The following is a 72,089-nucleotide window of genomic DNA, read 5'->3' on the forward strand; positions in this document are numbered from 1 at the left end:
GATTTAGCACCTGTCAAAGACTCCAATACATGTTGCTAGTTCACTATTGGACGGCCCCTACAAGCATGGCAGAAACAACAGCTTATCCTATGCAAGGCTGAAATGCCAAAGTATCAAAAACTCTACCAAGCAGTAGCCTCAATTGCAGCCTCTGTGCCCGACGTGGATTTTTTTTTTTTTTTTAACAGAGTAGACTAATATAGCCCTAGGTTCTTTGTATGCTATCAGGCCGTGGATTTGGTAAATGAGTACTTTTCTATTCCATTCAGGAGAATTTGAAATGTGTGTATTCACCTGGAAAGGGCAATAAGATACATTTACCATTTTCCCCAAGAGCGATGTTAACTATAGTCCTCTGACAAAATTAGTCTAAAGAGAGCTGGTCTGTCTTTGTACTTTTCATAAACAACATATTGACCCATCACTTTGATTATATGTTCATTAAGCTGGGTAAACAAGAAGTTGCTAGCATTGAGAGAGACATGTGCTTCAGAGAATAAACTCTATGAAGTCTTAGGAGCTTGCCGTATCAGTAAAAGTTTTAGGCGTCCAGCAGTCACAGCCCTTCTAAAGTAAAAAACAAATGATTGAAAAAAACAAAACAAAACAAAAACAAATGATTGAATTTTTCACCTCCTACTATGATGGAGAAAGCACAGCACACATTAGACTGCCGGCTTTGAGTGGGACCTAGAACAAAAATGGGTACTCTATCAATTTCAGGTTTTAGGGCTAGTAGTGCTACCATTTAGGCTATATGACCCAGTAGATCCTATATATTAAGATCCAGAAGATCCTATGGTATCAGTTATGTGAACATCTTCATAGAATCACAATGCAGCACCCTGGGATTCCAAAGAAAGGCTTTGTCATCTGCAGTGGGGATTAAGACATATTTGAAAAACAGCATCTACCACGTTATTGGCCCTGGTTGAAATGGAGCATCTGATCATGAGACACCTGTTGAACACCCATTTGAAATGTCCCTTCCTGAGCTGAGTTCTCTCAGCCCTGACCTGTCATAAAACTAGGCAGAGCTACCGGTGCTTAAATGAAGTGGTAACCCAGATCAAGGCTTTGCATGTGTTATATATGACTTCATATGCTGAAGTTGTTATCCCTAGTACCTCATGTGACTATGGAGATAAGCTCTTTAAAGAGGTAATTAAGGTAAAATGAAGTCTTATGCGTGGGCCCTAATCCAATATGACTGCTGTCCTTATAAGAAGAGGAAATTAAGACCCAGACATACACAGAGGGAAGACAATGTGAAGATACGCAGAAAAGGATGGCCATCTACGTGTCAAGCCAAGGAGAGAGGCCCTCAGAAGAAACCAATCCTGCTGACACCTTGATTTTGGACTTCTAGCCTCTGTAACTATGGGGGAATAAAATTCTGTTGTTTAAGCCTTACAGTCTATGTTATTTTCTTATCTCAGCTCTAGCAAAGTAATACCGCATGAACGGAGGGTGTAGGTAAAGCTGAGAGCAGAGAGTCCAGAACCACGTGTTGTCCACTACTATTTAACAATGGCTTTCCTTTAACTCACACCTGTGTCCGTACAGAGGACCCTGTACAGCAGCTTATAGAGGGGAAAAAAGCTGGAGATTTTGTTTGTCAGAAAGAAGATTTTCACTCAGTCTTATTAGATATTCACTGTCACTCATGTATTTTGTGTTTCTTTGGCAGTCACGTAAAATGTCTGATTCATTTAGCTATAGGGAAGCTATAGGAATATGGGTAAGAAGCTACAAGAATATGGGTAAGAGTATGGTCTTTGCAATCAGACAGACCCAGGACCACGTTCATGTCTAGATCCTGTCACTTACCGCTCTGAAGTTCAGTTCCTTCATTTGTAGAATTGAGTTAATAAGAGTAATTACACTCTCAAGTGATTATATGGATGAAATGAAATGAGAGAGTACATGTAAGTTTCTTCACAGAGCACTTGACACTTAATGATCATATTATCATTTTATAAATATATGTCATTTATATAAATTATAAAATGATCATATCACTATATATATGCACACACACATATAAACAGACAGACACACACACACACACACACACACACACACACATCACGTTTCCCCTACTATAAATCCCAATAAAGAATTTTGCGCTTTGTGACATAAATTTTATCTGGTGAAATGATGTTATTAGGCCTGTTACTTCAACCTGTCAAGATCTTTTTGACTCCACATTCTGCCACCTAACAAGCTCACAATTTCTCCCAACTTCATGTCAAACCTAAATTTGATAAATGTGTCCTCTTGATTCCTGAGGGAATGAATGATTATTTAGTAAGCAGGTCTCTAGTCATTTCTTTTCCCATATACTGCATTTTCCAAATATAAATTGTTCAATTTTATTAGCAAAAAGATATTGTTAATAGCAATTAGAATTTTTGATTCCATAAATACATTTTTGGATTCATGTTACTTCTTTTATTGCTTTTTACTTTTCCTGTTCTCAAAAATTGAGAGATTTCTCTATTCCTAAAGACCAAGTTCCAATTTTTAGATGGAGGAACATTTCAGTGAACTGTAAACATTGCTTTGCCATGACATAGACCACTGTCTGTCATTTTCCTATCCAACCTTAGCTTTTAGTCTACCTTTTAAATGCCAGGTGGCAGAAAGAGTCTGTGAAAAGACAAGGTAGTAAAATCAACATTTTTTAATGCTTAAACTACCCAGGGGAATTTCCTAGTAACACATAGTTCTATGACCAAATCATTATAGAAAATAAATAGTGACATGGGTCAAAAGACTGTCAAGCAGCCTGAAAGCTACCTAAACAGCTTACATCTCAAGGATTTCTGTGCACTTGGTCCCAGGCCTGTCAATTGGCTATGTTACTGATGCTTTAGTCTATGATGTCAGAGTTATGATTTTTCATACAGTAATGCCAAATAGCCCAGAAAAGTCTGTAGCATTTCCATCACAAAACGCTTCCAAAAACAGCTGATGATTCATGAATAGGGAATAAATGGAACCTGCAATGATTAATACTGCAATATTTTGAACCGCTGTCTGTAATATAGCAAAGCTTACTTTCAAGTCTGAAAAGTCTTAGGGGTCCAAGCAGGTGAACAATAGTCATATAATAGTATCTGAAGCCTCAATGAACCTAAATCTCACATTGTTTCTGTCTTTTGTGAAGCATTTAGGTCACAGTTATATTTGTTAGAAACAGCAAAGGATTTTGTTAACTATAGCACAGGAACCAACAGAGAAGTTTCTCTGTTTTGTGTGGATTTTATAGTACCATTATCAGATTTTCCTCCAGGGCTCATGTAAGTTCAAGGAGGTTATAATTTTGCTTTCTGATGCCTTGCATCAGGTTTTTAACCAAACTTGGCCTACCGCTAAAAAACTTTCAGTAAAGATTTTAAACAATTACTCAGTAATCAGGTTAAATGGAATCTGTCTATGTCAATATGGCTTATAAATTCATGTGTGTTACTTGATTATTGCCTGTTATTAGTCATATTTTTTAGACATAAGTTGGAGAAACCCAAATTAAATCAGCTTAGAAAAAAGGAAATGTCTTGGCAGGAAACTAGAATGGTTCAGAGAATCAAGGAATGATATCAGTAACTGACTGGTGAGGAAGGACATCCAGTTCCAGCCAAGATGATGTAATCCCATCTCAATTGCTGAGAGATGGGAAACAAATGAGGTAAGCCCCATGGTTGTCCCAGATATCTACCTTGACAGGGTTTCTAGGCTGCAGTGCAGGCAGAGGGAGCTGAGGCAGGGACAGAAATCTCCCTAATGTAAAGAACTGAGAGTCTGGGAAGAATCAAGCTGTTAGGGTGTGCAGGACAGACCACTGGAGAGGAAGAAACTGCAAAGGGAGAGGAAACTGGAGGCTCGTGGATCATGTCTTCCATATTCAGCAGAGTACTGATGGGTACATGTCTGTAAGAAAACCATGCAAAGTTGGGCAAACATCATCCGAGGTGATTAGACCAAACAGCTCCTGTCACTCACACGTGGCCAGGAACAGTGCCTGTTCCCATCAGCCAAAATGAATAAATCATGGGGCATTGAGAATACTCAGAAGAGTCTTGCCTCAATAACAAGGAATTTTTAGACCTATATTTAAATGCTGGTCTGGTGCACCTAACAAATCTTAAATGCAAGACCCAAAAGGATCAACCTATTTCCAAGTAACTTAATAAAGAACCAAAGTTCAAGGACACATAGGGAGATACAAAAATATCCAACCCCAATAAAGCAAAATTCACAACTTCTGGGATCTGATTAAAGATCATCAGGCTTGCAAAGAAGCAGGAAAATATGACCCATAATGAGGACAAAAAACAATCAATCAAAAACAAACTGACACAGTTTGTTTTGACACAGATATTAGAACTGACACAGATATTAGAATTAGCAGGCAAGACTATTAAAATATTTACTATAATTGTATTCTATTTGTTCAAAAGTTAAATAGAAACATGTAAGTCATATAAAAGATGCAAATCACTACAATGTCTGTGATGAAAAATACAATGTAAGGATTCATGGCAAATTAGACACTGGAAGAGAAGAGACTAGAGAAATTGAAGACACAGAAATATCCATTATACAAAATGAAACAAAGAGAAAAAAGGAGTTTAAAAAAATGAAAAGAAATATCAGTGAGTTGTAGGGTAACATCAAACAACAAAGTAAATATGAAACTGGATCGCTTGAAGGAGCAGAAGAGGAAGAGAAAAAGCAGCTTTCAAATTTTCTGATTTGATGAAAATTACAAACACAGAAATCCAAGATGTTCAATAAATTCCATACATAAGAAAATATGAAGAAATTATTTCTACCTTTTGGCTATTGAAGAAATTGCTTCTATGAATATACATGTACATGTACTTGAGTACCAATTTTCATGTACACACATGTTCACAGCAACACTGTTAGCAATACCTAGGTAGAAATAGCCCAAATGTCCATCAATGGATGAATAGATAAACAAATTTGGTATGTATATGCAAAGGAATATTAATCACATATACAAAGGAATGAAATACTGATATACAGATAAACTTCCAAAACATTATTCTAAGTGGAAGAAGCCAGACACAAAAGGACAAATACTGTATGATTCTACTCAAATAAAATATCTAGGATGGGCAAGTCCATAGAGACAGAAAGTACACTAGTGGTTGCCAGAACATAGGAAGAGTAGGGAATGGAGCATTACTACTTAACGCATAAGGAATTTTGCTTTGGAGTGATGGAAGTATTTTGGAACTACATAAAGGTGGTTGTTGCACACTGTGAATATATAAAATGCACTGAATTCTTCTTTTTAAAATAAAATAATAATTTTTTATTAATTCTACCTCAATACTTTTAAAAATAAAGGTAAAAATACATTTAAAAAAATGAAGATACATGAAAGCTGAAAGTATGTATCACTAGAAAACGTCACTACAAAAGGTATTAAAGGAAGTCAATCAGGAAGAAAGAAAATGATACCAAATGAAAATATGGATCAACAAGAAGGAAGAAAAAGCCCCAGATATGGTAAGTATGACATGGGGAAATATATAGAATATTTTTCTTATTATAAATGGTAGGAAGTACAGACCTAGGGCTGGGTCTCAGGGAGAATCCCAACCAGGCCCTCACATGTATCTGTGTCTCCACTCTGATGCTCTCAGTAAAGTTAGCTTTACTTTTCATCATTGATATCACAATTATTCTCATGAACTAGCATCTATCATATTCTATGTTATGAGTGACACATAAAATTTAGCTAATAATATCTCATTTATTTAATAGCATTAGGAAATTAGGTATTCTACATAAATGCATTTTCTAGATAACTGAAACTTAAGCATTCTTTATTTAAAATTTTTAATTGTTATACATGGAAATCTCTTAAAGATTTACTTAAATTTGTTTCTAAATTAGTATTCTGATATCAAAACAATATATACGATGAGTAGCCCAGGATGAGCATTATGAATACATTATTGAAGAACCTAAGAGCTATTAATGTTTAAAGAACAATTTGTCCCCACACTAAATGGCCCCAGACTGAGTTGTTTTAGTTCTTGGATCTGTCTTTATTTTATCTTTAGTTCTGAACCGTGATATAAGGCTCCCATAGTTTCCTACTTGCTCATCTCTATTGTGCACATTTAAGTCACATACTCCTCTCATCCAGTTACATATTGGTTGTGGAGAAGACACTGCTGCAAAAGATTACTTCTGATTTGCTTTGGACTATGAAATCATAGTCAAGCTTCAACCCTAGGTAAAAGAAAAGGCAGACACAGGGAACCTACATTAAAAACTACATGGGATTGACATATGTATAAAATGGATAACTAATAAGAACCTGCTGTATAAAAAAATAAATAAAATAAAATTCAAAAAAAAAAACTACATGAAAAACCTACCTTAAAAATTTCTTCCTGGGCTTCCCTGGTGGCGCAGTGGTTGAGAGTCTGCCTGCCGATACAGGCGACACGGGTTCGTGACCCGGTCCGGGAAGATCCCACATGTCGCGGAGCGGCTGGGCCCGTGAGCCATGGCCGCTGAGCCTGCACGTCCGGAGCCTGTGCTCCACATGGGAGAGGCCACAACAGTGAGAGGCCCATGTACTGCAAAAAAAAAAAAAAAAAATCTCTTCCTAACAGAAGAACATCGATCTATTTTGATTGATTTTTATGTCCAATAATTGGCTTATTATGGCATAATATGGTGGGTATTTGATTTTGACACAGTCATAGTCTATCATCAGAGTCACCTAAGTCTTCCCTGATTTTTCTTTTTTAATTGAGGTATAATTTACATATAACATTATATTAGTTTCAGGTGTACAACATAATGACTCAATATTTGTATATATTGCAAAACTATGTATCTGTTTGGTGACAGATATTAAGTCTAGTTAATATCCATCACCATACATAGTTACAATTTTTTTCTTGTGATGAGAAGTTCCAAGATCTACTCACTTAGCAACTTTCAAATATGCAATACAGTATCATTAACTGTAGTCACTATGCTGTACATCCCATCCCCATGACTTATTTATATTATAACTGGAACTTTGTACTATTTGACCCCCTTTACTGATTTTACCCACTTCCTACTCCCTGCCCCTGGGAACCACCAATCTCTCCTCTGTATGATGTTGCTTTTTGTTTTTTGTGTGGTTTTTTGTTTTAATTTCACATATAAGTGAGATCATACGGTACTTGTCTTTCTCTGTCTGACGTACTTAGCATAATACCCTCAAGATCCATCTATATTGTCACAAATCACAAGATTTTACTCTTTTCTTAATGGCTGAATAAAATCCCATTGTGTATGTTTTATATATGTGTGTGTGTATATTAATATATTTTATATATACACATATATACTTATATATATATCTCTCACATTTTCTTTATCCATTCATCCACTCTTAAACACTTAGGTTGTTTCCATATCTTGGCTATTATAAACAAGGCTGCAATGACTATGAGGATGCATATATCTTTTTTTGAGTTACTACTTTCATTTTCTTTGAATATATACTCAGGAGTGGGACTGCTGGGTCATATGGTAGTTCTACTTCTAAATTTTTTAGGAACCTCCATACTGTTTTCCATAGTAGCTGCACCAATTAACATTCCCACCAATAGTGCACAAGGGTTCCCTTTCTCCAGATCTTCATCAACACTTGTTATTTCTTGTCTCTTTGATATATTTCTTTTCTTTCTCATCTTCTAACATATCTTTTCCCCTTCTTACATATAATGCTATTCAGAGGACTATAATCACCTAGTGTAAATATGAGTCTGAAGTAACCATTCTGGCGTATTTACTCGTTCCTATGCGGGGGAGGGGGGTAAAAACATATTCATCTGAAAAGCACAAATCATATTACCTACTATTTATGTAGGAAATGATAAAAGCCATATGTCTCTAAAATGTCCTGGAGGTGAAATATTAACATGTGTATATCTTCTTTGAAATATGTATGTTGGTAAAATATTTAAAGATCACAATCTACATGAAAGAGCTCATGAGAGAAATGCCATACATCAGGCAGGTTTAGTAAGGAGAGCAGGTTAACTAGGAGTTTATGGAATAACTTATTGCTAATAGGAATTAGACCTTACATAACTGTGGAAGGAGGTGGGAACTAAGGTCTGTAGGATCAGAGAAGGAGTAAATATAAAGGCAGAGCACATGGAGAAGTTCAGGGCTTTTTCCTCTGTGTATCTACCTCTTCTATGGTAGCAGCTAGTAGTAGACTTAGGGCCACAGGTGGTAGGCATAATCCAGAGTGGAGAGAAGACACAGATGTAGAGTGGAGGAGGGTGAGAACAAACTGGAACCCACAGGCCTCTTTTGCATATACCTATCATTGCACCTGACCTTGCAAAGACCTCCAAAGAATAAAAGGCACTACTTCAGTCTAGAAGGCATGTTCCTCTTTTGGCCAGTGCTAACACAGGACCATACAGGAAAAGAGATTCTGAGAAACACAGTTCCCAGCTTAACCAAGTTGGCACAGCACAAACCAACACACATGGCTTATCTACAGTGCTGATACTTGCTTCCAGATGGTATTGTTGCATGAGGAAATGTTTTACTGGTTCCATAAGCCAAGATGATCATTTGCAAACACTCTAGTGTTACAGCAAACAAGTCTCAATACTTCATTTGGTACAGAATTTGGATTTTCGCTAGACCACCAAAAACAAAAACAAAACACCAACATGGAAATACTAGGTTCTACTCTTCTTTAATGTCCCAGAGAGCTGAGCTGAATTGTTTATGACTTAAGAGACCACAACAATCCCAAATCACTCTTCTATTTTTTGAGCAGATGTGTTCAAAGTGCTATAATGAGCTGACAGAAAATATCAGACTCTAATTTCTATTATTAAAATGACACAGGCTCCCAGAAATGGAGATGAGAAAGGCCTCCCCTCATCTTTTCATCTAGTTGATGGAAGACCTAGTCATGCTCAAAGCTACACATCCCACAAGACACCAATCAACATCTATCAAGAGCCTCCTTTAAACAACTTATATTTCTAATAAATAGCACACTTGTACATTCCTTATGCTCCTTATGATAAGGGTAAAGTGGTCAGGATCTGCTTCCAAAGCAAGCCATAGTAAACAATAATGAAAACACTTTAAGAACCTGTAGTTCCAAAGCCTGGACTATTTGGACAACACAGAGACAGGGTTAGATAAAAGGAACTGAGCATTTGAAGATGATGTTCATTATTGATTATGGTTCCTGTTGAGTTCTTACTTGGAATTAAATCCAATGTTAGGTGATTTAGAAAAAGTTGACCTACTCATGACATGGAATTTTGGTGAGGTTGGAGCTCAGATTCAGGTATGTATTGTTAAGCAAACCATCTCTTACACCTCTACCTTCCTACCTTCCAAAGAGTTGCCCTCTGAGCTCTGGGCTCTAAGTCTCTTTACTTAGGATTTTTGAAACTCCATATTCTTTCTTTCTTTTTCTTTTTCTTTTTTTCTTTTTATTTTTTTTTACATCTTTATTGGAGTATAATTGCTTTACAATGGTGTGTTAGTTTCTGCTTTATAACAAAGTGAATCAGTTATACATATACATATGTTCCCATATCTCTTCCCTCTTGTGTCTCCCTCCCTCCCACCCTCCCTATCCCACTCCTCTAGGTGGTCACAAAGAAACTCCATATTCTTAATCTACATGATGTGTAGGAGTTCTGTGGTAAATAACTGATGCCAACCTATTGTATTTGTTATTGAGACAGATGTAGACAAGGCTGACACACTGGGTGAGTGGGGAGTGGGGACATTGGGGGCTTAGAATCAAATATTAAGGAGATACAACACCCACTCCTAAATGAGTAAGGAGTCTTCTTGGCAGGGGTGGGCTGATGCAGGAAAAGGTCCTAAATGTCAGAGAGAGCCACATTCCAGGTACACTATGAAGCTGTATTTGACAATCTCTTGCCTTAACATTATCCTTCCTGAGCCTCTGTACACCCAAGAAAGGAGAGGTTCGGTGGGAATGTCAAAACTATACTATGTAGGGCCTAAGCAACAGTGTTATAGAGAACTTTTGAAATTATTTTGGCAAGGAAAAAGAAAGATTACTTAGTACTGACCAGAAAGAGAGAGAAGTGAGCAGGGGCAAGGATGTCCAGGCAGTGGAGAGAGGAGATAACCCTTGGGAGGTCAGAGGTCAAGCACAGGTGAGCACCACTCATAGGAAATATGAATAAAGCATTAGCAGCCCCAGAACTGTAAGACATGATCAGAAATGGTGCAAAGTCTGTGTCATGGGCCATGCAAAGACCAGCCCTGAAAGGAGAACAGCTAATGATGCAGGGGCCCAGGATGAGCAGAGAACCTGGTGCCAACAGAATCGCCCATTAGTAAAAGCAGCAGGACTTACAGGGAAATGTTAAAGTAACAGACAGAGTACGCTACATATTTGTATTGCTAATTGTTTAGTTACTCTAGAGCTTGAGCAAGTTGACCTTGGAACAATAGCTGAGACACGGTAAAAAAAAAAAAGCTTTGCAGTGGATAAATATACGAAAAGATGCTCAACATCACCAATCATCAGGGAAGTGCAAATAAAAACCACAATGAGAGGTCACTTCACACCTGTTAGAATGGTTGTCATCAAAAAGACAACAACTGGGGCTTCTCTGGTGGCGCAGTGGTTGAGAGTCCGTCTGCCGATGCAGGGGACACGGGTTCGTGCCCCGGTCCGGGAAGATCCCACATGCCGTGCAGCGGCTGGGCCCGTGAGCCATGGCCGCTGAGCCTGCGCGTCCGAAGCCTGTGCTCCGCAACGGGAGAGGCCTGCGTACCGGGAAAAAAAAAAAAAAGACAACAAATAACCAGTGTAGGCGAGGATGGGGAGAAAAGGGAATGCTGGTGCACTGTTGGTGGGAATGTAAATTGATACAGCCACTATGGAAAATGGTATAGAGATTCTTGAAAAATTAAAAACAGTACTATTACATGATCCAGCAATCCTATTTCTGGGTATATTTTTGAAAAAGATAGAATCACTGTCTCAAAGAGATATCTGCACTCTCATATTCATTGCAACATTATTCGCAATAGTCAAGATATGGGAACAACTTAAGTATTCCTCAACCAGTGAATGGGTAAAGAAAATGTGATTCTATCCATCTATCTCTCTATATATATATGATAGATAGATATAGATAGATATATAGATAGATATTATTCAGCCATAAAAAGAAAGAAATTTTTCCATTTGCAATGACATGGGTGGACCTTGAGGACATTTTGCAAATACTGTACAGACAAATACTGACAAACACTGTATGATCTCACTTATACGTGGATTCTGAAAAAGCTGAAGTCACAGAAACAGAGGGTATGTTGCCAGAGACTGATGACTGGGGGAAATGAGATGTTGGTAAATGGGTAAAAATGTTCAGTTATAACACGAATAAGTCCTGGTGATCTAATGCAGAGCCTGGGGACTATAGTTAACAATACTCTATTGTATACTTGAAAACTGCTCTATTCTAAGCTCTAATGCTCTCACCATAACAACAACAAAATGGTAATTAAGTGAGGTAAAAGATGTGCTACGTATTCTTACTGTGGCAAACATTTCACAATATATTCACGTAACAAATCTTCACATTGTACACATTAAGCTTATACAATGTTATATGTCAATTATAAATATTTCAATAAAGCTTGAAGAAAAAAGAAACACAACAACCTTTGTACCACCAACAGATGTGAGTTCAGAGAAAGCACTGTTAGTGCTAGACTCAAGCGGTGAACTCAACTGATACTGAAATTAATGTCCTCTGATAGGCTTTTTTAAAGCCCAATGGAGATAAAACCACAAAATAAATGCAAACCTAGCTGAATGTGGTAATCAGTATCTCTTCATCAACATTATTATGTGAAAAGAGACTCCTCTAGAAAAAGATACTTAATTCTTCTACCATGAACACAGAATTTCTAAAGCATTCACAAAAAGAAAGAGGCAGACTATGTCAGATTATGTCAGATGTAACAAAAGATTTAATACGAAAGTATCTCTCCAGCCCTAAGTATGAGGATGCTGTTGGGTTCTCTAGGAGGCTGTATGCTGGGCCAGGTAGTTCACATATGATCTTCTATTCGGGGAAGACTATACAACCCCAAATGACAACCATGTGGCCCTAAAAATAGAGAAATAATTTGTAGAAAGCTGTGTCAGCCCCACAGCTGGAGGAGACCTTGCACTCTAGCTAAACCATGCCAATGAGATGCTGAAAAGGTTAAATATATATGAAAGGGTTAATGGAAAGCCTGTGTGACTGTTCTAGAAGTCATCCGTGAGCCCTGGGAAAACAGGGTCTCCTTCACTGTGGCAGATTTATGAGAATATTAAAACAGGAGTAAAAAAAACCAACAATGATGAATTCAGAACCACAGAGGTTAAATTTCCTAAGACCTGTCAGGAAAAAAAAAAAATATCCTGCCCAGAAAGCCCTAGAGAAAAGTGTCACAGCCAAAAAGGAGTCAGGCTAGGCTCACCCTCATTAAATACTTTCTTTTATTTTTAGAAAGCAAAAAAAAAAAAAAGGGTGGTTGACATTATTCCAGTGAGAGAACCTAATTCGAGAGGAGGCAGGGGAAAAGCTACTTTTGAAAATAAAAAGGAGAAACAAAACAGCAGTGAAAGAACTCCAGACATTGATGCAACAACTTCCTCTCAACCTCAGAGTTTACAGGGAACTGCAAGGAATATTAAGACTAGAGAGAGCACCTCCCGATTTGCGGGGAGCACATGTCTGCTGCAATCCTTCAAAAATCAGTGAATCCTACCACCTTGTTATGGTTGAACACATTTTTAGGTTTGAAAGTTTAAAAGCTTTGAAAGCTAAAAGTAGCCTGATAACTTGGTTGGAAAACACAATCAGATGATTAATCCCTAGCTTCAGTAAACTCTTGTTTTCAGAACAGGTAGGACTCTGGAATTACTATATATGCTGATACAGCTGGTGGATGTGAGGGCAGAACCTAAGATGCGAGGATAGAGCAGTGGAAAGGGCAGTCTACCTCAATATGGAAAATTTCTACTTAGCCATCAGAAAATAGTGTAATAATTAAATGTCCCTGACCTCAGGTCCCAGTAAAGACCAAGGTAAAAGTTTCCCTAAAGCGGAGGTGTGGACCAGCTCTTCTTATCCTGATTTGGGACCCGAACCTGAGGACACAGATCCTAGCCCACTCATACGAACGAATTGTAACCATCTCAGGACTGCTTTTAAGTGAAAGGCATCTGCCTGCCCATGGGTCACATGAATCCCTGAAAAACTTGTTCCAGAACCGGGAGGAACTCTAACTGTGATAATAGCATTGAACAGATGAGTTGGTAAGATAGAAGCCACTTTGGAAGCTGAATTGGCACCATGAAAATAAAAGCATGCAAATATATGCTCCTTATACTGTTTCTGGCATGCTTTGATACTATTTAACCTGTGAAAATAAAATCTCCAGACCTGCAAAATTACCAGGTATTCCAAATGAAAGGATGTATTTTCCTTTCCTTAGAACTACTTAAATGGCGTAGAACTTTGGAAGGGACTGTAAAGTTTCCACATGAGAGGAACAGAAGAAAGTGTATTGGCTGGGCTGGAGCTAGGATTTAGAGATGCTAGCATATGGAGCAGGCAACACTCTCCACCCACAGAGTCGTGTGTGTATGTATATGTGTAAGTTCATATGCAAAATGAGCCAAGCATGCTTAAATGTTAGAAAAAGCTCTTAGAAAAATTGAAACACGCAAAGATACTTAAATGTTACAGAAAGTTCTAAGAGCGCCTAACTGTCCAGAATGCTTGCATATATTATATAGGTGTCCAACCATATTCTCTGATTTACATATGAGCCAAGAGGTCCAAGGGAAGAATTATTCCATTAATTCATTCCACAATTCAGTAAAGTCCCTGCTTTACTGCAGGAGACGTGGGTCACTTTGTTTACTGAGTTTGGAAAATTCCCATGCTACTGCTTATGTTTTGGACTGAACTGAACTTGGACATGGTCTGAGGTAGAACCACTTTTTTGGGGGGACGTGGATATGGGAAACCTCTTTGAGGTATCTTGGCCTAGTTTTCCTTTTTAGTTGTGCACAGCCTGATTCTAAGGTTTTGGTATTTTGCAGAAAGGTTTCTAGAGTGACAGTGTGATCCTCACTTTGTGACCTTTTCTGGACAGCTTTGATTTTTAAAGTGGAACCAAATCCCATTTGGCCAATGCAGCAGCCAAGCGCATCTCTGTAATTCAGCTGCTGGCCTGGCACCCACTGCCGCAGGCGGGGCCTAGGAGCCAGGCGTGGCCAGCATGGGGGCATGGGGGCGCCTAGGGCATGGAAAGCGGGGTGTCCCACGGATCATGTTGTAGAAGCAAACCAGACGACCCTGACATCCCGAGAGGCGACGTCAAGGTAGTGGGCTGGCGGGGTCGGGGGTGCTGGAGTTGTAGGACGGGGCCCTGAACGGGAGCTGGGAGCTGTCACTTGGAGTGTGGCTTCCATAGGAATCAGGGTTGGGGGTGAATGCCCAGGACAAGCTCCTCTGCGGCGTCCCTCCCCCTCCTGCCCTGTCCCTGCCAGTCCCTGACCCAGGCCAGTCAGCGTTGGCCTAGTCTTTTTTTTTTTTTGCAAGCATCTCGGTTGACCGAGAGCATATTTCCTCTCAATTGTAAATAGTTCTATGTTTTTGTTTTACTGGTGGGTGGAGGGAGGGTGAGGAATATAAATTTGTTGCATGAGCAAAGGGATCAGACCTTCAGTAGAAGCATGCGTCCCTCTGACAGGGCATCGTGGTGAGCATAAGCACCTTGGTAACTAAATCCCTTTAAGTAGGTAGAACGGTTTTAGTTCTGTATCGATTAAGTTACTGTAAAAGCTTAGGTTTACTTTTGTAGGAATTAATGGCTAAGAATTAGAACACAGCAACGCGGCTGCTCTGTTGGAGCAATGTAAACGTGTAATTATAAACAAACATGCAAACCTTAAAAAAAAAAAAAAAAAAGATCATTCTCCCCAACCACCAAATTCATATGTTGAAGTTCTAACCCACGATAAGACTGTAGTTGGAGATAGGGCTTTTAGGAAGTAATTAAAGTTAAATGAAGTCATAAGAGTGGGGTCCTAATCTGATTGGATTGGTGGCCTTATAAGAAGAGAAAGAGAAAAATTCTCCTCCCTCTTTCTCTCTTTCTCCTGCTCTCTCTCTATCCAACATGCACTGGAAAGACCATGCGAGTACACAGCAAGGGGTGGTTGTCTGAAAAACAGGAAGAGAGTCCTCACCAAAACCTGACCATGCTGGCCCCCTAATCTTGGTCTTCCAGCCTCTGGAACAGTGTAACAATAAATTTCTGTTGTTTAAGTTACCTACTTCATTTTTTTTAGTAGCCTAAGGCTAAGACAGTCCTTCCTTTTCAACAAGCTCACATTCCAGAAACAAAGAGGAAGAAATAGTTCAGCAAATCACTAAATCCATGTATAATATGCCATAATGGCCATAAGTGCTCAAAGAAAATGGAAGCAGAAAAAAGGGTGAAAAACAATGAGGAATGGTATTTCCTAAAATATCAATGAATTCCTATTTTATAAAGTGAAAACTAAGTGGAGAGTGAAAGAAAGTGAGTGGAAGGGAGCATAGAACAAATCATGTCAATATCTGGGGAAGAACATTCCAGGAGGAAACCACATGAGCATGAAATATCTTTCCATTTATTTGTGTAATCTTCCATTTCTTTCATCAGTGTCTTGTAGTTTTTAGAGTACAGTTCTTTAATCTCCTTGGTTAAATTTATTCCTAGGTATTTTATTCTTTTTGATGCAATTGTAAACAGACACACAGAACAATGCACTGGAATACAGAGACCAGAAATAACCATATTGGCCAGCATATATGGTCAATTAATTTATGACAAAGAAGCTAAGAATACACAATGGGGAAAAGATAGTCTCTTCAATAGATGGTGATCGAAAAACTGGACAGTTATGCAAAAGAATGAAACTGGACCCCTATATTACATCATACATACAAATCAACTCAAAATGGATTAAAGACTTGAATATAAAACCTGAAGCCATAAACAATGATTTTTTGGATTTGACACCAAAATTAAAGGCAACAAAATCAAAAATAAATAAGTAGGACGATATTAAACTAAAAGGCTTCTGTACAGCAAAAGAAACCATCAACAAAATGAAAAGGTAACCTATAGAACAGGAGAAAATATCTGCAAATCATACAGCTAATAAAGAGTTAATATCCAAAGTATATACAGAATGCATACAACTCAACAGCTAGAAAACAAACAATCGAACTAAAAGTTGGGCAGAAAAGCTGAATAGACATTTTTCCAAAGAAAACGTACAGATGGCCAGCAGGCACATGAGAAGCTATTCAACATCCTAGTTATCAAGAAATGGCAAATCAAAACCATAATGAGATGTCACTATATACCTGTCAGAATGGCTATTATCAAAAAGACAAGAAATAACAAGTGCTGGGGAGGATGTGGAGAAATGGGAACCCTTGTGCACTGTTGGTGGGAATGTAAATTGTAGCAGCAACTATGGAAAACAGTATGGAGGTTCCTCAAAAAATTAAATATAGAACTACCATATGACCCAGCAATTCTACCTCTGGGTATATATCCAAAGGAAACAAAATCGCTATCTTGGAAAGATATTTGTACCCTCATGTTCATTACAGTATTATTTATAATAGCCAAGCTATGGAAACAATCTAAGTGTCCATAGACAGATGAATGGATACAAAAAAAGTGGTGTATATGTTTGTGTGTGTATATCTATCTATCTATACAATTGAATATTATTGAATTGAATATTATTCAGCCATAAAAAGAAGGAAATCCATCCGTTTGCAACAATATGGATGGAACCTGAAGTTAAGTACTAAGTACAATGTCAGGAAGAGAAAGACAAATAATGTATGAGCTCACTTATATGTGGAATCCAAAAAAAAATAAACAAACAAACATAGACACAGAGAACAGCTGGTTGTTGCCTAAGGTGGGAGGAGGAGGGCAAAAATGGGTGAAGGTGTCAAAAGTTACAAAATTGCAGTTATGAGATAAATAAGTACTGGGGTTGTAATGTGCAGCATGGTGACTACAGTATGGTTAACAATACTGTATCGAACATTTGAAAGCTGCTAAGAGAGTAGATCTTAAAATTTTTTTTCATCATAAGAAAAAAATTAGAACTACATGAGGTGATAGAGGTTAACTAAACTTATTGTGCTACTCATTTCACAATATATATAAGTATCAAATCCCTATGTTGTAGACCTAAAATAAATACAATGTTATATGTCAATTACATCTCAATAAAACGGGATAAAAATTTAAAGCATGTCACATTTCTTTGCTATTTGAGGTTCTAACCTTAAAGACTTGCTCTTTTATCTGAGGTGCTAAATTCTAGATTTGACAGTATAGGAAAGGACTTTTCTCACTAAGTTTTTAAGATAAGGAGGGAGAAACATGTCTGCTTTCACTGGCATTTATATAAATCTTTTTCCCTGCCACTATCCTTAGATGCACCATATCTAAAACAAAGAATCTGAATAAATCAACTACTGTCATTCTCATTACACCTACTGTTAACTCGCTTTTATTTAGCAATTCTTTCAGTTTAGAATCCTAAGGTGGTAAACTCCTAAAAAATATTCTCTCTTTAAAATTTGGGTAGGGACTTCCCTGACTTAACTAACCCCAGTGGTTAAGACTTCGCCTTCCTATGTAGGGGGTGTGAGTTCGATCCCTGGTCGGGGAGCTAAGATCCCACATGCCTCGCAGCCATAAAACCAAAACATAAAAACAGAAGCAATACTGTAACAAATTTAATAAAGCCTTTAAAAATGGTCCACATCAAAAAAAAAATCTTAAAAAAAAATAAAATTTAGGTAGGATTAAACTTGGGGGGAAAAAGAAAGAAAAGAGTGAAAATGACTTGCAAATATATTTTTCTCAGGAAGGGCATTTAAAAATGGAATCCACAGGTTAGTCATTAAAATAATTACTCTCAGCCTTCAGAGGGCATCTGCCATGGCTCTGACGGCAAGAGAGCAAGAATCCAGACATCCGAGGCCGGCTCTCATTCAAGACTATGGCCTCATTAGCCCAGATTCCCTGAATGGGTCTTTGAGAACCCTTCTCAAAAAAATGAGATACTGTCTTCAAGTTGAGGCTAATGAGGAACAATGTACATTTACAGAATCTTGACTTTCTAACATAGCTCCTGTCAACGGTGGAGAATCACAGCAAGAAGATATTCTCCTCCCCAGGTCTTAACAAACAGAAGTGGAGAATTAGAAACCTCTCCTGGATACTGGATGTATAATGCATTCGAGTGCTGACACCATGTTGATAAGCAGAAGGCAAAAGACGTGGATGTTCATTTTATGCGGGGAAAAAAAAAAGCCATAAATCATGTTTGTATTTGCTGAGGCTTCGTTTCATGGGCTTCTTGGTGAGTTATACATGCTTTCACATGACAGTGGGCAGTAGGGATGCAAAAGCTAGTGATAATTTCATATTTTGAAACTGCATTACAAGTTAATTTGGGGTTTATTTCATGAGGTATTTAGTATTTTGAAATTTGTGAAACATTAACTTGTCTAAGGCCTCAGCCAACCGAAGGATTTAACACTAAAATAGTAATGGTTTTATCTTCTACTCAATGCTAGATTTCCAACTGGCAAATGGAATTTTTGACCCCATGATGTCAGACATGTATTGTTTTGGTTTTTTATTCTAAAAATTTTCCTCAAAGTTATGTGACCAGGCACACTCAGTCTTAACATTAACTAGCTTCGTTGGCTTCTACTTATTAAATAATTGAAGATTCCAAGAGCACTTTTAAACTATTGAAGAAAAAATATCTACAGTTGCTATTATTTCATTTTGGGCCATTTAAGTAAATATCATGGATAATTCAGAAGACAATTTTTTTGCCAAGAATTACTGAAGTTATTCTGTGTGACGGTTAATTTTATATGTCACCTTGACTGGGCTAAGGGTTGCCCAGATAGCTGGTAAAATATTATTTCTGGATGTGTCTGTGAGGGTGTCTCCAGGAAAGATTAGCACTGAATCAGTGGACTGAGTAAAGTAGTCCCTCATTAATGCAGGGGAGCATCCTCTAATCCAATGAGGGCCTGAAGAGAACAAAAAGTAGACAAGGGGTGAATCCACTCTCTGCTTGAACTAAAGGATCTATCCTTTCCTGTCCTTGGGAAGCTGCTTCTGGTTCTAGGCCTTTCGGACTCAGAACAAGACTTACACCACTACACCCCTCGCCCCCAGCCCATCCCTTACTCCCAGTTCACAGGGCTTTGAACTTGGACTAAATTACATCCCAGCTTTTCTGGTTCTCCAACTTGCAGACGGAAGATTGTGTGACTTCTTGGCCTCCATAACCACGGGAGCCAATTCCTACATTAAATTTCCTTTTGTATGGAATCTGTCTATCCTATTGATTCTGTTTCTCTGGAGAACCCTGTGAAATACACTGTGCATTGTAGAATTAAAATAGAGTCAGATCTGGATGGAAGCTTGGACACATTCAGGAGATTCACTTCCCTGTCTTTAAAGAGGTACATGTCTAAAAACTCACTACAAAGAGTAGAAGAGAAGCATAAGCAGATAAGATAAACATACTTGGATCACATCAATGATCTATCCAATTAAGTGACATAATTGTCAGAATGTAATCATAAATAATAACTCTGATTCCTCTACTAGTGACTTAAGAAGAGGGAAGAAGAGAGGGATGTTTAATAATGTAACATAGGAATTTTCAAGGTGCAGTTCCAAGAGAAATATTTTCAAGCCATATGCCAAACAGGATGTGACTTTAAAGGTAGTTTAAAATGCCTCTTCCTTTTATCAAAGCAGATATTTTGAATATCTGTTGGTTTTGGAGAGGAATAGAGAGCTAGTAATAAGAACATGAAAACAAGTCTGGATGCCCAAGTTAAAGAGAGACAAACAGCGACAATGTTAAACACCAAATATGATTATCAAGTGAAACATGCAACCAGAACTCAGCAGAACACATTTTTAAAAAATTAAAGAGGGCTTCCCTGGTGGTGCAGTGGTTGAGAGTCCGCCTGCCGATGCAGGGGACACGGGTTCGTGCCCTGGTCCGGGAAGATCCCACATGCTGCGGAGCGGCTGGGCCCGTGAGCCATGGCCACTGAGCCTGCGCGTCCGGAGCCTGTGCTCCGCAACGGGAGAGGCCACAACAGTGAGAGGCCCGCGTACCGCAAAAAAAGAAAAAAAGAGAAAAACTATAGAGTGGAATGGATACTGGTTAAGTGACTTTTCACATGCAAAGTAAGTTCACGTGCAAAGACTGATAGCCGCAAATGCTACAAAATGATTACGTGACAGCCAATACAAAATCACGTGGGTCAAATTACATGAGAAGATTGGCAGAATCTCTGGGAAGAAGAACTCAGACGAAGGGATGTGTGCTCTTAGCCATAGTGGTCAGTGGTTATCACCAGCTTCTCACCTGGGAGTTAAGGCACTAGAGACAGTGGATAAGAATGGGGACCTTCACCCCACCCCACCCCTAGCTCTCCACAGCACCTGGGCTTCTGTATCATCCTTCTTCAGCAGGAGGTCCTATCACTGACCTGCTAGTCAGACGCTGCACAACCTGGGAACAGGCATTGATGACATGGTTGCAATCCCTGTTGTGCACCAAAGTGTCTTCACTTCCTGAAGCTGATTGTTCAGAACTGCTCAATAAGATTTCACCTCAATATTCACTTGCTCTGTGTCAATATAATATGTGACACTGATATTTTAGAAACGTGGAATAATTAAACTTTGTCAAGGACCTCTTTTTAAAATCACTTCCTCAAGCAGCTTACCACCTTCAGGGGTCTGCTTAAACTCACACAAGATCCCTCTGAATGTAATTCTGTTATCTAAATTCACCGCTTGTGGCTCCACAGCAGTTACTATAACTCAGTGGCTCATGCCAAGAATAATCTGATGCACCTGAACAGGCAAACATATAAAGACATTCATATCATAAATGTGACTCTGAAAGCCAATGAACCACTTCAGAATACTTGGAATTTGGGGCCTGGTGAAATGGTCATGATTACATCGTTCGGAATACAACAATTTGTTCACATTCTGGTTTTTCTTCTGTTTCCCTTCTTATATTCTTTAAGGATGTGCAGGCCTTCAAGACTCAGGTAAAAATCCATTAGAGTCTGTTAACACAAACCCTAACGTGACCTCCAACACAAGTGTTCACATAAAATACACCATAAAGGCTGCCAGACTTATGATCCATTTGATACGTCTTCCCCTTTTCATAGCTCTTGTCCTATTCATCAAGGGAGAACAAATTACACTTGTTCTTTGCTTCTTTTATGCTCCCCTTGTGTTCTTTATGTTCTTTTATGCTCCCCTTGTGTTCTTTATGTTCTGGAGAAAAGCTGAAGTTAATGCTAAGTGAAGATTAGTTTCCAGGGCCTTCCTGCAAAGATGAGTCATAATATTCCAGCTTGTTTCTAATGGGGCAAACACTGAAAAAGCAAGTATAGGTAACATCGTTAAAAACAGTACTGCTCTGTAGCCTGCAGGTATCAATAATCAATAGCAGCTTAACACATGTAAGATGTTGGAGTGGGTCACAAAGATCATACCTATCCTAAACACACCTGGCTTCTGCTTCTTGTGATGGTTTCATGATCGATACTCTACTGTCTGCACTGAAGCTGCAGAGACCTAACCTTTGTTAGACTACCCAGGGAATGACAGGAATTCACGGTCCATCCTGACCTGATTTGGGTCTTTCTACCAATGCTTATCCTTCTGTCTGTAGACCACTCATGTGGAGAAACATGTCTAGGGCATAAGACGGCAGGACCACTTGCCAACCCAGAATCTACCGAAACCTAAAGTGTTTATCTTGTATCTGATCCCTCTCTTTCTCTCTTTGTTCTCATCCTGCAAATCCTTCAACCCGTTTTTTTGTGTGTATTTTATTTTGTTTCTTGCCCTAAGTCCTGCTTTCTCTTTTGCCTAACTTCCAACACGAGTCATCACTCATCCTCTGTCCATTAGTTATGTCTCCTGGTTCTCTAGGGTGGGCAAAAGGAGGGAGGAAGGGCTCTTTCTGACCTAATCTCAGGGTGTAGTATAAAGAAACTAATCCACATGTTCATATTGTATTAGAAAGCTATCCTCTCTCCAGTGTCCCTTCTGTATGTTATTATACTGAGAGAGTGTCTATCTACTTTCTCATGTTAAAAACATGTATGGATGGAAGTCCATATTTAAATATATACCCACTGGACTGCAAAGCTGGCTTTGGCTTGTGGCAAATTCACAAAGTTAACTGCCCAGTTAAGTAAGAAAGGAAGTTTCTTCACAGCCCAGGGACTTTTCCTGGTGACATCCTCAATTTGACATGTGTTGGGTGCTTTTATTATTTTTTTTTAATTTATACGTATAGAAAATGGTAATGCACATATTAGGGTGGGTTACTGAACAGGACTGCTACATTATCAACTAACTGAGAGAAGTTGGGTAACAAGATGTTTAGCTGCATAAGGGATGAAGCAGAGAATGCTTGGGAGGCACGAGGTTCTGATAAAACACTCAGGTGAGAAGGAGTGTACTTGTGAGGGGACGACTTATTCTCACTGAAGAAACCAGTTGTCCTGGATAAGGGGTACAAAACATGAAATTAAAATGTAGAAAATGAGGTGGGACAGTTTCAAAAACAATTTCAGTTACTTCAAAATGGTGCCCAGAAGTAACCCTTACACTAACAAATAAATATTGAGCTATTTTTCCATATTTTCCATTTGCTCTTTCTCCTCTTTTATTTCCTTTTCCCTTTACCACATCTTCCCAATAGTAAATATTCTGTATTTTGCTTTTAATACTTGACTTTTAAGGCACATATGAGATTTCCAGCACTGTCTTACAAAATAAAGCCTCTCTTTGGAATTCCAGAAACAACTCAACTCAATCCTCTATGTCTAAAATAGAACAAATTCTCTTTTGGGATCATCCACCTCTACCAACGAACTTTTGGCTTTCCCTTTAGGATTTTTGTCAGTGGATTACTTTCCATCCAATAGTCCCAGGTAGAAAACTGGGGTTCACCCTTTTCTCTTCTCTCTCCTTCAAGCTGCCAGTCAATATTTCTCAAGATCTGTTGATACTCCTTCCTAATTAACCCTGTAGCTCCCTCTCTTTTGCAGTCCCACTATTCCTACCCTGGGACAAGCTTTCATCATGCCTTGTCTGGAGTATTTAAATCAGAAGTCAATTGAGTACATCAGCTCAAAGAGATTCACTTTAATGCAAGATGCAAAGAATACCCAGGATGCAAAGAATGAATATACATCAATATATAATTGACCTGTGGTTTCATTTATTCATTCATTTAACGAATGCATTTGAGTGCCTACTTTGTATAGACATGGTGCTGAGCAGTGGGAATTCACCAGTGACCAAAAGACAATTTCTTGCCCTCAGGAAGTCGTAATCCTATTTGAAAGAGATCCATGGTAAATGAATAAAATTATTACACATTGTGATAAGGGCTCATTAGGAAACAATCCAATGTAACAACTGAAAGTGGGGTGCAAAGTAAAGGTAAAAAGTAGTCTTCACAAGCAATTTTGGCAAGTAATTTGAATTAAGCATTCTCCTCTTCACTGTAGGTGTCTCTGGACCCCGCAGTTCTTATACATTATTTTCCCATCACATTTTGAGGGAGTTTAATGAGTTCATTCTGTCTTTCACATATCCAACTGCATGTACATCCTGGCACCATCACACCACTGAAGTAGATACCCTTCCTCCACCACAGTCTACCTACCATGTGCTTTAGTTTCGTTTTGTTTTGTTTAAAAATAAACCTAGATTAATTTAGCATGTAAGGGACTTTCATGGAAGCATCCCAATACTCAAACTTAGCTTCATAGTTATGTTTTAAATTTCATGGTCAAAGGAACCCTTAGATGCTTGTGAGAATAAAAATTAATTACTTCAAGGTACAGTGTTTATATCTGTCCTCAAATAATTATCTACTGACCAACCTCTGAGCCAGTGTCACAGAACTGCATGTTTGGGCACTAGCTTTTTTGATTAATAAGCGATACCTTAAACGCTAAACTCATGGGTTTAGAATAAGTCCTTTAAAGATTTATTATTTTAGGAAGCAGAGATAAATTTTAATCATCTGTTGTCCACAGAAGTAAGGGGAAAAAAAAGACTAACATTATGAACTAAAGAGGTTAATAGTCTATTGTAACCTTTTAACTATCATCCACTGCTCAAGTTCAGGGTAGATTTGAATTAAAGGGAAGGGATTTGGAGATTCAATCATATTAAAGATCAAAATGTTTTGCCAAAATATAATATACAAGAGGTTAAAAAAAATACTCTAAGTACTTTTATTGTAACCCCTCCTTAATGTTAAAGGAAAAGGTAATATTTGACCAAGGAAGTTAAAGGGGCAAGCTCATGTTAGAATGCCTGACTGATAGAAGGTAACACCACTCCCTATAATGTCTAAGTGGCTCTTCAACACTCAGAGATTTAAGTGCTAGATTTAGAAAAAGAAAGGAAAGAACTTTTAAAGGTGTTAACGTCATCTTGTGCCATGAGAGAGGAAATGTTTAATTAAGCCACTGGTAGTTCTTGGGTGGTTTTCAGCTTAGTTTTATACTTTTGAGATGAAAGGGTACGTGCAAAATTATGTACAAAGTACCTTTTAGAAACTTTGGAAAGGTCAAGGAGAAAACAGCTGGATTTCAAAAGCTGAACTTTTCAAGGTTTTTCTCTGATGTTTCTAAAACAAGATAGCCTCCTCCTCCTCTTAATAGTTCTTCAAGGCCCTTTTGGTAGCCAAAATCTTTGTTCTTTTTTTTTTTAAGCTGCTTTGTAACAGAAGAACTAAAAATTAATTATGGCTATGGAACTTTTGACACAGAAGAATTTAAAAAGCACAGACGTAAAGAAGGAAAAAGATGAGGGACCATTTATCTTATATTGACAGGACTAGCTTCAAACGATGACCTTGAGTCATAAGCATCCTAATGAGCTCAAAATATTTCACTTTAACAAGTGAAACCATAATCAAATCGGTTTCTGAAAGCTCTACTAATGAGCGTTTCCTTTGATGAAAACATGGTTAACTGTCTTAGTCTGCAGGAGGTGCACTACAGTGAGAGGCCAGCTTCTGACAACTCATTAGCTGACCTGGGGAGAGAGTAATTTGAATGCTTTTGATAAAAATTTCAAGGCTTTTTTTTTTACTTAAATTACAATTTATGCACTTTTATAAATAGTATAATTTTTCTAAGTTGGGGGAAACTAGCAAGAAGACTTCAAAGCTATGAAACAAAGTTTGTTTACCACATTTAGTCTGATGTAGCCCCTGACCAGGAAGGGGAAATAGGTTTAATCAGTGACTGGTAACCTGGGGCCAATCCCTATACTGTATTTTTACAGGTTGTATTATCACAGGTCGGTATGATGTTAAGTGCACCTGATGGAGCTCCATTTTATAAGATTTAGGATTCAAGATTGGAAGTCATTAATATTTACTATGAGGTTGATGAATAGCTTCTGAAACTACTTTCTCTATCAAAACAAATTACTTAATTTACCTCAAGCAGCAAAATAAACTGAAATGAGAACAGAATGCAGAAATGTGGTTTAGTTTTATTTTCACTACTTGTCAAGGATGCCCCCCCATTAGAATTATTCATCATTTTAAGGGCTGCTCTGCTCTATTCAGCATCTAGAAATGATCTCTCTCTCTCCCCACCCCCCAACCCATCTCTCTCACTCTCTCTCTGCAGAGCAGACTTGCTGTCAAAGCAGAATATAAAACAGAACAGTTCAGCTGCTTTAAGTATCGCTGGAAGACAGATCTTCGTTGCTTCAATGAGCCAACTAACTCCTGGCCCCCTCCCTCCCTGCAAGCTTCCCTTTGCTGTTGAAGGGTGTTCTACTTTCTTTCTATTTGTCACATTTTCTCCCTGTGTTCTGCAAGGCAAACCACTGAGATGGTTTGTGTCACAGGCACATGAGACATTGTTCTCAACTGTCAAGCATCTAATCTCTCTTTCTTGTTCTCTTTCTTTTTTGCTCTCACTCCCTCTCCTCCTTGACCTGGGTTGAGAAACAAAAATATTCCCAATATTTTGGAAGAAAAGTTACCAGACAGAGAAGTAGGACATCAAAAAAGAGAAGAAACTATTTTACTTCTCAAAATTATCACTTGCTTTCTCCAAATAATTTTTTTTTTTTTGCGGTACACGGGCCTCTCACTGTTGTGGCCTCTCCCGTTGTGGAGCACAGGCTCCGGACGCGCAGGCTCAGCGGCCATGGCTCACGGGCCCAGCTGCTCCGCGGCATGTGGGATCCTCCCGGACCGGGGCACGAACCCGTGTCCCCCGCATCGGCAGGCGGACTCTCAACCACTGTGCCACCAGGGAAGCCCTCTCCAAATAATTTTTTAAAGACGTGCAGCCATAAAAAAGGAAAATATTTATTTCGATCTCATTGTGCATATGTGTGTATATAAAATATATACAGTCAATTCTTATTTTTCAGAGGAGTTAATATTCTATAAAGTCACTGTGAATACTGAATTGGAAAACACTGAACCATTGCTCTTAGAAAAGATACAGGATTAGGTTCCTATGGAACCTCTGGTCACAACATTTTCATCACCTAACCAATGTATAACCTTGTTTTATGTGTGTTTCTATTTGAAGACACCTTACTTAATATATGTTATTAATTTATTAAGGTTGAACTCCTGGCCGTGTTAAAGAAAAAAATGATTCTGGTACTTACTAAAATGATATGGAAGACTTTATTCAAAACTATTGCAGTAGGGGTACTATAATAGGGAAGAGATAGGGTTCAACACTGAATACAACATGAACAAATGGGGATTTATAGCCAACAAACAGAGTGAGGGGTCAGAGGACAGAAAGTTATTAAAAGGAGACTTCAAGAGTAGGGAAATTCTTACTGACCTAACAGGATTCTTCTTACTGGCAGGCCAAGGATTTACACATCAGGAGTGGGGGATGAGGAACTTGATTAGACCTCAAAGGTGATCAGATATCAGGGTGGAAGGATTTTTCCCTAAACTGACTTAAGAGAATACTTTGCTAAAACGTCACTGGGCAGGCCAAAGACAGGACAACAAAGGGCCAACGTCAAAGCCTAGTCGAAAAGAGGGCTCAAAGGAGCCTGACTAGAGTTTAGTCAAGGAGAGAGTCTTTGTCAGCCAACACACTACATAACTTATGCCTCAATAAACCTTACATAGCACAGCAGTCCCCAACCTTTTTGGTACCAGGGACCGGTTTCGTGGAAAACAATTTTTCAACAGACTGGGGGTAAGGGGGTGGGGTGGGGATGGTTTCGGGATGATTCAAGCGCATTACATTTACTGTACACTTTGTTTCTATTATTATTACATTGTAATATATAATGAAATAATTATACAACTCACCATGATGCAGAATCAATGGGAGCCCTGAGCTTGCTTTCCTGCAAACAGATGGTCCTATCTAGGGGTGATGGGAGACAGAGACACCCCAAATATGTGGCTTATGTCCAGTCTACTCTGTGATCTTCTTTTGGTTGCTGTCACTGCAGAAAACCCTGCTTCACAAAGACAGGATGTTGGAAATGGAAGCAGGCTTTTCAGTGCTTTTGTGGCAATCTCAGGATATTCAGCCTTGACTTTGATCCAGATGTATGGCGATTTAAGGTTGTCTCAAACATATTTTAAGGTCACATGTCATTTGCGATCTCAAGCAGTTGATCCTGTTCTAGCACGGACAAAGTCGATTCAGCTGGCTTATTCACAAATGGGTCGCGGATCCATTGCTTCCCAGTCTGGGGGTCTTTTGTGGTTGGGAAGTAATGCTCAAATTCTTTTGAAAGCTGAGATAGGTGATCATGCACCAGCTGGGAGAAAGAAGGCCCTGGCTCAGTCTCTTTCAAAATCTCTGCTAATGTTTGAAAGATGTCAAAAATCCCAGTGTTTACTCGTCCCCATAAGTCCTGTTTGGCTTTAAAGGCAGCCAGTTTATCTGCCGACGTGAACACAGTTGTTGTTCTCCCGTGAAGTGACAGATGGGTCGCAAGTTTTGCGACCCATTCTGTGTCACTGAAATAGGTTGCCAATGGTGACTGTTCTTCTAAAAGAAATCTCTGGAGTGGCTCTCATAACTCAAAAACTCTAGCCAGTGATCTACCTCTAGAAAGCCATCTCACTTCTGTGTACAGGAGAAGATGTATGCTCTGCGCCCATCTCCTCACAGAGCTGTGCGGGGAGATGTGAGTTGACGGCATGTGCTTTAATGTGGTTGATCATTTTAATCACATCCTGCAAAACGGTGTTAAGTTCAGGTGACATTTTTCGGCTAGACAGCATTTCTCTATGGATGACACGGTGCGTAGACGCACATTCAGAGCGACCTCTTTGACCTGAGTAGTGAAACCAGAAAGCTGTCCATTCATGGCAGCCGCTCCGTCCGTACACACACCAACACGAAATGACCAATTCAGTTTTCCTGGTATGTAATCATTCAAAGACTTGAATAGTTCCGCAGCTGTGGTGTTGGTTGGCAAGAAAAGTGCACATAACATATCCTCATGCACATCCTCCTGAAAAGCATATCACACGTAAACAAGCACTGTGGCCTTGCTGTCAACATCAGTAGACTCGTCAACCTGGATTGCATACCACAGTGACTCATTAATCCTCTCTAACAATTGTGCCTCAGTACCTTCTGCCATGTCATCAATTTGTCTAGTTATGGTGCTAGCCAAAAGAGGAACATGTGCCACCTTTTTCACTGCAGCCTCGCCTAAAAATTCACAACAAATGTCCTTAGCGGCAGGCAGGATCAACTCTTCACTAATAGTAAAGGGCTTCTTAGCTTTAGCAATGCGGTTAGCCACTAAGAAGGATGCTCTCAGTGCACACACGTTTGATGAAGTGGTGGCCTTCAATAATTGCTTCTGTCCTTCCTGTTCACGTTTTTTTCTTTTGAAAAACTCCAAAGGCTTGTCTTTAATGCAGGGTGCTTAGTCTCCATGTGGCAAAGCAGTTTTGAAGGTTTCATGGCTTCATTGGATAGCCAGTCACCACATATCATACAAAGCGGGCTTGGAGAACGTGAATCACCTGTTGCAATGAACCCACAATTTAAGTAGGACTCTTGGTCTTTCCTTTTAAATGCAGCTTTCTTTTTGTTGGCAGTCTTAGAGCCTTCTGCTGTCTCATCATTGGGTCTTTCCCCCTTTTCAAAGAAGCTCTCCAGCGACGTTTGTCTTTTACTCGTTTTGGCGAGGGTTAGCTGGTGGGCTTACCAAAACTGGGACTGAGACCAGTGCGCAGTGCGGGGAAAGAGGCGCAGCTGGAAGCGGTAAATAAAATAATGGGTGGGCCACGCGCAGACTAAAATAACGTCGGATTCTGACTTAAAGCCTGCCACCAGCTGCAGCTGTACAACTGAAGTACATCAGCTCACTTGCCACTATAAAGCCTGCCACCAGATGCAGCTTCATTGTCCCTTGCCACTCACCAATAGGGTTTTGCTATGAGTCTGCAAGCAATTGATTTATTGTGGTCTCTGTGCAGTGAAACCTCTCTGCTAACGATGATCTCTATTTGCAGCCGCTCCCCAGCACTAGCATCACCGCCTCAGCTCCATGTCAGATCATCAGGCATTAGATTCTCATAAGGAGCGAGCAACCTAGATCCCTCACACGTTCAGTTCACAGTAGGGTTCACCCTCCTATGAGAATCTAATGCCCCTGCTCGTCTGACAGGAGGCAGAGCTCAGGTGGTAATGCGAGTGATGGGGAGCGGCTGAACACACAGATGAAGCTTCATTCACTTGCCTGCTGCTCACCTCCTGCCGTGCGGTCCGGTTCTAACAGGCCGTGGACCACTACTGTTCCATGGCCCAGGGGTTGGGGACCCCTGATTTATACAACCAAGAAATCCCCCAGATTAATTTGGAGAGTGATAAGTCTTCAAGGAAACATATACAGAATAAAATTAAGAGAAGGAACCTCTGCAATGCAAGTGATTATTGAAGAGTGTGTAAAATTCAGACTTGAAAAATCAATGAATGCTGGTAAATAAATAATTTATGCTAAAAATATCTAAGTCCAAAAATATCTCAATAAAATGACTATTTACATGCATCTAGAAAGCTTGTCATACAAATGAATTTTTCTAAAGTATGTTATTTTTCCTTCACAGTGACTTTCATTATAAAATTTAAATTGGCTGTAAAATTTAATTTAGTATACTAATTTAAACACCTTATGACACATGAGCTTTTAGTCATATAGGAGAAGCCATATTTATCTATAGTAAGATTAGTACTGTATCAATGATTTATTTAAATCCCCCTTGAAAAAATTATTCTTTTAACAAGAGGATTTCCTGTCATAAATTTTTTAAAAAGATGAGAAAAAATTCATTAAAATTGTCTAGGGTAAGCACAAATTCTTTCTGTTAAATTTCTACAGAATACTAGCAGAATAGCCGTGTACTCCAGAAGAGGAACCACAGCTCACGATCTTCAAACCCTGGGTTTCCTCAGGGCTTTACGAATCACATGGAGCACAAAAAGGAATATGTTCACAGCCTCCCTAAACCGCTCTTGCTCCACACCCATGGAACTGAATCTCCTGCTCTGTCTGTGTTCGAGGACAGGTGGATCTGGACAAGCACAGAGGAGGTGACCATAGGCTGCACAAGAACACTGCCCCATCTTCCTCTTCCTTGTAGACAGAAATTATCTCCGCATACCTTTACTTAGTGAGTTTAGATAATATTTCCCTTGGGAGGGAAAATGTAAATTGCTAACACCAGGGCACATCCCTCCAGGAAAGAGATAGACGAGGAATTCGGTAGCTTTTCTATAGTTTCATAAAGTTGCTTAGCAGCCCAATAGGGGAGGAAACCTTTCTAACATGCTTGAGTGGATGAAGCTGAGAACTGAGTAACTTGGAAAATGCATGGGATGACAAAACTGCTCTGATTATGTGAATGAACCAGAAGCTTAAGATATAGGCTTTATCGGGCCAGCTGGGAACAGCTTCTATAACCAAGAGCCTCATGGTAATAACTTATTTATAGAAGAAAAAGAGACATATCTAGGGTGTAGACATATGGGCGCTGACTCTACCACTCCAGAAGTGCCATCATGGATCTACTGAAAGAAGATAACTTCTGCCTGATTTGGATATCTTATTTTCCAAAAGAGTCCAGTTCTACTTCCTCCCTTCAGGAGAAAAGGCTCAGAGTAACACCCTCCACCCCATGACTAATAGGGAGAGGCTAAGCAAAGAAGCCTGACCCCTGAGACTAAAGAAAGAATGAGACAGTCCTGCTCAGCGATGACCCAGGAATGCAGGTGGGTAGAGATGTTCTTCCAAAATCTGGAGCATTATCTAATCTCAGAGTCTCAGATGTTGACAGTTAGCAACAGAAGCCACATTAGATAAAATCTTTAAACATAGAGTCTCACCTTTAAGGCATTTACTAATTTTTACTTTACTAAGTCTGTAGTATTGATTATAATTATGGAAACATTTGGAAAAATAATAATAGATTTTTCTGATTTAGAAAGTTAGATTTTTGTCAAATTAGTATATTCTTAAGTCAATGACGGAATTATTAGGCTAACATTTTCCCTTCTTCACAATAGAACCTTTATTACTTAGTTAATTTATGTTGGGTTGAATTTTCTATTATTTTCCAAAGTGGTGCTTCCTGCTCTTCTCCAATAAAAAAGAGTGATGCAGAATTCAAACCTTACTTTCTTTTTTTAAAACTTTATTATTTAAGTAAAATGACTAATACACTTCATATATATATATATATCATCTCTCTCTCTCTCTCTCTCTCTCTATATATATATATATGTGTGTGTGTGTGTGTATGTGCCTGTATGTGTGTGTATATAGTCAATCCTCATTACTTGCAGATTCTGTATTTCTGAATTATCCAACTAACTAAAATTTATCTGTTACCCCAAAATCCATACTTATGTGCTTTAATGGTCCTTTGTGCATATTTTGTGTAGGGAGAAAAATATTTGGGCTGCTGGAAGCACTCATTCCCAGCTGAGGTAGAGCAGGGCTATGCTCTGCCTTCTTGTTCCAGCTCTCCTACTGTAAACAAGTACCCTCTTGAAGGTCCACTTAGTGCCACATTTTCACATTTTTGTGCTTTTTGTTACTGATTTAGCTGTTTAAAATGGCACCCAAGTGTAGCGCTGAAGAGCTAACATTCTAAGTGCAAGAAGGCTGTGATGTGCTTTACTAAGAATATACAGTCACCCCCTCTTATCCTTGGAGGATATACTCCAAGATCCCCAGTGGGTGCCTGAAACCACAGATAGTAATCAACCCCATACATACCGTGTTTTTTCCTGTATATATACACACCTATGATAAAGTTTAATTTTTAAGTTAGACACAGTAAATGATTAATAATAAATCTATAATAATAAATGAATAGAACAATTTTAACCATATATTGTAACAAAAGTTATGTGAATGCGGTCTCTCTTTCTAAATATCTTATTGGACAAATTTAATGCCTTTTCCATCTTAACTAAGCACTTACGAACTGTGGCTATAGCTTTTGCAGTTTGAGGTGTGACAGCAAAACTAGTGTGAAATTCTTTTTCCTTCTTTTAAAATTTCACAGATTTATTCTTAGAGTAGATCTTAGCAACCTCAGCATATGATTTTTTTCTTATTAAGTCGAGAACTTTCACATTTTCACTTAAAGGAAGCATTTTAAAGTTTCTCTGGCATATCCGAATTGCCAGCATCACTACTCTTGAACTTTTGGGTCAAAAGTTTTGAACCTTTTATTTTATGAAATAAAATAAGGGTTACTTAAATACAAGCACTGGGATACCTCGACAGTCGATCTGATAATCAAGAAGGCTACTAAGTGACCCACAGTGGGATACGCTGGGTGGAGGGATGATTCACATCCCTGGTGGGATGGAACAGGGTGGCATGAGATTTCATCAAGCTATTTAGAATGAGAAACAATTAAAAAATTTTAATTGTTTATTTCTGGAATTTTCAATGTTATATTATCAGACCACGGTTGACTGCAGGTAACAAACCTTGAAAAGCAAAAACATGGATGGGGGAACTACTGTATGTATGCTAGGTCAGGGGTCTCCACCTGCGACATGGACCAGTACAAGTCCGTGGCCTGTTAGGAACCGGACCGCACGGCAGGAGGTGAGCAGCAGGCAAGTGAATGAAGCTTCATCTGTGTGTTCAGCCGCTCCCCATCACTCGCATTACCACCTGAGCTCTGCCTCCTGTCAGACGAGCAGGGGCATTAGATTCTCATAGGAGGGTGAACCCTACTGTGAACTGAACGTGTGAGGGATCTAGGTCGCTCGCTCCTTATGAGAATCTAATGCCTGATGATCTGACATGGAGCTGAGGCGGTGATGCTAGTGCTGGGGAGCGGCTGCAAATAGAGATCATCGTTAGCAGAGAGGTTTCACTGCACAGAGACCACAATAAATCAATTGCTTGCAGACTCATAGCAAAACCCTATTGGTGAGTGGCAAGGGACAATGAAGCTGCATCTGGTGGCAGGCTTTATAGTGGCAAGTGAGCTGATGTACTTCAGTTGTACAGCTGCAGCTGGTGGCAGGCTTTAAGTCAGAATCCGACGTTATTTTAGTCTGCGCGTGGCCCACCCATTATTTTATTTACCGCTTCCAGCTGCGCCTCTTTCCCCGCACTGCGCACTGGTCTCAGTCCCAGTTTTGGTAAGCCCACCAGCTAACCCTCGCCAAAACGAGTAAAAGACAAACGTCGCTGGAGAGCTTCTTTGAAAAGGGGGAAAGACCCAATGATGAGACAGCAGAAGGCTCTAAGACTGCCAACAAAAAGAAAGCTGCATTTAAAAGGAAAGACCAAGAGTCCTACTTAAATTGTGGGTTCATTGCAACAGGTGATTCACGTTCTCCAAGCCCGCTTTGTATGATATGTGGTGACTGGCTATCCAAAGAAGCCATGAAACCTTCAAAACTGCTTTGCCACATGGAGACTAAGCACCCTGCATTAAAGACAAGCCTTTGGAGTTTTTCAAAAGAAAAAAACGTGAACAGGAAGGACAGAAGCAATTATTGAAGGCCACCACTTCATCAAACGTGTGTGCACTGAGAGCATCCTTCTTAGTGGCTAACCGCATTGCTAAAGCTAAGAAGCCCTTTACTATTAGTGAAGAGTTGATCCTGCCTGCCGCTAAGGACATTTGTTGTGAATTTTTAGGCGAGGCTGCAGTGAAAAAGGTGGCACATGTTCCTCTTTTGGCTAGCACCATAACTAGACAAATTGATGACATGGCAGAAGGTACTGAGGCACAATTGTTAGAGAGGATTAATGAGTCACTGTGGTATGCAATCCAGGTTGACGAGTCTACTGATGTTGACAGCAAGGCCACAGTGCTTGTTTATGTGTGATATGCTTTTCAGGAGGATGTGCATGAGGATATGTTATGTGCACTTTTCTTGCCAACCAACACCACAGCTGCGGAACTATTCAAGTCTTTGAATGATTACATACCAGGAAAACTGAATTGGTCATTTCGTGTTGGTGTGTGTAGGGACGGAGCGGCTGCCATGAATGGACAGCTTTCTGGTTTCACTACTCAGGTCAAAGAGGTCGCTCTGAATGTGCGTCTACGCACCGTGTCATCCATAGAGAAATGCTGTCTAGCCGAAAAATGTCACCTGAACTTAACACCGTTTTGCAGGATGTGATTAAAATGATCAACCACATTAAAGCACATGCCGTCAACTCACATCTCCCCGCACAGCTCTGTGAGGAGATGGGCGCAGAGCATACATCTTCTCCTGTACACAGAAGTGAGATGGCTTTCTAGAGGTAGATCACTGGCTAGAGTTTTTGAGTTATGAGAGCCACTCCAGAGATTTCTTTTAGAAGAACAGTCACCATTGGCAACCTATTTCAGTGACACAGAATGGGTCGCAAAACTTGCGACCCATCTGTCACTTCACGGGAGAACAACAACTGTGTTCACGTCGGCAGATAAACTGGCTGCCTTTAAAGCCAAACAGGACTTATGGGGACGAGTAAACACTGGGATTTTTGACATCTTTCAAACATTAGCAGAGATTTTGAAAGAGACTGAGCCAGGGCCTTCTTTCTCCCAGCTGGTGCATGATCACCTATCTCAGCTTTCAAAAGAGTTTGAGCATTACTTCCCAACCACAAAAGACCCCCAGACTGGGAAGCAATGGATCTGCGACCCATTTGTGAATAAGCCAGCTGAATCGACTTTGTCCGTGCTAGAACAGGATCAACTGCTTGAGATCGCAAATGACATGTGACCTTAAAATATGTTTGAGACAACCTTAAATCGCCATACATCTGGATCAAAGTCAAGGCTGAATATCCTGAGATTGTCACAAAAGCACTGAAAAGCCTGCTTCCATTTCCAACATCCTATCTTTGTGAAGCAGGGTTTTCTGCAGTGACAGCAACCAAAAGAAGATCACGGAGTAGACTGGACATAAGCCACACATTTGGGGTGTCTCTGTCTCCCATCACCCCCAGATGGAACCATCTAGTTGCAGGAAAACAAGCTCAGGGCTCCCATTGATTCTGCATCACGGTGAGTTGTATACTTATTTCATTATAAGTGCACAGTAAATACAATGTGCTTGAATCATCCTGAAACCATCCCCCCTCCTCTGACCCGTGGAAAAATTGTTTTCCACGAAACTGGTCCCTAGTGTCACAAAGGTTGGGGACCGCTGGTATAAATTATGGTACAACATATAGAGACATTACTTATATCACATTTCCTACTTAGTGGTATACTGTTTTCATTTCAAGTGGTGGCAGTCCAAGAATCTCACCTACCCTAAAACTGTAACTCAATTTTACAAAATAACATTAGTCAATCAGGCATCAAGTTTCCAGGTCTTTAGCTTTGAAGTGACTCAATTCCTGTATACAAAAAACACTTAAATTCCCAGCTTATGGTTTTCTGTATTATATTATTGTTTTGATTTTTAGTCTTTAAATTGAATAACATGGACTCTATATCATTCTTGGTTTTAAAATTTTCAAATGAAATATCATGATAATGATTCCAGGTTAAAGTTTACATATACCACTATTATAAAACTTTCAGACAATACAGAATATATAAAGAGTAAACCGAAAATCATCCATACAAGAGTAACTATTATTAATTCTCTTAGTAACCATTATTTGAGATAACTAATCACTATTAAGGAACACTGCAATCAATATTCTTACATATCTATCATCACACAATTATATAGCTTATTTCTGTGAAATAAATTATTATTATTATCATTATTATTACTGCTGGTCCAAGAATATGCATATTTTAAATTTTGATAATTTTGACAGATGCCTTTCCAAAGCATTGTATCAACTTACAGTTCTACTAAAATTGTACAAGGTGTAGCTTCCCTATACCCTGGTCAGCATTGGGTGTCATCAGATATTTTAATAGTTGCTGAGCTGATAATGAAAGAATGTTGTTTTCTAGCTCTTTTAATTTTCACTTAATTATTGTAAGTGAAGGTAGACAATAGTTCTTCACTGTCAGAAAAGTTAGGCAAGATAGCTTTGTGACTGGACCCGTAATAGGAGTCCAGTAAAAGTTTTTGAGAAAATGAGTGTTTGGTCATGTTTAGGTCATTTTAACTTCTATATAAATGCTTCAAAAGAAAAAAAAAGTTTGGTTTTATCTATATTTCTCCATAGAAAGAGATTTAATGTCCTCTTAATTACCAATCCTAAATCCAGGATCCAGTTTGGGCATTTGTCAGCCTTGTCTATGTAGTGTTTATAGTTTGGTAACTTGAGAGACATTTTGTTGTTGTTGTCCAAACTTTTTTTTACATTTATGTACTTTTTCATGATAGGTATATGATTTTCATACTAACAATTCAATTACTAAAATATAAGCTGATAATGACATAGCCAATTAGAGAAAATTCAACTTCAATGAAATCTTGCTTATAAAAAGTCACAAGGAAATACTATACAGTGAGATGCTTGATTTCTTTCTTTATTACAGCATTAGTATGGAGAATAGAGAACAGATGCTCCCATTGCCACTGTCTTTCCTTAGCAGTTTAATGAGATTCTTTTAGTTTATACATCATTCTTTGGCCACACTCCACCAGAAACTTCAGGTACAAATATTAACCATCACACACCAACTAGGCAGCACACAAAAGCTGACAGTTATGCTTGTGCCTTGATGTTCTAACCAAAAACATATCAGTGGAGAGGTATATGATAAAACAGCCAAAATAAATTAAAATTCATACACTTAAAACACATACATATACATGCACATGCACATACACCATTAATGTAAAATTACTGGCATAACTTTTTAATTAAAAAATATCAACTCACACTTTTTGTTTATATGGTTAAAGCTATGATTTTAAAATAAATCTCAAGTTGACTTTTGATGAATGTGGAATGATAATTATTTTTAATTTTTAAAAACAACTTACAGAATTTCTTTTTGTAAAGTTCTCCTCAATATCTAGAACAGTTTCCAATGATTTTTTAAAATTTCCTTTTATTAAATTTATTTAAAAATTGGAATCACTAGTTTTTGTGAGATCTTAGATGTTATTATATTCATATATTCTGATATCCAGGAAAGAGTAGGTATTACTGAAAAACCAAGGAGGACTATGGCTTTCTTAATGGAGTATTATTTTTGGATTTTCTTCCTTTTTTGTTGGTAATCAAAACTATCATATAATAGAGAATGGAGGTCACTAATATGACAAATAAATTAAAGGGCAAATATTAGATAAGAAAAACTATTTTCACCATTTATAAGTGTTAGAATTCTAAATACTTAAATAATTCTATCCAATATTTTGAAAATAGAGCAATCCATTAGAAAAATGGTCAAAGGACATGAACAGGAATTCACAAAGGAATATACATAAATGAGTAATAAACACACTAAACAACATTTTAACTTCACTATTAATAGAAATCAAAACAAAATGCCCTATTTCATCCATAAGATTGGAAACTATAAAAATAATGAGAAAACTTAATGTTGGTCAGGTGGAGATATATGGAATTATCTACACCTTGCTGGTAGAAGTTTAATTTTACAATCTTTGCTGAGATTAATTTCATAAAATATTTCAAAAGTCTTAAAACATTCATACCTAACAGCTCTGCTTCTAACCATTAGGACTAAAGAAATGAATGATCTATGTACAAGGTTGGCTATTATCGTCAAACTTATAATCACTGTGATGTACAATAAAAACACCTAAATATTTATGGGTATTTAGGAAAGAAATTCTAAGCACCTTAAAAGATTAAGCTAGGTCTCATTTCACTGATATGAAAGGATATATCCAAAATATATGCTCAAGAAAACCATGTATAGTATGATCCCGTTAGTGTTATAAAAGGACTGGTATATTTATACATGTATAGTCATTTTTGTCTATATGCCTGTGTGATGTTTTCTATGCATAGATATTTTCTAAAAAATGAGCAAGTGTTACTGATGATTATGACAGCCATATGGTGGTCAGTGTGATACTGACGGGGAAAAGAATTTTAATTTTTAGTTGATACCCTCCAAATCGTTTGACAGTTTTGGGTTGAGCAACTTACATTTATAATAAAAATCTCCTCTTTTAAAAAACAGTTTTTATTAAAACAAAAAGGAGAAATGATATTTACTTTGCTCCACCCCACGTTATTTTCAACGTGCCTTATTCTACCTTTTCTTAGCCATAACTGTAACGATATACCTAATCCTTTACTTTCTAATCTATTGTATCTACTTCTCTGTAGAATTACACCAAATTATCATCTCCCTTAAAGAAAAATAAAGCATCTTACAATGTGCACTTTCATAATGCCTTATCAGTTTCTTCTCCAGGTTAGATGAGCTCAATTTCTTAAACACTATGGTTTCCAGCCTCTTCAACATTCTAGTCACCCTCTAGGTGTAATCTACCTTTTCAGCAACTCTTAAAATGCAGCCTACAGAACTGAATATAATATTCAAGACACCGTCCGAGCAGTTCAGATTATAGTGAAACTATTATCACCCTGAACTTGACTCTCTACCTCTATTAATGCAGTTTAAGAATGCATTAACTTTTTAAAGCATCTGTTAACACCATACTGGCTCATATTGAGCAGGTAGGCAAATAAAACCACAGGAATTTCGACATAAATTTCCTTTTCCTGTAAATGTGCAATAAACAAGACTTTATAATAAATCAGTAAATTTTCATTTTATTAGAATGGAGAGATCGTTTTTCAGGCATGTGGCTATCCTCTAAACCAACAGCCACCCTTTCTAGCTTTGCATTACCTGCAAAAGTGGTAAGCATTTCTTCTTTCATCATTCTAACTATTGAACAAACTGCTGAACAAAAGAGAGCCAAGTGGAGAATCCCCATTCTAGAGATCTCCATAGAGCTTGGCATCAATCCATTGCTAGATAACTCTTTGGATAGTTGTTCAATTAGTTATGGATTAGAGGATTGCTCGTATTTTCCCATTTTGTCCTTAAGAATATTAAGAGAATCATCATGGAATGCGTTGTATACATATAGATATGCGTTTCTCAGCAGCCATTTTACGAAGCACACATGATATACTGTTGACACAAAGGAACAGAATATGGCACCACTTGGTCTGACTTCTAGGGATATAAATCCTTGACTCTGTGGATGTGAACTTCCCATCTCCTGTTTATTTACCCAGTTTCAATGAGAACTGTATTGTCTTCTTAATTCTATTTAAATGGATCCATTTTAGTTGTATGTCTCTCACGTTAAAAGTTTATGAGAAACAATTATTTATGTGATGGACAGTGGCATGTAGTAGTTAAAAGCAAAGACACTAGAACCAAAGCTGACCCGGTTCAAAATCCACCCCACCACTTACTGTTATGTAACCTTGAGCGAATTACACAAACATGCTGTGCCTTGATTGCCTTATCTATGAACTAGTGATAATAGTATCTCTCTCGGAGGGATTAGATGAGTTAATACATGTAAAACATTAAGAAAAACCCCAGGTACCTAGTAAGCTCTAAGTTAAGTGTAACTATGAATATCATTATGACATTTCAAAGGAAAAATATGGTGTTATATTAACTATAAAGCAATAATTCTGACATGCTATGTTTCTTAAATTATTTAGTTCTGTGCCTTACAAAGAATGCATTTATATATACTTCTATAGTCCAATATGTCTATCCACTCACTAAAGTAGACTATAAGAGTTTGCTATTATTATTATGTTGAAATAATTGTGTGACTGCTTTTGTAAACTCATAAGAAAATTATAAGGCCATTGACTGGTTGGTGAGAGGATCTGTCTGGGACTCTGACCATTCAGGGGTCAGGTAGAAACCTATACCCTCACCCACATACTTGCCACAGCTCCTACCATGCTGACCTCCATATCACTGGTGACACTACAGTTCAGGACTACAAAATAAGGTATGGGTCAGATCCCTCCAGCATAGCTGATGGCTTCCTCGTTGTATGGTTTCCCCAGGGGACTATCTCTGAACACTATTCTCTAACATGCCTTCTTACCTGGCCCAGTCTCCATTAACTCTGGTCTTTGCTTTCAGTCACCCCACTCGAGACACTTGGCAACCTAATAGTTCTTTCATTTCCAATATTATCTTGTCTGGAACATAAGACTTCCTGTTTGCTTTTGTTCCTTTCTCAAAATCCTGACAGTCCCTCCACCTCACATCAAAACCAACACTAGGGGCTTCCCTGGTGGCGCAGTGGTTGAGAGTCTGCCTGCCGATGCAGGGGATGCGGGTTCGTGCCCCGGTCCTGGAGGATCCCACGTGCCGCGGAGCGGCTGGACCGGTGAGCCATGGCCGCTGAGCCTGCGCGTCCGGAGCCTGTGCTCCGCAACGGGAGAGGCCACAGTAGTGAGAGGCCCGTGTACCGCAAAAAAAAAAAAACAAACCAACACTAGCTCAATTTTAAACATTTCACTCTTTCGGAAGGCTAGCTGGATTAAGACCAGAGTGGGAAAAAGAAAAGAGGAAAAAGCCTCTTTCTGACCCTTAGCAAGTAAGAATAGATGTTACTCTGACAGTGTTAAGCAGTACTACATTGATTCATCACATAATGATTGAGCCATAAACACCACGATAGTTGGTACAAACACTAACTAAATAGAATTTAATGTCAATTCTCAAGGAAATTAAATTCAGCAAAAGAGACACCAGCAATTAAAGATATTACAGTGTGATAAGTGCCATAAAAGCAAAGAGGATGAATTCATAATAACTAAAATGTGAGTATGTCCTTTCCAAATGATCTCCATTTACAAAGGCAAATGTCTTGATTTTGTGATGGACAGAAAAATCAATTCAACAGAATCAGATCTATTCTCTGATCTAATGCCCTGATCCTTGAAGTATGTTCCCTGGGCCAAGAGTTTATTAGAACTACAAAATCTCAGGCCCCACCCAGACCTACCAAATCAGAATCGGAGTGTTAACTAAATCCCCCAGGTGATTCACAAACACATTACAATTTGACAAGCACTGTTCTAAAGCAAAGCTTGGCTCACAGAAGCAGTGGCTCAGACCTGGCTCCTATCTACACAGGCTGCAGGAGAGTGAGTTGGGAACTCCTTGTGGGGAGGGAAGAAGCTCATTCATCTAATGTTTAACATGCGGTAGGTACTCAATAAATGTGTGTTGACTGAAAACATGAGTGGATAACTAAAGGAATGAATAAAAGCATTAAGTAATATTCTTAATATTTTTTGAGCATGAAAGTGGAGAGGGAGGAGAGAGCAAAGCAATAACAAAAGAAAGGTAATCCTGCATGTTAAGTCAGTCATTTTTAAATAATACTTTGGCTATTGTCAATCAAATTAAAAAAAAAAACAAACAACGTACAAACTGAGGGCATTCCAGTGTGAAAGAAATTTGAATTTGAATTTTAGCTTAATTATATTTCTTAGTACAGGGAAGTTTTTGGTAACATTTTTAGGTTTTATCCCCTTTACACTTAACTAATTAAAAATAATAAATTTATGCTAGAGTAAGGCTTTATTATTGGTAATTTCCTAGTCACTTAAGTCAGAGGAATGGGATTCAAGGTGTCAAAATCATAACGAACACTCAATTTGTTCTAACATTACATACCAACAAGTATTACATGCAGTAAAAGCCATAAAATCCCAAAGAGCCACACTGAATTGATATGCGCTAAAGGGAGGGGCAACTAATTCCAGGATGAACTAAAGTACAAATTTTTATATTTCATATGCTAAAAAAATAGTATGGGAAGAAATCTGAGGCTTTTGGTAATGAAAGGAAATGCTTCCGGAAAAATATAGGGAAACATTTAGAATTAATTGCTTGATTCTAATTAAAAGAATATGACCTTTTAGAGGCGCAGTAGTTACTGAAACTCTGATTTTATTTGCATACATTAGTACGAACATAACAACTGAATCTCTAGATAAAGGTTATTCTCTGTCCCTAAAAGGGACAATCTTTTCCTGAAACACAATTGTTTAACTTCCTGTAACCACAAATCAGTTAAACCATGTCCCTAGTTTTAGAGCAACATGAAAATTGCCAGGACACTTGATATTATCAACTTCAAAAACATCTCAGAGTAGAAATGTGGAATAGCAGCAGATATAAGTGTATTTACAGCTTGTCAGTTAATATACTACAAATGACCCCCAGTGGCACCTGCATATTTGAACCTTAGGTACAATGTAAGAGGAATGTCATATATTTTCAGACACTGGTGGACTGCAGCTAGGAACTAGGTTTGTTCTATGTATCTTTAGCCAATAGGAAATGTACAAAAATTATAGAAAGGCAAAAGTTCAGCTCACCATACAAAGAACTTAAAACAATCAAAGCCATCTAAAAGTGAAAGGTTGTCTAATTTAGTTCGTTTGCTTATAGAGGCAGAATTTTTTACCCAGAAATCATTGTGATACTCTGAAATGTATCCATCTATTGACTTTGGACAAAATAAATGTTGAGTTTAATTCCTATTCTTGAAGTATGATTGCATCTAGAATACAAAACTGAACATTTTGCCCACCTATTCTAGATCAAAAAAGCCATAGTTTGTCCTCACCTCCTGTGCCACATGGAAGAAATGTTCTTATTTATTAAAAATGCATTACTTCTCTATCCTCAGTCTTCATGATTTCTTTTTTTTTTTTTCGGTACGCGGGCCTCTCACTGTTGTGGCCTCTCCCGTTGCGGAGCACAGGCTCTGGACGTGCAGGCTCAGCGGCCATGGCTCACGGGCCCAGCCGCTCCCCGGCATGTGGGATCTTCCTGGACTGGGGCACGAACCCGTGTCCCCTGCATCGGCAGGCGGACTCTCAACCACTGTGCCACCAGGGAAACCCCCATGATTTCTTTTGATTACAGGGCTTGATAACATGATAAATAATGGGCCACTACCTCACTGTGCTTTCCTTCTCTCTCCTTGTCCCAATCGTGATTTAAGGCCAGTATCTCACAATAAGTGCAAATATCATATCTAGAAGATGATTCAGAAAGCTCAGGAAAGACGTGTTCATTTTTTGGGTTGGGGGGCTGGCCTCTGAAACATTCTCTAGATGAGTAATGGGAAAGAAAGGTCCCCTTTAGTCGCAAGACTTAAAGACTGAGTAAAGAACTTCTAGAACAAAGACTTTCAAGATGATTGATTCCTAGTCTTATGTAATTCTGCAATTCCTGGATGAGTTGTATACCTTTATAAATTCTAGAGGCTAAACATGTTCCCTTGTTCCTCCCCCGCCCCCTCCTCTTACTTTCTTCCTCCTTTTTGAAAGGTGATTGCTGGAAAAATAAGAGAAAGAAGGAAGAGGGAAACTGAGTTCTCTCTCTCTCTCTCTCACACACACACACACACACACACTTTAAAAAAATATATTTCTGGATAATAAATGTCACTCTTTATCATGAAGTTAATGAGGCAATAGAAAAGAGAGATTTGCAATTCCATAGAGCCTAATTTGGCCTTTGAGAGTCTCAGCATCCACATGAAATTCATATCAAGATTCTAGTAGATCTATCTACTAATAATACATTTAACATATAAATGGTATTGACAGCAAACTCTTCCAACATCACATTACTGATATTAAAATTTTTGTAGCTAACTTATATACTATATCTACACTTGCTTTTATCTACACATGGTACTTTTTCATCTCATAGTGATTATTCAAATACTTGAATCACAAAGGATGGTTATCTAGCTGCACTTTCAACAGAGGAAATCAGACACTGAAGCATTCTCACTTATAGATACATAATAGTGCTTCATCTGACAGAGGCACAAGTAGGTCAGGAACCAATTACCTAAGTTTCTCTTTTTTTCTTTTGGTGCAGGTGACAGCAAACTCACGCTGCAACTTGAGGAATCGTTAGAAAACCATTGTTGATTTCCTATGTCAATAACCAGAAAAGCACTTTGAGAAAAGTTCTGTTTCAATTTTAATGTGCCTTGGAGACTAAGACAACCTGCAATTTGACTTACAAAAACTTGGAAGCTTATAAACCTAGGTACACAGGCTAAGTTTTAGAACATACAGATGGCATCTATGGTGATGGGCCCCAAAGGAATCCAACTTTAAATTCAAATTTGTCAGAGAGATAGGAATCTACAGGCAAAATCAATCCATTAATGAGGGTATTGTTTTCAACCCCCAATACCTTTTTCATAGTAGTAAATAACACTAATTCCTTTTTTTTTTTTTTTTAGTGTCCTGTAGGGGTTGTTAACAAGTCAAAAAGTAGGTAAACAAAAGACAGGAAGTGGAAAAGAAAATTAGTGAACATTAACACAAATGCTTCCAAAACAATGTATCCAAGTGAGAGAGATGCCCAACTCTAAGACAAATGAAGGATAAGGGTGGAGTGTGGAGGCTTTCAGCAGAGAAAGTATTCACACCGGTCTTATAAAGAGATTATCTTACATATTTATAAAATGTACTAGTTTGCATTCTCCTCACGCTACGGTTTGAGAAACATACATATTTTTATAAATTTTAAGATAGCCTCGTATGATGGAAGAAATTCATGGACACTCTTCTTGTAACTGGAATCAGACACATCTTAGCTCCTCACTGTGTTGCCTTAAGAAAATTGTTTAGCCTCTCTGAGTTTCATTTCACCCGATCGCAAAATGAACTAGGAAAACTTAACTCACGGTTCTGCTGAAAATTAACTCAAGAAGTATGCATAAATCTTCCAACACAGTGTCTGTCATGTTGTAGATGCTTGAGAAATATCGAGAGCCTCTACTCCCTCCACTTCTCTTTATTTCAATCCTTTACTGTCTACTAAGAAATTCTCCTTGTCTGCATTAGGCTTCGAGCCTAGGAGGATTCCTCACTGTGGTGTTACTCATTTGCTCAAGGAGTTTCTGAGAATACGCGTAAAGAAACTATGTTTTGCGTCAGTCAAGCTGCCATTAGGGGAGGAGGGATGCAGGGGAAAAAAATTAACTATGAAGTGTTTCCCTTAGGGAGACACAAATTCACCTTTTACCTGTTACAACTGGTCATGTTCAATAGCCAGAGTTGATCTTTAACCTGTCGATAGAGGGAATCAGCCAAAATACCTGTTAGAAAATACTCTATTCTAGACCATTCCTGCTCTCAGTAGCTACTACGTTTATGCAAGACAACAATTTACGTAAGTATTAATCCTTGCCCTGTGTTTCCCCTATTGATGGCTGAACAGTTTAAAGAGAGAGAGGTGTGATTCAAATATTTTTTCCTAATTAAAATATAGTATTTAAAAAAATCCATCAACAATCACAGTAGTTTAATTGACATTAATTACTAGTTGACAACCCTCTTAATGTTGACGGTGGTTGATTTTCAGTCCAATGATTTCACCACCAAATGGGGCTCTTTGATCACACAGAGTCACACATATGGTCAACAGAGCCTTACCCATAGTGTGTAGCTTCCAAGGAGTCACTTATGAACAGAAGAAAGAAAGTGTAAAAAATTTAATATAAATGTAAAATAACTAACCTCTCTGAGTAAGCCCCAAAGAATAAGCTTCATATTAGATTTTACTGTTTCTTGCCGAATTTGGAATTATGCATTTATTAGCTAGTATACGTAGAACATGCATGAGATGACGCAGGTTCAGCTTTTCCAAAGCCTAGGACAGAGAAATTATAAATTTTATTATCTCTTCAATAGGCTTTTTAAGATAATAGATGACCTATACTTTTTTTCCCCCAGTAATCTTGAACTAAAATTCATTCTTCATTCAATGCCCAAGTTTTTGAAGAGTATTCTCTGATTTCTGTAAGGACATTTAGTTTATTCATAACAAGCTTGATGTGACATAATTAATGGCCTCTGCTAGAAAATGTCTAAATGGCTGAAATTTAGGCAGCTAACTTTCTATCAGGCTGCTGTGCTCTAGAGATATAATATTTATAATCCAACTTGCTGATCAAGAAAGCCAGAATAAGATTTTAGTTGAAACTTCGATGATCCATCATGAACTATAATCATAAATAAAACTAACATCTTTTATGTAAGATCTTTGGTTACAACTAAATGAGGCTTTCGGCTTTGACAAACACACTTCCTTTACTATATTAAAACATATATATCAGGGTCTGTGATTGGTCTCTTCCTATTAAAAAAATGTTATATTCGCAAACTGCCATGTACTACTGAGAAAATGGCACAATATAAAAAAAATAGAAGTGGCAAGCTATGTCACTATCACCATCACATTTGGTTTTCTGCAATACTTTGTGCAATCATTAAAAGCAAGGTAACAGTAAAATTTTAGCCATCTCAATACCTAGAATATTTCTATTACTTTGGCCAGGAACGTTTTCCTAGGATGATTGGTTGACAATATCCAAAGGATAATTTCAGGTCCTGAAGAATTAAACACACGTCTATTTTTATGAGGTGGGACAGATTGGAAACCATTCTTTTTGCTGTTCCAGTGAAATTGGAAATGAAAAGAATGTGTGTCAGATGAGGGACGAGTGTCATGAACCCCATCTGAATTATATTTCATGCCCCTCTTTGGAGCGTAATGTTCAACTATATCCATTTTCCTGGCAGTACTGTACCCATCAAAAACAAGTTATTGACACTTATATCTCATATATAAATCAAGTCATGCAGACAAAGCAAAGAAGGTGGTTTCAGAGAGATTGGATGATGGAGTCGAATAATATATTTGTTTTTCACCTCTAGGATATCACTTTAATACTATACTGAAACAATGGCACAAAATCATTCCAATTACATGATCTTAAAATAAGATATAAAGCAAATTCCGGTGATCTCATTCTGTCTGGTGTGTCAAGAGTTGACAGCACAAAACTGAGCAGAAATAGTTTAAATTTAGCAGTCTTCACATATGTGTACAAGGGCTGAGAGCAGAAATTGGATTTGCTTCCATGGAGTCAATTAAGAAAGATTCAACGAGAGCAAGGGTTGAAGAGCACTGACAGGGCACTGGGAATTCTGTGAATATTGACTGGCACTGGGTCGGGTAAAAATTAAGCAAAGCATTCTGGTTTCTGACATTAATTTTCTCCAACCAAGAAATTATGCTAATAGATAAATGATGATTATATTACAAAACAATAATAACAATGATGATAAAAGACAAATGTAATAAAGAGACACGTTCACCAGTGAAGAGCTACCAAATGGCTATGTCAGTTTCACTCTTATTTTTAAGATCTCTGGTCATAGAGTTTATTTCACACAATGCTTCTGCTGGGAATCTAGTCATCATACCTCATTCCATTTCATGGTGTTGTTCACATAATATTTGCTCTGCTCTTAAGAATTCAGAGGCAGCTAAGAGTAAAGCAAAGTTGTCTTTCTTTATCGTACTTATGGCAAATTATTTAGCCTACTCTGGCTTACTCAGCCTGTCATTCACCTTCCTTCCCTTGCCCATCAGTTCTGAGATTTCAAATGTTAGACAGGAGTCATCTGTGTCATTAGCAAAGGCTTCCATGAAATGAAAAGCAGTGTGAAGTTGTAGTGGGGAGAATACGTTAATTAAACAAATCAACACCTAAGTCTGCTGTTTGATGCTTATTTTATTAAAAGCTGCTAGATTAGGAAAGATCTCCCAAGAAGAAAATAAAATAAATTTGCACTTTAAAGGATTATGGGAATCTCAAATATCTTCAAATTCTACAGCGTTTGGAAGGAAACAATTAAAAGTAAAGCTAAAAGTGAAGCAACTTTTATACTCTCTCCCTGTCGCCTAGTTTTCTTTTCTTTTGTCCCATAGAGAACATAGTTAAAATGAACATATTGGTAAGAATCTTGAAATACGTTATTTCAGGAAAATATTAAAAGCAAAAATATGAGTAAGTTCATCTTGCGGTAATTGGTATCTCATTTCTGATTGCAAAGTAACATTTTCCAGATTTTGTTTTGCTTTTTTTAACACAATTGAAATGCACGCCATAACCTTATAAAGAAGATGAATATTCCTGCCATTCACTTAGCAAGAAAAAATAGAAAGTATGGGTTAATGAAAAAACGAAGAGGAAGCTACACAGCTTGTGCACTTAAGAATCTATTAAAAGTGTTAGAATTTGAAGTGCTGTTTTAAGTACCCAATCTAACAAACTTCCAGTATCCAGAAAGAATTCTTATCTGTGAAAGAATATATTTAATGTTTAAATTTTAGGCTTTTGTTTATACAATGTAGAAAATCATTATTCTGCATTCATGACTTTGTCCTAAATTTTTACTCTCCAAACTCAACACTTTACTCAAACAATTAGAAGCAAACTCTCCTCTGATGGCTCTGAAATGCTGTATCCCTGATGGTTCTGAAACCTTATATTTTCCATTGTAACTGGATGAACTGCAACTGGGAACCAGAAGCCAAAAACAAAGGCTTTCTTCTCCATCTCTAGGGAACACAATCTTTTCTGCCAACTTCATTCTGCTTCCCAATGTCAGAACAGAACAATGGCTGCTCTGGTTGTACAATAGCCAGTAGCAATCCAACTGACAAGAGCAGGGGTGGCAATCTCAAACGGTTACAGGTATCAGGCAGGTGACAAAGTAGGTGGGGCAGAGGAAGAGAACATGGCTTCAGATCAGCACCAGCTGCTTTTCATCTTATGGCAATATAGGACTCTGTCCCGTCAGAACTTTTATTCTTCAAGGGAAGCCAGAATTCTAATTTTTTGTATGTTTCAAGTCACCCGATTTTACAATGTTGGCAATTTTGAAAGAACACAGTTCAGACTAAACTACACAAGTCCAATGAGCCAACAGACATAAGTTAGGAATTGGAAATGTGGAGGAGGAGGCCATGAGGCAAAACCAGTAGTCATGGAAGAATACAGCTATGCCCAGAGACAAAGCACCGAAGTGGGGACCAGTGGGGAAGAAATACTGGGCTTTCCTCTCTTCCATCATCTTATCTCCTGCTGGAAGTTTTCATTGGCTAAGTCTAAGAAGATTATCCAGTGACAGAACCCAGGTGATATAAACAATGGATGTAGAAGAGCAAACAGAATAACCAGCACACTTTAGTAGACAGTATACCATTACTTCCAGGGCAGTACATCCTTTTATGGATGGATGAATAGATGAATGGGTGGAAGGAAAAAAGGATGGATGAAATAATGGTGGTGTGAATTAAGAACTTGGACATTGCGTGTAGTCTTTCCAGACTTACACTGTAGCTACCCCTCTTTGTAATGTGTTTTGGATTGGTTCCTCAATCTGCAAAAAGAGAATAATGAGAGCATTTACATCATAGGATTGTTTTAAAGATTAAATTCGTTAATACACGTAAAGTTCTTGGAGCCATGCTTGACAGATCTAAGTCTCCGCTAATCATTAGTTATTTTAATTACTTGCTCTGTTTCACTTTGTCAAATGCTTCTGATGGGCTGGCCTATTGGCCCAGCATAGAGTCAGATTTAAAACGGAATCAGAGGTATTGACCAGATGAGTCTGCTGGGTGCGAGTTCCAAAAGGGTAGCTATAAAAGATACTTTTATTGTGATACCCATCTTCACTGTTGCCAGCAAAGTTGTGACACTTTGGGGACGTATTATATTTGGTCATCTTCTCATAATTCAAGTTCTAAATTTTAAGGCCTTCATCTCGTTTATTTAGTTATATAGAAATACACTTGAAAGGACTGAACAAGCTTTCAATGCATGAACAGCTTCAATCTGAATACCATAAGCTTTGGCATATTTTATTTTTGCTACACCATTATGAGAGAAGACAGAAGCTAAAAAAATAAATCCAAGAGAAAGATAAGAGATTGAGAATAAAAATGAGCTTATTATTTCTCAGAGAACATCTAACTATACGCCAAAAAATTACTTCTTCCTCTTCAAGCTTATGTTGTCAAGATTAAGATCCACCTCATATGCACAGGGGGAGTCAAGACTAGAAGAACTATTAAAACCTGAGCTAAGGCTACACTAGTTACTGAAGGTACAGTCACTTGAACCAAGAAGGCCAGTGCAGCCAGGAACAAATATTGCTGTTAAAGCCAAGATCCTTGTGGCTATGATTGACTAAAATCAACTAAGGTGTTGTGAGGCATGAGGTCTATGTTTATGGACACTGGAGGCTCAAGAGGAAGTGCAGAAAATGGTGCCCAGGTTAGTACAGCATCTTGACACTGAACCATCTGCGGGTTAACAATGTATATATTTAGGACAGGGTGCAAAAGAGGTAAGAGCTTCCCACTCACTGGTGTTATCCAAAGCATGAGTGTGCAAATGTAACGACACAAAAGTAAACTGCAGACAAAAGAGTAACAGCAGCAGAACCAACGGAGGGCAGGGGCAAGAATCTGATGATCGTATCTGTACTATTTAAATAATGAATCCATGATTTTCTCATGGTGCTGATCTGGGTCCTTTCAGTTCCATTGTGTATGAAATCTATCGTGAAAGAATTCTACCCAGGTGTGTTATCATACGGAAAGCGGCTACAAGCAGACCCACTGATTTAGCTGGCTGCAAAGAAGAGTCTTTCCTAAGAATCTCAGATCTCTCAGCCTTACACTGATACAAATCATAGAACTTGAGTCTGAAGAAGTTGTTTTTACAAATAGCTATTGACAGATAAAATGAGTCATATTTTATTCCTTTCAGAGCATCTAATTTAGTGATTGTCAATGCTGACTGGACATTAACTCTGCCTGGGGAGCTCAAAAAAACAAAGTAATGATGCCAGAGTTTCCCTGCAGATCAATTAAATCAAAATCTCTAGTGGTAGAATTCAGAAATCAGTATTTTTTTAAATGTCCTCATATGATTACAATGTATAGCCAAGCTCAACGCCCTTCCAAACTCCTGAGTCACACACACATTTCTTTGAGGCATCTAGTTCTAGACCCACAGTATATTTAAGGCATAAGAGAGCAGCCTTCGGTGTATCTTTGCTTCTATGCATATAACTGGGTGCAGATGATTTTTACAGGGGTTAATAGAGCAAATTTAACGGAAGATAAGTACTTTAGAAATAAGGAGAACTCTATTAGATATGAACTGCTTCTTTGAACCACAGAATTTAAGAGCTAGAACTGAAAAAGAATGTCTAGTTAAAAAAAAGAAATGTCTAGAATTACCAGAGTATCATGGATAGAAGTTACTTTAAAGTTCATTGGTTTACTACACCCCTACCTAACACTACCTATTATAAAAATGAGAAAACTGAGGCCCAGTGAAGGAAAGTGAGGAGACTAAACTCATGAAGTTAGTTAAGAAGCAGACTCACATATATAGAGAACAAGCTAGTGGTTACCAGTGGGGAGAGGGAAGTGGGGAGGGGCAAGGTAGGGGCAAGTAGGGGATTAGGAGATGTGTAGGGCTTCCCGTGGGTCTCCCTCTGGCTGCCAGCCCTGACTTGTCAACACTGGCCAGTGTTCCAGGAGTTCTCGTTAGCGACAGTTTTTTAGATCTTTCAACATTATTCGTGGACCCTCATGTCTCTAGTGCCTTCCACAAAAGTGTAGCACCCTATAATAAATCTCTTATTTTATTATACTCCTGTTGGTTTTGTTTTTGTGATTGAACCCTGAATGATATGACAGGAAGTAGCAATAAAGTAGAAAGAGGTCATAAAGTGGGGGAAGTAATAAAGTAGGACTTTGGGGGTTAGAAACCCAAGGTGATGGTAATAATATTCATTCTCAAAATGCTCAGAATTACAAAGTGACTCTTTAGCGTTTCTAATTAATTCCTGTTTTATAAAGAAAAAAAGGCATGTTCGATTCCGAAATAAAGCAGCCTCAATTCAGAGGAACGAAGGCAACTCTACCGAGTCACTGCTGCCTACGGCTCCTACCCCAGGCTCCTCTGACTCCCCTACAGTCCTCAGATGAATGCTGACACTGTTGTGAAATTCTGCTAATTATACAAGTCATTTTTGAAATATTCATTTGGATTACTTTACAGAGATGGATATTAATGGCTTGCTAGCTTTGAAAAAAAAGAGAAAAGATTTTCTTTGATCTTAGAGAGTTGGGTCCCATGCTTTGGTAAAGGAAAGTGGACTGGAGAGAAAGAAGTCTGAGCATTTCCTGTTCATCCAAGTTATTATAGTAAAGTGAGTTTTCTTTGATTTTGGTGGTTAGATTTAAAGATACAGAGCAAGTAGTTGTAATCATCCTTTCAGGAGTCATTCTGAAAACCACATTAAACTACAAATGCCTAAATCTGACCAACTCATAGAATTTCATTCTCAAAAGTGAGCTTGAGAAATGCAGAACCATCAAAACAAACAAAATTTAAGAAGTCCTTAGGTACCGTAATAGCACTGAGAAGAAACTAAAGCCATTCACAGGTTAAAAGATCAGGGATATTTAGCAGTGAATTAGTGAAAAATGAAAGTCTACAGTTATTTAGAGCTTAAAAAACACTTAATAATAGCCTGGTTCTCCAATGCCAATATGCAAAGGTCTCGTCACCTTGTGATGCATGCTTGCTAACAGTAAGGTTTCCTGGGCCCTTCTGTCTGGATATTGATTCAGTAGATACATGATGTATTAGTATTAGTTATCTATTGCTGCATAACAAACCACCTCCAAACCTAGCAGTATAAAGCAACAAACATGTATCATCTCCCACAGTTTCTGAGGTCAGAAATCTAGAAGTGACTCGGCAGGGTGTTTCTGGCTTAAGGTCACTTCTGAAGTTACGGTAAAGCTATCAGCTGGGGTTTTATCACTGGAAGAATTGAGTGGAGCTGGAAGTGCTGTTTCCAAGGTATCTTACTCATGTGGCTGTTGTCAGATGGCCTCCATTCTCTTTCGTCTTTTCCAGAAAGCTTCAGTTCCTCGCCATGTGGGCTTTTCCACAGGGCTCTTCCACTTGGCAGCCGGCTTTTCCCAAAGTGAGTCATCCAAGAGAGAGGCTAAGTGACCAAGCTGGGAGTCACAGTGTCTTTTTCAGTGTCTTTTTTTGGGTGAATTTATTTTACTGAAGTATAGTTGATTTACAATGTTGTGTTAATTGCTGCTGTACAGCAAAGTGATTCAGATATATATGTGTGTGTGTGTATATATATACTATATATATATATTCTTTTCCATTATGGTTTATCACAGGGTATTGAATATAGTTCTCTGTGCTATACAGTAGGGCCTTGTTGTTTATCCATTCTCTATATACCAGTTTGCATCTGCTAACCCCAAACTCCCAATCCATCCCTCCTCTATCCCCACTCCCCCTTGACAACCACAAATCTGTCTTCTATGTTCTCAGAAGTGATTTATCATCACTTCTGCTACATGCTACTGAATTTGATCAGTCCTGATAGAATACGGGAGAGAACTACATAAGAGTGTAAATACCAGGAGACAGAGATCATTGAGGGCCATCTTTGGGGCTGCCTTCCATGGGGCACTAGAATATACTTTATTAAGCACCTATGAGGATTCATTTGCATGTGGTCTGTAGACCATAGTTAAAAGAATTTCTATAAAGCATGCTAGCTTTTAAAAAGTGCACAATTTATTCATCTATCCATCCATTCACTCAACAAATATATGTCATTTTCTGAGATTTATCATAGGGAATGCTGTTTATCCCTGAAAAAAAATAGTCTTTAAAATCTGGCTGAACCGATCCCTGAGATTCTGTCAAAGGCATGAATAGAGAGGGGGAAAGACATTGAGGCTGATATAAACTCCCACTGGTAACTCTGAAGCATTCTTCTCAAGGTAAGTAATGATTTGGTAACTGCCTGAAATATTGAAGACTTTCCAGCAAGTATTTATGAATATTGCAGATGATAGGGCTGCTGGTCATCAGAAAGTACAGCCACTGACACAGAAGGCCTTCGAGAAAAGCAATGGAAAAGGGGACTAAAGAACTCTGCTGAAGCTATTACTGACAGATAAGTCACAACTCCCCAACCTATTCCAATTAGTGAAACCCGTATCAGTGAGGAAAAGGAAGCGGCTTTCAAATTTGGCAAGGAACAGAGATTCAGAGCAATTGGAAAAACACCCACTAAGACTTTTGAAACTAGGAGAGTTGGGAGCTTAACCCATCAGGTAAAAACTGGCTTGTCAGGTAAAGGGATCTGGCAGCCTCCAACAAGTCTTTAAAGAGTAGAATTTAAGTTCAAGATTTTGGTACTTCACTTGGTTCAGGTTTGTGTGCTCCCATTTGGTGATTCTTCAAATCCTTCACATTAAACATTCATAACAGGGATTAGAAGCTCTAGTCTAACAGAAAGATGTAGGGAAGAAATCTTAAGCTTTTGCTCAAAGCTGTCTGCTCAGAAGTTTACCACTTCTCAATGTAAATAGGCCAATCAGACAGACATTCCAGTAATATATATTTGGACTGACAAAAATTCCCTCAACTACAGGCCCATCAGCACCAAATTGGGGGCAACAAGCAACCAATGATTAGTGGTTGCATAATTTTTACCTTAATTTTCAGGCTGACTACACATCCAAGATAAGCCCGCACCAAGGAGGCTGATGACCTTTTCCAATACCCTCAAACACAGGAACTGAAACACATCCTGATTAAGCATTCAGAGACATTTAGAACTTCCAGCATTTAGGACACAGGGCTTTAATAACAAAAACTAGTGGCAGTCCTCAGAAGACCATGCCTGCAGTGGTTTTAGACAAATCTTCACATCACCGCACGGTAGTTGTTGAGAACCTGGGCAGAGCACAATGGGCAGACACCAAGGTTAAGGGATTAGCAAATTAAAAAATCTTAACACCTCTAGTTGCGGTTTTCCAAAGCCTCTTCCTCAGGAAACCAATAATTGAATTTAAGATTAACCTAAGCAAAAGAGAATTTATATGATATTGAAAGGTAACAGAAAAAAACTATCCTTGCTCCGTGAGTACCAAGGTTTCATTCTGAGAAACCCAGCTGGTGACAGTGTCTATTTAGGGAAGGAGAGAAGCCAAGGATGTGTATGGATGTAAAGTAGAGCAGCAGTTAGAGAAAATGTAAGTTTATTTGAAATATGTAATTGATGATGAAAAGTCAAATATTTCCCCAGATCAAGTATTGCTCAAACTACAAGCATACACTGGGCATTTTTAAAATAACCCTCATAATGAGGGACCAGGAAATGATCAATAAACATGCATTTCTCTTCAGAGATCTGAATGTGTGTGTTGAAATGACTCAGTCTTAGCCCACGGTTTGTGTGGATAAAAATGACTCCTTTTATTATAACACCCAACGTCATAACTGTCACTGGCTGAATGAAGATAATTGTTAACACATCATGTTGTAAAATTCCACTCATGGTAATGCTTCCCTTGCTGTTACTGTCCCCAGAAACCAAGCTCTTCCCTTTGGTATTCTCAGGTAGTTGACTTTTGGTCACATTCTTAGCCCCTTGATTTTTTTTTTTTTTTTTTTTAGCCCCCTTGATATTTCACGCTGATGTTTTTAACATATTTTGAAATTAAGGGGACAAATTAACTTTGAAAGTTTTCAAGATTGTCCTCTACCCTTAGACTTCAGGAAATATTCTTTTTTTCCCATTTATTTCTAAAAACAGAAACTCAAAAATATAACAACTTAAAACTGAAAGAATGCTTGATGGCATAAAGTACAACCAGGCTTCTCATCCTCAAATCCCATTCTTCTCACATCTGGTCATCTATCTGCCATCTGACCAGCAATCATTTTAGAGAACCCAGTTTCCCAATGAAGATAACTTCATCTTTAGAAAATTCTTAGGCTGAGGTAAAAATTTGTTTTCCTGAAACTATTCAACGCTGGTTTTTATCTTTGAAACTATATGTAAGATGAACTTTCACATATTTAATGTTAGCAATCACATTTTCATTGCATCTTCATTCATCCAAGCTAGACATTTGTAATTCCTTCAATTAATATATATATTTTAAGTCCTGTCTGGATCTAGTTAATCTACTTCTCATGGGCTGTATATTTCTGTTTTATTCTTAATGTTTAGCACTTAGAACCAAAAGGCAGATTTTCTATATGTGGACTGGCCACCATTAATTGGAGAGAAATTCTTACTTTCTTAATTGAATTAACTTGCCTCAATTTAGCCTGAGTTTGTAAACTTTGGTGACACCATATCAATTGCAGAAACAAAGATAAATGTCTTACAAAACACCTAAGCCTGCCTTTAGAATGTGTTCTTCCTCACCGGTTTAACGCTTATGTGTTTTTTTTTTTTTTAGTTGCACATGTAGATGTAGATGTTACCAGTAAATTTTCTATTGTTATATAGCCGATACTCAAATCTTTCAAAATATTTTTTTACTCACAATCTGTCTTCCATCCTGTCAACTATTCTTCCTAGTTTTATATACTCATAAGTGTGATGGATATCCCTTCTCTATCTGGGTATTACTGAAATGTTGAGTAGGAACTTACATGGGCTTTCAACATTGGTCTCTAATCTTAATACATTTTTCTGATAAACTAGGGCACTAATATTTTTGTTCAACTATTTGTGTGAGATAAACATTATTATTTCAACTTTACAAAAGAGAAAAGGGTCAGAACAGTGATATATCTGTTCAAGGCAGTAATATGATAAAGTCAATTCCTCTCAGGTCATGAGAGCCAACTGTCCACAATCCTCATCTCTACATTCAAGACACTGGCCACGGTAGGACTATATACACCAAGGAAATCAGACACTTCAAACTTTTTTTCCCTGAAAAGCTGTTGTTAGACATTTAACAGGACACCACTGGTCCAAGGACACACAGTCAATAAGAAGCAAAACCATGTCTTGAACTAATGCCTTACTTCATATCCCAGTTTTCACAGTCTTTCTAATAGTCTATATTTCTGAAATCAGATTTTAATAGTGAGTAAAAGGCATAGACAATGAATTTTATGGGAAGATGGATTTGCTGTGGCACTACTAAAAGGGGAAACTTTGAAGTTATAGAGATACTGGGAACTGCTGGATAGAAACCTTACCTATTTCATATTTTGCTCTTTTTTTTTTCTATTAAAACTACCATGTTGATAGTCATTTTTAATTCATTATCAGCTATTCATGTTGAAATATGTTTCTATCTATTTCTTTGTGCCCAGAACTTTTATAAACTGTATTTTATTGGCATGCCCTTAAACATATTACCAGGTACTTGTACCCACTGAATTTCAATTTATTTTGTAGAACCAATCCCAAATCCATATAGTTCTCTGTTTCTTTTTTGGATATTTCAGAATTAAATTACATTTGTCATCCTCCAAAAAGTAGCAAAGATTTTCCCAGTGGAAAAGAAAGTAGAAAATTCCTAGAATCAATTGGCCTGGTAGGAAAAGCATTGATACTGACTCTTTTGGACAAGTTGTTCTCCACGGTATGTCTTACAGAAGTGAAATAGTGGCATGAGACACTACAAAGCGGTGTTTTACATGCTGAGAAGAAATTCTGACAAATAAAACATTTTTAAGGTAATCATAGCTCTAATTTTCCAACTTGAAAACAAAGCATCTAGGTTTTGTAAAGCCTGGGGAGAGAGGGACCGAAAAATAAAATGCTTTCTCCTTGTCTTAAAAAAATTATCTTCCAGGGAAAAAAGAATAGTTCTCACCTTTGAATGCCTATTTTCTCCTGCTTCTCCTGCTCTTCTCTCCTGTGCTATGGAGCTATTCTCCATTAGACAGACATCAGCCAGATGACAATACTGTTCTTTTTTGTAGCAATATACTATCTTTGTTTCCAGTGGAAAGGCCCAGTAGGCACGATTCTGGACTTGTTATTAAAGGCAAACTAACGTCCCCAAAGATTTTCAAAACACTTCACGGCAGAATGTGGTATTTTAAAGCGTTCCCATCCCCATAATTGAATGTATGCAGCATAGCAAGAGGAAGAGCATTTCAGCAAATACAAGAATTAATCAGAATTAATACAGTTTATTCCAGAGAGTCTCATAGGATGTTTATGGATTTTATGCATAATTCTATAAAAGATAAGGTTGTACAACCCAATCACAACACAGCTTAAAGACCACTGACCCAGGAAAGAGAGTAAAACAGGGAAGGCATTTGAAAGGGAACAAAGCATCCTATTAATATTCATCTTGTATTTAAATTGAGTACAGTTTTCATCATTGGGAATATGTGCCCTATTGTTAGAGTTTCTTGGGATGCTTGATCAGGTCATTAGTAAAACTCTGTCGGATTTCTGCATAAAGTAGAAATAACCCTCTTTTCAAAATAAGTTCTCAAATACTGAATGCACATTGCAAATATACTATCAATGGTGCAAGAGGTCTGTAAATGATTATAATAATGGTAATCTCATAAAAATATCAGGAGATGGGACCCGATTATATTATCATGTTAATTATATAGAAAGTCACCCCTGTAATCGTTTAAGTTTGAATCTAATTTATCACAAAGCAATATTTTAGAGTTTTTTAAACTGAAAGGCAGCAAACGTCCAATCCTGACATCAACATTAACATATAGATTCACATGACTCATCTATTTAAAATAGGACTTTTATTTAAAAGGAGATTCGTTAAAAGGGTCATTCTCAATCCTCTGAACCAAAAGTGCTAGTTGCTGCTCATGTGTCCTCAAATGCAGACATCAGTACTAGTCTTTATAGGAAAGTTTTGGGTTAATGTTTGTTCACATGCCAACTACATGCCACAAAGCTAAGAATCAGAAGACAATCATACTAACACATATATATGGAAATTAAGGGGGAAAAAAGGTCATGAAGAACCTAGGGGTAAGACAGGAATAAAGACACAGACCTACTGGAGAACGGACTTGAGGATATGGGGAGGAGGAAGGGTAAGCTGTGACAGAGTGAGAGAGTGGCATGGACATATATACACTACCAAACGTAAAGTAGATAGCTAGTGGGAAGCAGCTGCATAGCACAGGAAGATCAGCTCGGTGCTTTGTGACCACCTAGAGGGGTGGGACAAGGGAGGGTGGGAGGGAGGGAGACGCAAGAGGGAGGAGATATGGGAACATATGTATAACTGATTCACTTTGTTAAAAAGCAGAAACTAACATACCGTTGTAAAGCAATTATACTCCAATAAAGATGTAAAAAAAAAAAGACAATCACAGCCTTTTAGAGCTGACAAAAATTTTGATATGATTTGTGCAATTTTACATCAAAATAATGTTTCATATGCTTTTTATCTCATTTCATCTTTTCATATGAACCTGCAACCTACTATGGTTATGAGAACTCTTTTAGGACTGAGGCTAGGGGGGACTGTGAACCAAATTGTCCACCTTAGAGCTCTGCTAAAAAGAAACAGCATGAACCACCTGTTTCTGGGAGTGGTGGGATGAATGGAGATGTAGGTAAGAATGTTGCTAACAATTCCTTTTCTACCCCTTACACCAACTAGCCTTACCACTCTCTGGCAGCAAAAGAACAAGGGAAACCATTTATATCAGTAGGTTGCTAAAGTCACTACCAGCCCAATTCAACTTACAGTGGTTGTTCTTTGTGAGCAATACTTAAAAGTAAAAAAGACAAAGAGACTTGAATTGGTTAACAATGCTTATTTTTTAAAAACTAAAACAATACAAAAACACTGAAGGAAAATTAAGAAATCTACAGGATCCCACAAGTTGTCAAATACACAAGTTTATTTTTTAACTTTTTAACTTTTTTTTTTTGAGAATCACAACTTTAGTATTTTAGAAATTTTCTAATATATTACCCATTACAATCACCCTTCTTAACCAAGACCAATTTTTTTTTATCAAGATGAAGATTTAGGGGAAATTAGAAATGAAAATTTTCCACTCTGGAGGCTGTTATTCTGATATCTTAAATATTATTGCAATTCAAGATATTCCTATTTTCAGTCGAAAAGGAGGTCTCAAGGAAGAGAAAAAAAGCATAAAATTCTTTGCTCCTGAGCCTTTGAAACGGACAATTCATCCCTCTCCCTTTTACCCTCACGTGTAGATTATTAGCTCCACAATTACTCTCCTTGGCCTCTATTTGGAGAAATGTCTAACAGTGGCTTTAACTCTTGAACATTTCATTGCTTTTGGAAAATCCAATTCCACTCACAAATCCCTTATTTTGTTTATTTGTGGTGCACAAATACACAAGTCTAAATTCACATATTTTTAAAAAACAAAATTCTGTCCTTTCATTTTATTGCAGTTGTCTGTGCCCCCCCACCAGCCCGGCTGCTCCCTGTCATTTACCAAATATGTAATCTTGTTCAAGTTATTAACCTTTTCTCAGTCCCAATTTCTTCATTTGTAAAGTGGAAATAATAATATCCATGCCATAAATTTGTTTTGATGATGAAATAAGATAATGCATATAAATACTTAATCACAGTGTCTGGCACATAGTAAGTCCCCAATAAGTGTGGTAGCCATGAAAATGTCCCACCCAGATTTTCTCCTACAGGATGTATAATTGGCCGACAACCCCAGCTGCTAATTTCCGGATCTACTGAGTTTGCGCCAATGTCAGGCATCCAGAAACCTGCTCCAGTGACTAAACACAACAAGGATACCAAAGAAAGCCATTCCTACAAAACATGGGGCGTCTTTATTGGATAAATTGGGTTTGAGTACTCTCCAACAGTCTAGTTGAAAATTTCCTGGAACTGTACTGCAGTCTGAGACTGTTCCTGTCTAATCCTTCTTCTTGCCCTTTCTCCTTCACAGGTCTGACCTGCATTGTGATCTGAAGACTCTCCTCTCTACTCCTTCCTCTTTACTATCACAGGTATTTCTCCCAGTAAATATCTTGCACATTTCATCCTATCTTAACCGCTGCTTCTCCCAGAACCTAACCTGGCACTATTAGCTATTGTATTACTGTTCATTTTCATCATATTTTGATTCTGTGTAGTTTCATTTTAGAAAAGATGTCTTCTCTAAATCAGAAAGTTTGAATTTTTTCTTCTTCCCCATATGAGTGAACATCAGGAAACCTTGGTTCCAGTGTCAGTTTTCCCATTAACTTGTTTGATCTTGAGAAAACCACTTATTCACTACAGGCTTCAGTTTCCTCAATTGCCAAAGAAGGGGATTGTATGATTTCTAAAGTCTTTGCAGCTCTGAAATTCATTTTTTAAATTATGTACTAGTTGCTGAGACTATGTAAAGAAATGTCAAATGCTGTTTGTAGGTCCCAGAAGCTCACCATCTACAAGGGAGATGTGTCCAATATATCAATACATAAATAAATAGAACATCTTTTTATTGTGGATCTTTAAATATGAGTAGTCACCTGGAGCCATGGCTAGCTCTACGTTTATTCTGCTGCTTATTTTTTGCCCTTTTGGAAAGCATGGAGAAGGTCTGTGGAAAATGGCAAATGTACCACTTCTCTAAAGGACGAATATATAAACATTTTTTATCACAATGGTTATTCATTGATCATTTTGTTGGAAAATGATAAGGCGGGTTGTCTGGGAGTGGATGAGAAACAAGAGACAAGTTCCTTGCAACATTTTAGAGAAAAGGACCCTACAGTAACATAGAAAAACTCAGAATGTGTAGTCATTTTCCTAAGGTATTCAGTCTTCTGGGTAAGTTAATGACTCTCAGCTCCCGCCTGCATAAATATAAGCGTCACGGGAAAATTTGTCTCATGGGCAAACCACATACATTTATTTCATTGGATTTTAGATTTTAGATTTTTCAGATCAGCCTCTTTACTTCTATTAAATAGCATCATGATTAAAAAAGTACAACAGACTAAGATGCAATCTGGAAGACAAACATAAAAAGGAAAATAGAGGTCACCATATCGTAACCATTCGGTAACTGCTCAACAGTTTAGTGTATTTTGTCCCAATTTATGTATTCTACATATATATCTTCTGAAGTTGACACTATTCAGTATAGTTTCAAACACTTTTTCACTTTAAATGTTATGATATACATGTTCCCTGAATCACAATGTTATCAAAACATTGTGTAATAGTTGCATAATATTATAATTTATGTGTATAGTATAATACATGGGCTAATACCCCTATTTTTGAATAACTATGTTGGTTCCCATTTGGGCTTTTACTGCATTTGGGGTAAGAATAGGTTCTCTTCCAAGTACCAGACACACTCACAACCCATTCTATAGAAACAAAACTGTATGATCCTCTCTGGAAACGTGACTTATTTGGAATAGTACCGGGTACCAGACAAAAGACAACCAACCTATGGGCTGGACAATAGTTAGTGAGGTTTCCAGAAGAATCTTTTTTTTTAAGAAGATATATCAAAGGTATTTAAGAGTTCAGAGTCTCCTTGTGAAGGCAGAAACCACAATATCAAGAGAAAGCAACAAGCAGTATCTAGGAGCAGCAGTCGTGAGGTAGTGAGAAAATAAAGATTCAGGCAAGAGACATAATCAGCAGCAAACAAAGACAGCGCAGCTTATCCAAAGTGGCAGGTTGTGAGAGGAGAGGGCAATGGGCCCACTGCTCAGGACAGGACAAGAGGATGCTCTTGGAGGAACGCCAACATATCATGAAGGACTCCCTTACCCTCTTCACTCCAAATCGCATGCAGGCCACTCTCACTTAGCCTGGCTGGGCAAATCTTTCTGTCTTCCTTCCTTACCCTTCCTTGTAGCTCTTGCAACCCACTGCTCAGGACAGGACAAGAGGATGCTCTTGGAGGAACGCCAACATATCATGAAGGACTCCCTTACCCTCTTCGCTCCAAATCGCATGCAGGCCACTCTCACTTAGCCTGGCTGGGCAAATCTTTCTGTCTTCCTTCCTTACCCTTCCTTGTAGCTCTTGCAACAAACCCATAACATCTGGGGGTAAACCTGCATCTCTTCCTAATAAAGTATGGGAGCCTAAGTTCTATACACCACAAAAATAAAACTTGGGTATGTACCCTTGCCACACCTGTGATTATATCCTTAGGATGATTCCGGAAATAGAACCTATTAGTCAAAGTACAAGAATATGCTTAGGGCTTTCGCCTAATGCCAAATTGTTCTCCAGAAATAATTTACTGATGTGTACTGAAGAAAGGGTTTCCGCCTCCCTGCATCATCATGATATATAATTTTTAAAACATTTGGCAATTTAAAAGTCTAAAATAGCGTCTCATAATACAAATATAAATTCCTTTGATCATCAGAGAGGCTAAACCTTTTTTATGTTTATTGGCTATTTGCATTCTTTGGCTGTGAAATATTATTTGCTATGGGTCCAGACTCAATTATTACTTATTCTTAACTACTGATAAGATTCTTTCCCTGTGACAGAATCACCCACATCATATTTGAAATTTAAAGTGTTCGTTCTTGAGCATTGTCATATATGTGATAGATTTGTTTTCCCCCTTTGCTTTCATCTGTATAGTTTTGGGGATAGAGAGAAGCATGAATAAGTCTGTTATCATGGATTTGATCCCCAAGTGAACTAATTAGTGTCTTTACATTCTGTGGCCACTTAATGCACTTATTTTCAGGTCAGTTCATTATAACGGTACCAGGGGAAGGAGTGAGGATGGTTTAATGCAAATCCTCCCTCACAGATAAAAGAGAAGAAGCAAAGCATCCCTAGTTGGTGTAAAGGTGAGAGTGCTGGACCTCTTCCTGCTTGGTCTCCCCTTCTCTTCCTTCAATATTTCACTCTATGGTGCCTCCGTAAAATCCTAAGTTTTCGTGGAGCACAATACGAAAACCAGGATGGAATCACAATATTTATAAAGAATACAGTTGTTTTATATATAGGGATATTTGAGGCTCAGAAATATAAAGTTAGGTTGTAAAAACCTCTTAATTCCCACTGTATCGTTGCTGCTTTGACTAGATAGAATAATACATAAGAAAGGTTGTTTTTTTTTTGCAAACTGAAGGAGAGAACCACATATACAAAGGACACTCAGATTGGAAAAAGTGATATTCATAGTGATCTCCTCACTCTGGTGTAGTCTGGGTAAGAAGGAGAAAGAAATGATAATCAACAACCATCATCTAAACAGCCTAATATAAATATGAAAAACAGCCACTTTCAGATTTGACTATGTTCACTCATTCTGTGCTCTTTTACATCATAAGAAAGAAGATCAAGCGCTCTCAAAAGAATACCAATTTTCTGTCACTAAAATGCAACTTCATTGACTAAGTAATTTATTTGGACTGACAGAATAGCTACCTATCTGTGCCCAATAAGCAAAATGACTTCCAACCTTCAGAGATCATAGATTTTCAAATAGGATGTGATAAATGTCTCTTTTTAGTAAGCGGGCCAGCCCTAAGCAAAATGACCAAATGTTGTCTATTCAACAACTCCCTATTCCCTTTTGTTTCTATCTGTCCTCTTCTCAAGCCCCTCCCCACTTTCTTCCTCTTGAGTTTTTGAGCCCCTGCTCTGGTACACAGTCTCACCGTCAAGGGCCAAGGCTTCAAGATACAGACTTTTCCTAACCTCCCATATATGTCTAAAATATATTTTTTTCTGTGACTCCTTCTCTTGGGAATATAGGAAATAAATGTAAAATCTATTTCTAATAAAGACCTTGATAAAAATCATTGTGTCATCTCATCAAGATATTACCCTTTTATTCATTCACTCAATAAACATTTATTGATTGCCTTTTATGTTCTGGATGCTACTGAAGTGATGATTACCAAGACAATATAGTCTCTGCCCTCCCAGAGCATGGAGTTGAACAAAGAATGCAGACAAGTAAGCAGGTGGTTTTAATATGGAAGGACAAGTTTAATTTGGGGAAACTTTAGGTGTTATGGAAACATATTTAATCAAAACAAAATAACAACAGAATCTGAGTATCAGCAAAATCATTCCAGAATAACTGATAACTAGAGAGAAGGAACAGCATGATAATTAGGCTGTAGCATCAAAGGCTGAAGCCAGACCACCTGAGTTCAAATCCAACCTGCCACCTATTAGTTATGGGACCTCCAACAAGTGACTCAGTGTCTTTGAGCTTCATTCCCTCGTTGTAAAATGAAGATAATAACAGCAGCACTAAAATCATAAAATTGTTGTGAAGGTTAAATGAAACAATGCATACACTGCTTAGAAGAATAACTGGCATATTGGTAGTTCTCGACAAATGTAAGCTATTATTATTAAATTAAGGCCATTAAAATGAGTGGGAGTTAGGCGAGCCAAGGAAAATGAGGTGAGAGAGAGGAACAAAGAACAGTATGTCTCAATCTTAGACACAGGAAGCAAGGTTTGCTGTTACATTAAAGTAGGTCAGGGTGGTGACACTTCTGCTTCTAGCCATAATGAAATAATAAGGACTTACCTTCCACGCTAAACAATTAAATACTAGAAAAAGATACAAAATAACTATTTTTAGTTTTTAGACGATAAACAGCACTGGACAGTGACCCCAAGAGAAGGGAAACAAATGAGGTGGTGTCAGCCCTACAAGTGACCCAACTTGTCACTGCCTGGAGAGACTTTCCACACCACACACCTGGTAGGGCAAGCCAAACTGATCATGGCAGTGTCCCTGAGTTGGGGAGGCAAAGTATGGACTTCTGGCATATGTGACTAGAAACTGCAAAACAGAGTACTGTAGAGCAGAAAGCCGCACAGACAAACAGAACTCTGGAGACCTTCTTTGGGTCCCCTGAGCACTTAACTGAACATATGTTTGAGCAAACTACTGAGATGAGAGAAAGAATCACCAGACAGAAGCAAGTGAAACCAGCAGTCACTGGAGTTCATACAGAGGAGGGAATCCATGAATCCACCAGCAGAGAGGTGAGACTTCCTCACACAGGGCATGATGTTCAGTTCTCAGAAGGGGACTGCCTCAGCAGCAGGGCTAAAGAAACTCTAGGCTACAGGCATTCTTGTCCTTCCTAGCAAGGCCAACCAAAAGGATCACACTTAGCTGTATCCCAGAACAAAGTCCTAGACGTTGAAAGCATTAAAAGAAAGATCCGCCACCCAACAATGTAAAATTCACAATGTCCTCTCAACCAATCAGACATCAATAAGCATGGCAGAAAGCAGAACAATATGACCCATAAACAGAGACAACCAGGTTAATAGAGATACAAGAAAAATAACACAGATTATAAAATTAAACAAAGACTTTGAAAGCGCTATGATAAATAGCTAGAAGGTAGCTATCCTAGAAGGTACAGGACAGTCTAAGTAGGATGAGGGGAGAAATGAAAGATTTTTGTTTTCTAAATGAACTCCTAGAGATGAGAAATACGCTACTTAGATAAAAAATACAATGGATGAGAATAACTGCCAATGAGGCACTACAGAAAAAAAAAAAAGTGAACTTGAAGACCTAGTAATAGAAAATATCCAAAATGAAACACACAGAGAAAAAGCAGTAGAAAGTAGTTCAGTGTAACTATAGCAGAGGCAGAAGTAGCAATAGAGGACAGCTAGGGAAAGAGTAGAAACCAGCTCATACAGGAACAAGTAAGCCCCATGAACGAGCTTGCAGTTAATGTGCTGAGCTGAAGGACGTATTTCAATAAGGAATGCCGGTCAGTATAGAGAGTTATGAGAAAGGGTACATTTGAGCAGCAGGGTTCCTTTAGAGCCCTTCAAAAATGACCACTTCAAATTCCTAAATGTCCATCAAGAGCTGCAAGAATAAGTGAATTGTGGTATATGTACATTATGGAATACGGCAATAAAAATGAAAAAATACATCTATGGCTACAGGCAGCGAAATGGATGAACATACCAATGCAATGTTGAATAAAAGAAGCCAGGTACAAAGGAGCACAGAACGTGTAACTCTATATTAAACCCCAAAAAGGCAGGATTAATCAGTGGTGTTAAAATTGAGGATAGGGGTACCCTTGGTGGTAGTGACGTGAAGGGGGCACAAGGGAGACCTATGGGTCCTGGTAATGTTGTGTTGCTTGACCTGAATGACGGTTATAAGGGGAGAGTTCAGTTTATGGAAATCCATTGACCTACACTTTTATGATATTTGACTCCTCTGTGTCTATATTACTCTGCAGTAACCTGGTTTGAAGTATACCACTAAGAAGGTTGACTATGAGTTGGGTCCAATTAAGAGCCTCTAGAAGAGGGAGAGGAACACAGTCAAAGATTACAAAGTGTTTAGACAGACACGGCAGTGTTGGTAGGGGTGGCTGTTTGTTTTGTTTTGTTCCCAACCAGAATCTTTAGATTCCAGAAGCATGAGCTGTAGAAATTGCACCAGGGTCTCCGCAATCAGTCCCTAATACCCCAGGTCAGGCAGCTCCCCAAGGCATATTCTCTGGTGGGTGCTGTTTTCACTCACTCCACTGATAAAATTCTCAGAGCCCAGGACACAAAGAAGCTTCAAGTGAATGACAACTTCAGCAAACGCTTCATCTCTTACTCCTTCTTCCCCATGTTGCATACAGTTGGGCATATCCTAAGGGTATGTGAACTCCCTTTTACAGAGCATGTACTGTGTGTCATAGACCACGGTCCCTTGATATGGCAGAAGAATAACTTATTTATTAGCATTTGAAGGAAGCTTTTGACAGTTATTTGAAATTTGATTGTAAATGCCATTGAATTATGACTATTTTTCCTTCTCTTTTTAGCATCAGGCTTCATTCTACCAATATGTATTTCTTTTAGTCAAGTAGTAGCAATATAACAATTGAAATGTCCCCTCTAATGACAAGAATACACTATTTTTTTCTTTACATTCTGTCTCCTTGGTGTACTATCCTCCTAGGATGCACTGATAATTTTTATAGTCACCCAATATGACTAGTAGCCAAAAGCATAACCATGTACATAAATATTAGACATAGGTAAGAAGCTGATGGTTAAGTAGTTAATAGATGATATAGATAGGTAGATGATGATGACGGATAGCCTCAATTTATTTACCAAATAAATGGGCACAGGCAGCAACTCTTTGGCCTGGAAAAGAATGGTAAACCTATTTTATTTTTCTTTAGAAGAAATATTCTAAAAGTCATTTGAAATAAATACTGTAACCAAATGCTTATTTTTTTTTAAGTGTAGGCTTTACCCAAACTTGTGCAAATATTTCCAGTAGAAGTCTAATTTTGCTCATGTGTGCTGATGTCAAACTCCACAAACAGAACAAAGTTGTCAGAACTCTGTCACTGACTATATCCTTATGTAGTTTGGAAGGTTCAAACATTCAAATAACTTGTTGGTCGTACATATATATGTATAACGTTTGAATTTATGTCCATTAAAAATAATCATAGGGCTTCCCTGATGGCACAGTGGTTGAGTCGGCCTGTTAATGCAGGGGACAGGGGTTCGAGCCCTGGTCTGGGAAGATCCCACATGCCGCAGAGCAACTAGGCCCGTGGGGCATAACTACTGAGCCTGCGCGTCCGGAGCCTGTGCTCTGCAACGGAAGAAGCCACAACAATGAGAGGCCTGCGTACCGCAAAAACAAACAAACAAAAAACACTAAAAATGAAGTACCATACGACCCAGCAATCCCACTACTGGGCATATACCCTGAGAAAACCATAATTCAAAATGAGTCTTGTACCACAATGTTCATTGTAGCACTTTTTACAATAGCCAGGACATGGCTATTGTCCTGGACATAAGTGTCCATCGACAGATGAATGGGTAAAGAAGATGTGGCACATATGTACAATGGAATATTACTCAGCCATAAAAAGAAACATAATTGAACTATTTGTAGCAAGGTGGATGGACCTAGAGTCTGTCATACAGAGTGAAGTAAGTCAGAAAGAGAAAAACAAATTCCATATGCTAAAACATATATATGGAATTAAAAAAAAAATGGTTCTGGCGAACCTAGGGGCAGGACAGGAATAAAGATGCAGACATAGAGAATGGACTTGAGGACTCGGGGAGGGGGAAGGGTAAGCTTCCTTGCCTTCGTAAGGTAAGGAAGGTAAGGACGAAGTGAGAGAGTGGCATGGACTTATATATACTACCAAATGTAAAATAGATAGCTAGTGGGAAGCAGCTGCATAGCACAGGGAGATCAGCTTGGTGCTTTGTGTCCACTTAGAGGGGTGGGATAGGGAGGGTGGGTGGGAGACACAAGAGGGAGGTGATATGGGGATATATGTATACGTATAGCTGATTCACTTTGTTGTAAAGCAGAAACTAACACACCATTGTAAAGCAATTATACTCCAATAAAGATGTTAAAAAAAATAAAGATGATATGAGGTTCAAAAAAAAAAAGTGATTATTGGATGACTATCAATTAAAAGATCTCACCCAGTCTCCCCACTTCACATCTGAGGACCAGGTAGTTTAACTGACTTGCTGAAACTCGGTTAGGTAAAGATGGATCTTGAAAATCAGATCTCCTGATTCTTAAACTTCAGTTGTTTCAGCTTGGACATGAGTCATTTCTACCCCTTAACAGGTTTTACTTTCCGCATTACTTTGGTCACTTATCATATGTCTTAAATGAATGTTGTCAGATTTTGTAATCTCATTTACTACCCCTGATAGGGTAGAATCTCCCAAAGGGTAAAATTCTATCTATATGTGTCTGTGTTACAATCTGAACATTCCTGGTTATCGTGTGTGTGTGTTTGTGTGTGTGTGTGTATACACAGGTATAGTCACCATAGGCAAAACTGAACTCATAGTAGGGAGCATTTGAACTCCTCTCCCAAACAGAGATCTTTGCTTGATATAAGCCCACAAAAATCCTCCTTAGAAACCAGGACATTTAATGATTCTTATCCCTTCTCAAGAGGACTAGCAAGAGGCAGAGAAGTACCAAAGCTGATATATAGTACAAACATGGGGAAAATGTATTTATAAAGTTAGCATAACCCTAAATTGCACTTACCGAATGTGAACAAGGCTATATAATTAGTAAGGAAGAATGGAAAAGGGTATATTTAACTTGTCACAAAAATATATAAAATTTTATAGTAAGTTCACATTACCTCATTTTTTGGACTGGGAAATACCTAATTGGACATTTGGGCCCCTCCTTAGTGTTCCCTATACTTTATCACATAATGCCCCTTTTTTAATAGCAAAGTTGCTATGAGGAGCCTCCCTACCACAACAGCTAAATATTTATTTGCTTGGCCCAGAAACTGTCCTGCAAAGAAAGATAGCCTATAGCTCCGGAATCCTCAATTCTCTGGATGACCAGTATACGATTTGCACTAAAAGAAAGAGAATAACAAGGATACCATGAGCTACGCCTCCTCACTTACAGTTTAGACTTTCCAGACAAGGGTATGCGGGAGACAGTAAAACAATGTGCAACAGCACTCCGACTTACCTCTTCTTTCTTTCTTTCTCAGAAATCAAAACAATAGCAAGTTAAAAGGTTATTTTTTAAAAATCCAAATCTTCTGAAAAAGTGTGAGGTTAAAAAGAACACTTTTTCTTTGCCCCTGGGCAAGTGAAATGTGTGCCTGCTGGCACAGGGCTACCTTCAAGACTTTCTACCTGGGAATATTTGACCATCTGAGCACAAATAGAGGCCGAGCATCCATTCTTGACCCCAGGAAGAGGGAGGTTAAACTTCCAGCTGTATTTTGGGGAAGTGTCCAGGTCTGGAGGGACAAAATTGTACACTTGAGGGGACTTGGTCATCAAGTTGGTTTGTCCAGTTAGACATGTGCCGAATTGTAAAGGTGTTCATGGTAGGATAATAAAGAACTAAGACAAAAGTCTCTAAAGAGCAGGGGAAAATTCCCAGAGGATCTCTGTTGAGAGTCCTTGAAAACCACACCCTAGCAACCTGAATGAATCAGCTGCTAAATTCTACAAACCTGTAACTCAACCTCAACCCAGGCCAGCTGGATCTCTCTGCGTAGCAAAGGGAAGGAAAAACCATCTCACATGAAAGATAACATAATCTGCAACTTTTTAAACACAATGTCTGTGTTCAATAAAACCTCTAGGCATACAAAAAGACAAGACTATATGGTAGATAACCAAGGTAATAAAAATAAATAATAGATAAAATAATAGATATTAAATACAGATCCATAAATTGACATCGTTATTAAAATTAACAAACAAGGAACTTTTTAAAAGATGATTCATTTGTTCACTAAAATCAAGAAGATTATGGACAAAAAGACAAAACAAAAATTTCACTTAGAATTGTAACCTATAAAAAGAATCAAATGCTAAAGTCATAAAATATAATATCTGATCTGAAACGAAAAATCTACAACAGCAGATTGGACTCAACAAAATTAGAAAATTGAAAGACTGCCCAATAGAAAACATCTATACTAAAACACAACAGAAAAAAAAAAAAGACAAAGAGAATGTGTTTCACTTGTAAATTACATTCGAAAATGAGACATACACCAAGTATTTTAGAAAAACCTAGAAAATGTATTACTTGGGTTCCTGGCTCCTAGCAGAGTACCTGGAATATACATGGGCATAATAAATACTTGTCAAATGGAAACTCTGAAAC

This window comes from Phocoena phocoena, chromosome 10 (genome assembly GCF_963924675.1).
Source record: "Phocoena phocoena chromosome 10, mPhoPho1.1, whole genome shotgun sequence".
Classification (NCBI taxonomy): domain Eukaryota; kingdom Metazoa; phylum Chordata; class Mammalia; order Artiodactyla; family Phocoenidae; genus Phocoena; species Phocoena phocoena.